Source organism: Lactuca sativa, chromosome 3 (genome assembly GCF_002870075.4).
Source record: "Lactuca sativa cultivar Salinas chromosome 3, Lsat_Salinas_v11, whole genome shotgun sequence".
Lineage (NCBI taxonomy): Eukaryota > Viridiplantae > Streptophyta > Magnoliopsida > Asterales > Asteraceae > Lactuca > Lactuca sativa.
In genome coordinates this window covers 34,880,842-34,952,930 of record NC_056625.2, presented here as the reverse complement: position 1 = coordinate 34,952,930, position 72,089 = coordinate 34,880,842, and the positions used below count along the sequence as shown (strand labels likewise).

The 72,089-nt window shown below is 37.2% G+C and overlaps 2 protein-coding genes and 1 long non-coding RNA gene across 3 annotated transcripts; all 3 read right to left on the bottom strand.

Moving 5' to 3' along the window:
- Window positions 1–34,683: 34,683 nt before the first annotated feature.
- LOC111917230 (beta-fructofuranosidase, insoluble isoenzyme CWINV3) lies at window positions 34,684–37,193 on the bottom strand. The gene is made up of 7 exons (XM_023912898.2): window positions 36,974–37,193; window positions 36,820–36,828; window positions 35,856–36,715; window positions 35,612–35,770; window positions 35,287–35,525; window positions 35,113–35,203; window positions 34,684–35,025 (listed from the first exon to the last, which is right to left on the bottom strand). Exons 1-7 carry the CDS (start codon window positions 37,077–37,079, stop codon window positions 34,834–34,836), a joined length of 1,656 nt encoding a protein of 551 aa, XP_023768666.1. The 5' UTR covers window positions 37,080–37,193; the 3' UTR covers window positions 34,684–34,833.
- Window positions 37,194–39,748: 2,555 nt separating this feature from the next.
- Window positions 39,749–41,490, bottom strand: LOC122196839 (uncharacterized). Its single transcript, XR_006189037.2, has 3 exons — window positions 41,391–41,490; window positions 40,324–40,370; window positions 39,749–40,070 (listed from the first exon to the last, which is right to left on the bottom strand). It is a non-coding gene; the product is annotated as an uncharacterized LOC122196839 (long non-coding RNA).
- A 5,798-nt stretch (window positions 41,491–47,288) lies between these two features.
- LOC111917231 (beta-fructofuranosidase, insoluble isoenzyme CWINV3) lies at window positions 47,289–50,871 on the bottom strand. Its single transcript, XM_023912902.3, has 7 exons — window positions 50,751–50,871; window positions 50,611–50,619; window positions 48,772–49,637; window positions 48,498–48,695; window positions 48,171–48,409; window positions 47,986–48,082; window positions 47,289–47,812 (listed from the first exon to the last, which is right to left on the bottom strand). The coding sequence occupies exons 1-7, from the start codon at window positions 50,854–50,856 to the stop codon at window positions 47,615–47,617; spliced, it is 1,713 nt and encodes a 570-aa protein (XP_023768670.1). The 5' UTR covers window positions 50,857–50,871; the 3' UTR covers window positions 47,289–47,614.
- Window positions 50,872–72,089: the final 21,218 nt, after the last annotated feature.

Below are 72,089 nucleotides of genomic sequence, written 5' to 3'. Positions count from 1 at the left end.
GTTTTACGGCAAAACCGGCACGACACCGGGAGACGCAAATAGTGAATTTACGATGAAGGACTTTTTAGCCTTAGTGATCTAAACGAAAGTCGTAGAATATGTTAAACCGAGAAAATCTATAAAAAGAACGCCCAAATCTGACTTCGTATGAAGAAATTATGATTTTTCTAAGATTCGGTTTAGCAGTGCACGACCCGAAACTCGAATTTTAGTTCGAGCAGTTTTTGGCTTATGCGACCTAAATGAGAGTTGAAGATCTCATTAATAGGAACTCAACGGTAAAAAGATAGATGAAAACGGAGTCCGTATGAAGGAGTTACGAATTCTTCGCGGTCATTTAACAGTCTAAACGCCTCCTACTATTAAATTTGAGATCGCCCGAGAATTAGCCGACGGGGTCTAAATGAAAGTTTTAGATTTTGATTTTACCTACGCGTTGAAAAAAATAACGTCGAAAACGGAGCTCGTATGCGAGAGTTATGATTTTTCTAAGTTTGAAGGTTGATACGCGATAGGGGTGACGCAGGGCCAGCCTTAAGGTTGTGTTTGTAAAGGTAGGGCTTAGAGCCCCAAATTGTAAGGGGCCCCATTTCCAAGTCCAATTCTCTATTGACAGTCCATCCGAATCTGATACGACATTCCTCAACAAAAAAAAAAATCACGCCTGCGAGAGTCTACAACTAATCACGCTGCGATTTTGAGAAACGATTCAACTTCCCTTCTTTTCTCCGTTATCGGACTCGATTCTAGCCTTCTTCTCCAATCGTCAATCAGATTCTGCATTGAATTGAAACGGTAATGTGTTGTATTTTCCCTTTTGATTTTTGATTTTCCTATTGCCAATATTAACCCTAACAAAACCGTAAGCTAAACTCGTTCTTAAAGTTGTAAACATTGCCACTGGAAAGGCCGCTGGATTTCATATTGTCATCGTAATTTGTAAACATTTTTTTGCACTACACCTTCATCCATTAATGTCAAACATGTATGCTTCCACTTTTATGGTCATGGCTTTATAATATGATGGTATTTTCTTTTAATTCAATTTAATACTTTCCGGGATTATTTGGAGTCTTTAATTCCTTTTATGTGAGTTGTTTTAAGGATCACGTTGATAGATTGATGTGTAAGACATTTATGGATTTTGATTTCCCTAGAAAACAATAGAAGACACCATAATAGATATTTGACTTTCCCATTATGTGATTATTTTGTTTGGTGAATCATTACTAAAAAATGTTGATTCTTTTTGGCTCTTGGTTTGATTGATTGGCCCCAAAACTGAATTTTGATGGAATATACCCATATTATAGAATGATAGAACAAGCTTTTTTGATCAAACATGCGATATTTGATTTGAATTATGTGGTTTGGCATCATAATTTTATTTTGTTTTTAATGAGATTCTTGTTTGACATGTAGTTATATAATGTCTTCTAATTAAAAACAAAGTTTTATTATTAAGTTATGTAATTTGTATTCTAATTATTTTTGGCTTTTTCCAAATGGCATGAATGATCAAATTTGTTAATCTTTTCAATTTTCTGATTTTTTATTTCAGATTAGCAGATTCCATTGTTCATCGATTCCAGATTGGCAGATTCCATTGTTTTTGAGCTTTCCATTATCTTAAGGGCGGTATAATCCTAATCAATATCTTCTATACTTATAGTTATTATTAATCAAATAATTAATAAACATGTCAAAGAGAAAATACGAATCAGGTGCTTCAAAAAGGAAACGAAAAATGCAAGAAGAAGCTTTTATAGATAAACAAAAAGGTTCGTTTTTAAAATATTTAACTACAAACAAAAATGTTGATAATGAACAAGAACAAATTAATGTTGATAATGAACCAGAACAAGCTAATGTTGATAATAATATTGAACAAAGTAATATTGAAATTGATAACGCACAAACTAATAGTGAAAATAATAACGAACAAACTAATATTGAAATTAATAACGAACAAACTAATAGTGAAAATGATAACGAACAACCCAATATTGAAATTGATAACGAACAAACCAATATTGAAATTGATAACGAATAAACTAATAGTGAAAATAATAGCATGCCTTTAAACATATATGATCAAAGTAGATGGAATAATATTAGTACTAATTTAAGATATTTAATTGTAGAAAAAGGTCCTATTAAAATTTATGATTTTAAATTTCCAAAAGATCAACATTTAAGAAGCTTTAGTACATCTCTTTATATGCAAAAAATACCAAATGGAGAAAAATACGAACGAACATGGTTGGTTTATTCCATAGATGTAGATAAAGTTTTTTGTTTTTGTTGTAAATTATTTAATGTGAATACATCTACATGTTCATTAGCACATAAGGGTAACAATGATTGGAATAATATTTCTAGTATACTAAAAAGACATGAAGCAAGTAACGGACACATTCTTAATATGAGGTCATGGATTGACTTACAAACTAGATTAACAAATAATAAAACAATTGACAAGCAAATCCAAGAACAAATAAATAAAGAAAAAGAACATTGGAAAAATGTGTTAATAAGAATCATTGTTATAGTAAAAACTTTAGGAAAAAGTAATTTAGCATTTTGTGGAACAAATGAAAAAATTTATGAAGAAAATAATGGTAATTTTTTAACTATAATTGAAATGACTGCTGAATTTGATCTTATTATGCAAGAACATATTAGGAGAATTAATGACAAAAAAATTCATAATCATTATCTTGGACATAATATGCAAAACGAACTTATTAGTTCATTACGAGAAGAAGTTAAAAATAAAATTATTAAAAAGGTAAAAGAGGCTAAATACTTTTCAATAATACTTGATTGTACTCCTGATACAAGTCATAAGGAACAAATGTCAATTATCTTACGATGTTTATATCTTTCAACAACTCCAATAGAAGTTAAGGAGTACTTTCTAGGATTTTTAGTTATAGATAATACAACCGGTAAAGGCTTATATGATGTTATAGTTGATGAAATTAAAAATATAGGACTAGATATAAATGATGTTAGGGGTCAAGGTTACGAAAATGGTTCAAATATGAAAGGAAAACATCAAGGTGTACAGAAACGATTGTTAGATATTAACCCTAGAGCATTCTACACGCCTTATGGTTGTCATAGTTTAAATTTAGTAATTTGTGATATGGCTAATTCGTGTGAAAAAGCTAGTGAATTTTTTGGAGTTATACAACGTATATATTCAATGTTTGCTTCATCAACTCAAAGGTGGAAAATATTACAAGATAATATATCAAACCTAACACTTAAATCATTATCACAAACTCGTTGGGAAAGTAGGGTAGAAAGTGTAAAAGCAATTAGATTTCAAGCACCACAATTAAGAAAATCATTTTTACAATTTAAAAATCGTGGAGATCCAAAAATTAAAAGTGAGGCTAAATGTTTAGCTACATATGAACTTGAAAACTATGAATTTTTATTAGGAATAATTATTTGGTATGATGTTTTGTTTGCTATTAACAATGTTAGTAAAAGCTTGCAATCAAATGATATGTGTATCGATGATGCTATAGATCAACTAAATGGACTTTTGTGTTTCTTTGAAGAATATAGAGAAAACGGATTTGAAAAGGCTTTAGATTATGCAAAAGAATTGGCTTTAGAAATGAATGTAAAGCCAGAATTTCGTGAAAAACGTATCATTCAAAGAAATAGACGATATGATGAAAATGTTGCTAATGAAACTATTAAAACTCCTATTCAGTTATTTAAAATTGATTACTTTTTATATATAGTAGATAAAACCATTACTTCACTTAACAGTAGATTTGAGCAATTTAACGAGTTCAAAAATATTTTTGGTTTTCTATTTAGTATAGAAAAATTAAAATCATTTGATTAAAATACTTTAAAAAAACAGTGTTTAAATCTTGAAAAAACTTTAAAGCATGATGATAGCTTAGATATTAATGGTTTAGATTTATTTCATGAACTAAAACTTTTAAGACATATTGTACATTTAGAACGTGATACAATTATTAATATACCTAATTACATTAAAAAGTTTAGTTCTTTTCCAAATGCATATGTTGCCTATTGGATTATGTTAACTATTCCTGTAACCGTTGCCTCTGAAGAAAGAAGTTTTTCTAAATTAAAACTATTAAAAAATTATTTAAGATCTACAATGTCACAAGAAAGATTAAATGGATTAGCAATTTTATCAATTGAAAAACAGTTAGTAAAAGATATTGATTATGAAAATTTCATTAAAGAATTTGCATCTAAAAAAGCTAGAAAAATTAACTTTACGTCATAAAATATATTCAGAAAAAGCATATACATAAAAAAAAAAAAAATTAACTCCGCTATTTGTAAACTTTTTAGTTTATTATTGCCGGTCCCAAGCCCGGATAAAGGAGGAGGGTTTATAACATTAAGTATAGTAAATGTCAAAGGGTCCCAAATTTTTGGTTCGCTTAGAGCCCCCAAACTCGTTGAGCCGGCCCTGGGGTGACGTGGCACCACTAGAATTGGACACATGGCACCACCAGAAGGCCACCACATGCACCAACTCGGCGAGTAGGTCCCCCTACTCGGCGAGTCCATCAGATATTTTCACTATAAATAGAGGTGTTGGGTCTAGCCTCTTCTTCACACCTCCCTAACTCACTTTCTCTCTCTAGTTTCTCTATCTAGCCTCCCAAACCCCCCTAAAGCCTAGGTAAACCCCCTAGCACCCGAAGGAAGCCCCGAGGCTCCCGGAGTCCGGAGAAAAGTTCCTTTCAGCTTGGGAACGCTGCTCCAGCGAAGCCCGGTTTTCGAGAAAACCCGTTGTAAGTGAGCTATGTCTACCCTATCTTTAGTATAGCTTATGTTTTAATAGAGTAACGTTATTAGGAACTTATAATGAGTATTTGGCCTATTATTATGAGTTATATTGAGTGTTATTTAACGCTTATATAATAATAATAATAGCTAGACTATTAATTTGTCGCGGTTATCGTTAGACTAAACCCTAGTGGTATTAATACTAGGTTTCGTCAAGGGATAATTGTTTTGAGAGTATCGATGCGCTGTCCGAGTGCTGAGTCACCACCTTTCAGGTGAGTGCATGGTCCCCTTCAACTTACACATATATATAAATTATTTACTATGTGCTATGTGTGCATATTGTCTGTTTACTTGCTATCTATGCTCGGTGAAAGATTTTATACATGTTTTTGATTTAAACTATATATGTATTTTATATCTACGAAAATGTTGGGGGAAAACATGGGTAGATATAATAGATGAAATATGAGTTGGACGATGAGTTGAGAGGTGATATAGACCATGAGGTATGGGTGAGAGGTGTACGATGTAAGAAGCCTTTTTCCTAAACGATGTCCCCGTCATTCAGCAGAGTATGGATGACAACCACGAACTATTCTAGATAGTCCAGTGGAACACTAGTAGACTTGCAACCTGTATGTGTTGTGAACGATGTGTTCACCTGGTGTACGCTAAACCTTGGTGACCATGCAGACTTGGTGCCTAAACCTTGGTGATCATGCATACTTGATGCCTAAACCCTGGCGACTATGCAGACTTAGTGCCTAAACCTTGGCGACTATGCAGACTTAGTGCTCGTTGTGTAAACCATGGCAACGATGGACTTCGTGCTGATTCCTTTGGATGATCCTTAGGAGCGAATGAACGAGGAATAAGCTGATTCTTAGGGTAGATCCTTAACAATAGAGAATATAATGGGGATGGGTAATGGGGTTTAATTGCTTGATTGTTTAAACATAATGATTATATTATTGTGGGTTGAAAACCCTGTGTACTCACCAGGTTTCCCAACCTGACCCACTCAGTTTATTTATATCACAGGTGTTGATATGAAGTCACATTACACTGAGAGATTTAAAGAGATGTAGATCACTAATGTGAATAAATGTAAGTTCTGTTTATGCTTATGTTTCTGTATTAACGATGACATCCCAAACGTTTTTAAATGAATAAAAAACCTTTCTTCAAAAATGTTTTAATAACGTATTTATCATGTTTTTCTGGGAACAAATTCCACAACATTTTTATTAAAAGTACTCTGATTTTTATAAAGCATAAACAAAATCGGTCTTTTCTGGCCGTGAAAATGGGGATGTCACAACATTTGACCAGTAAACTTGTTTGACCTGTTCATAATAGGGTAATGTTACCGCTAATTACCGGTCATATTACCCTATATTGAACACGTCAAACAAGTTCAATGGTCAAATGTGAACGAAAAAAACATGGTTACCTAAATGTGGACAAAGACCAAAGTTCATTACCTTTCTAGGTCATTAACCCTACTTTTTGTGACTTTTGCCCTCTTATAAGGTAAATTACCTTCGAAAATCAAAAAATATCTGACAAACACTTTTTAAAACTGACTTTTGACTTTTACTCCCTTAAAAGTTAAAATAAAAAAGTTCTTTAAAAAAAAACTTTTCGCCTTGAAAAGCAATTCCAAACTCTCCCTGTCAACTTAAAAAGACTATTATACCCCTTAGATTTTTTTTTATTTATCATAATATTTCTAATTAATTAAAAATAAAAAAACGGCCCACCACCCCCCCTCTTTTTTTTCTGGTTTTATTTACACACACACACACACTGAAGGGAACACACCCATAGTTGCCACCAACACCACCGACTTCCATCACTTGTTGTCACTATCAACGACTGCTACCACTGTCCACCGCCAACCACTATCATCTATCGTCCGCCCACACACCCCTATCTCCCCTACGTCAGAAAAACATGCTTAGATCAAAAACCACTGTCACATTTGTTGGGAACCACCATCAGAAACCATCTAAGCCATCCATACCCAACCCACCTTCAACGACGCCATCTGAACATCGGATGGTGTTACAGATCTGGACCGTCAAAGCCACCTCCCTTCTCATCGGAAATAGGATTTTCAAAAGGCTCTCCATCCCGATTGTCATCTACAACCTCTCCCTCTCTATCGCCGGATCTGAAAACCACTATTAAACCACCTTCACCAAAGAATACGACTCGAGCTATAAATCTGGACTACGACACTATGGGTTTCTCCACCACTCTTTCTCCCTCTTCTACTAGTACGATTGTTGGAGTTTTCCAAAAGAAGATAAGGTTTTCGATGGAGAAGATGAACACGAAGGGACGTGCTACCAGAGATGGTGGTGGTTTCTAGCTAAAAAAAGTAGATATGATGGTGGTTTTCTACTGAGAAAACGAAGACGAAGGGCAGCATTACCGGTGATGGTGGTGGTTTATGGCTAAAAAGGGGCAGATCCGACGGTGGTGGTGGCCCGGTGACATATAGAAGGTGGTGGCCTGACAGCGGTGGTGGTCCGGTAGGTGGTGGTCCGTCGGCATTAGTGGTGTCAATAAATGAAGTGTGAGAGGGAAATGGAGTCACTGTAAGGACTGGGAGATGTAGAGGGTGGGGTGAGTGTTACTTAGGAGGGGTTGGGGTGGGTTGGATTTTTCTTTTTTTGTATTTATTTTTAATTAAAATAATAAGAAAACAATTAAAAAAATTTAAAAAAGTTATATAAGGGTATCGGACCAAAACCACATTAAAATGTGAAATATTGGGACCAAAACCACACAAAATATTCAAATTTGGACCAATGGTGCACCAACGTTTCGTTTTGGACTAAAAACATAGAATTTTGCCAACCACAAGGACCATTTTTGCAATTTTGTCTTTGGAAGAATACTTGTATTTTCTATTTTTTAGATTATAAAAAATTTTCGCAGCCTCTCTAATGGCGGAAGATATTACAAGGTTCACTAGATCTCACTAAGTACAAACAAAAAAAAAAAACAAAAAAACAAAAAAAAAAGTCAAAGAAAAAATTGATAATCTAACATTTTTTTTATATATAATATAGTATAATTATACGAATCCGTAATCAAAAATATTATATTTCATAGTCAAAAGGAACAAAATTATAGTCAAACTTACAGATTTTATTGGAAAAAATTAAAATTTCCGAGGGGAACTCACAGATTGGAGCAGAGGAATTCGGAGATTCAGCATAACCATTTGCTATTTATGTATAAAATAAAAAATTAAAAAAAAGAACTTTTTATAGATACTCACTTTTGTCGGGTCATGGGCATAAAATTGGGCCAAAGTCGTAGTCTAACAACATACGTCGCAGTTAGAGGATAGCAAATAACAGATGGGGTCTAGCCATCTGCTATTTCATTGGCTACTTTCGGAAAAAATGATTTTTTGGCTTTTTAAAAAAAAAGTTATTAGTGTTTTTGGTTAAGTTTGTAATTTTTATTTTATTTTATGTACATGCATAAATTATATTTGTCACTTCTAACTATCATTTCATGGTTAATAAGTTCTTATAGTAGTTATGCATTTCGAGAATCAAGGTTGGTATGTATCTGGTCGAGTCGATCCCAGGCTTTGTTATTTGTAGACGTCAATCAATAGTAGTACGAACCTAAGTAGAGGAGAATTGAATACGCTGATTGGAGGATCAACGAAATTTTCAGTTTTGTGGTTTTAGTGCAATGGATCATAGGAATATATTGTTTAAGCATGCGAGGTTTTTTATTAAGGTTTATTGTTGCATAAGAGAATGAAGGTAGGCTACCATCAAAGTGCTCGTAGCTAGGAAGTTGTCTCGCTGCGTTTCTCAAGGATTCGTCGGGGTCCTTCGTGGTCAGAGATAATTAAAAAATTGGTCAGATCATAAGTGCAGAACGAGTTGTCGTTAGAATTATGTCTTCAGGGATGCATGAGTTGTCCTTACAGTAAGAAGTTGTTGGGGGAAGGGGACTCGATGTGGTTAGTAGTTCCTTTCGGGAGAACCAAGGATCTTTGTAGAGAAGGTTTAATCCGCTCAGGTTGTGTTTCGGGTAGGGAGAGCATGGTTAGCTCGCGGTATGGGTCGATTGTTTGTGGTCAAGGATGGGCAATTATTGATATGTCGACCAAATTCAGGGTTCGATATGTGTATTTTCGTGTGAGCTTTGTTTAACAGTACGTGGGATCATTTGGTTTAGTTTGATGATCTATGTTCGATAGTTTGATTATTTTGTTTATCGTCATTACTTGAGGCTATTCGAGGGTTTAGGGAGGTACCAGTTGAAGGTGTAGATGGGTGTCAACCTTTCGACAAGTTCCGTCAATTATATATCTAGGTTTTTGGGTGTGTAGACCCTTGGTTGTTAGGTTATGGAATTGTTGTTTCTATCAGACTCGAGTTTGACAGCTGTCCTTGGTTATTGAAAGTTCGGATGTCGGAGCAACGTTGTTTAATTTTTCAGGTGTGACCTTGGGTTTATGCAGAGTTTGGTTTTGGATGTCACGTTGGCAGGATTGGCATTTTGGGACGATCTGATCAGGGTTCTGACACGTTATGGGTGATTTTGTAATTCTTCCTTTGAATTTGGGATTTTTATTAGGTTAGTTGCGCATTGATGGAGATATGCTTAGTTTTATTTAAGGCTTGAGATCTTGTTCCAAATGTTTATAAGAATGTTTCTGTTAGCGGTTAAGGCTCATCAATTAGATGGATCCAGTTATACTTCACTCTTTGGGTAAGATCGTGATGAAGAAGGAACACAGTCGTCCTAAGACATATTGTGTGTTCTCCTGGGGGGTGTGTAATCATAGTAGTTCATCAGTTGTTGCCGTGAGGGGTATATGTAGACTAAGTAAGATAGTTTGAGAACACTTGGTTCGACTTTATGGCATGGTTCTTTTTTGATTTATTTCTTTCGAGTTGGAACAAGCATTTAAATGTTTATCTTATTTTTTGGCTATGTACAACCATGTTTTCGTCTATTGTTACGTCGATAGTAGCCTGTAGAATGGTTTGCGTGTTATAGAATTGTTTGGCTCGTGTTGTGTTTGGAATAGTGTTGCGAGGGATGATTGACTAGGTTCCTGTAGGTCGGTGCGGTGATGGTAGTGTCCCTATAGGACCACGGGCCCACTAAGGTGCTGGTCGTGAGTCTTCAGGCCCGTGGTTGAATGATGGAAGAGCGGTGTAGTTGTAACACCCGCAACTTCAGGCTATACATTTAAGATATAATTACACATGGATTGTCCTACAAGGACTGAAAACACTTAAACATGTAATCTTAATTAATGTTTATATTGATTACTTATAAGACATCGCAACATATTTTTTCTTTCATTGGCATGTACACAAATAACAAACATTAATTTACCAAAAAACAAAAATTAAAAAAGAATAATAGCTTTTTAAACCAAATAAGTTACAAACTTTCACAATTATTTTGAGAAAATAAAATTACGATTTAATAAAAAATAATGTAATAATTTTTAAAGGGATTTGTCATTGTAAACTACTTAAATCAAAGTGAGTCAATTTGATAGTGTAAATTAACAAAATAAAAAGATTTTTTTTTCATTCCAACTATTATATTCCTCCCTTAAATCATATTACTTCATGAATGATTCATTTGAAAAATAAGCAAAATTAATAAGGGGGAACAACAAATTCCAGTTAAATCAATTCTTACCTTAAGGTTGTGTTTAATAAAATCAAGAATAGACAACTCCATTAACTTGGCACTACAATCAACTTCACTTAAGATATCTCAAGTTATACTGAGTGGCCTAAGAAATGTTATGATCACTGACTTTGGTTGTAAATACTTTTGGTAATGAAACATTGCCACTCTATGTGCCTCCATGATGGCTTCCAAATCCGTGGGGTTAAAATTCTAGCTTTCAGGTGATCTAAGCATGAAGTAGCATTGATTAAATACACCTTTGACAAATATGCAAAAGATCCTAATAAGGTGGAAGGCGTCATGGTATTTGTTAGTTGATCATGTAACATCCCAAAATTTAAGACTAAAAATTTCATTTGATAAAACATTACGTTAAGCAAATTCATCATTTTCAAACATAAACAAAGTGTTAGTTTCCAAAATACATATTCGTTATCAGAGTAAATATTCCCAGGCTGTCTAAGCTATGGTGGGTGCCATGCGATCATCCCGAGCTCCATCATCCGCTACCGGAGGTACCTAAAACCAAAACTGAAAATCGTAAGCACGAAGCTTAGTGAGTTCCCCACCCTACCACATACCATGCATAACCACATACTGCCATACCGGGCTACGCCCGTTATCCTGGGCCTCCCCCCTACCTCGGGCCTCGCCCGCTACAACGGCCCCGCCGCCCCAGGCCCCGCCCGGATACAGATCTGTTTCACTTAGGCCTCGCCTGTCACAGGGCCCCGCCCACTAACATATAATAGCACATACACATATCCTCGCCTGTCACAGGGCCCCGCCCACTAACATATAATAGCACATACACATATCACATAACATCACATAAGCTAAACGTATGCTAACAGCTCTAGCTCTAAGGCCTCACCTATCTCTGGGCCCCGCCCGTGTCCTGCTACTGATGAGTCATGGAACCTCGTCCATGCTCCTGCTGATAGTGAGATACGGGCCCAACCCACTCTCACTCCTTTCCTAACTTGGGCCTCGCCCCTGGGCTGCTGCTACTGAGATGTGGAACACCATCCACACTCTGCTATTGGTGAGATACGGGACCTCACCCACACTCACCTCCCTACCAGGCACATACAAGTATCACACAGACAACAAGTATAAACTATCACATAAACCATCTCTTGGGCACCCGCCCTCTATCATTGGACCTCGTCCGAATAACCTACTAGCATATTGTGCCTAGGGTTAACCCCCAGGTTTTCTACTCATAACTACATGGGCCGTAGACCCATTCATACAAAGGGAAACTCACCTGATACTGCTGAACTGCTGCTGCTAATCCCTTTGACCGCTACCTGACCACTGACTCCGAACTGCTGCTCCACTAGCTCCCCGAGCTACCAATATTAACATATCACTTAGTCTAACTGACCTTCAAAGGTCAACCAAGTCAACTCTTGCCAAAGTCAAAGTCCTGGTCAAAGTCAACCTTCCAGGTCAACCCTACTCGCCGAGTCCACTTACTGACTCGCCGAGTCCCTATGCTCAAAGTTCTTCCAATCACGACTTGACTCGCCGAGTCAGCCCCTGACTCGCCGAGTCTACTGATTCCCGAATCCTGTCCTGTCCAACTCACTGAGTCCTTGCTCGACTCGCTGACTCGAGTCTTAATCGAAGGGTTTGGGACTACGTGACCTGACTCGCCGAGTCTAAGAACAGACTCGCCGAGCACACGACGATCTTCATCCAACTCGCCGAGTTGTTCATCCAACTCGTCGAGTTCATGCCCATCTTCATCCAACTCGACGAGCTGTTCATCCCACTCGTCGAGTTCATCCTCATCTTCAAGCTACTCGCCGAGTCCACTCGAAGGACTCGCTGAGTCCATTAAGATCTACTTACATGCAGAGGACTTTCGAGTCATGCATGGACTCCAAACTGTAGATCTACCCTTCCCAAGCCTATTCCCCACGTAAAGTTGCAAACTTTACGTGCAAGGATGGAGATCTAAGCAAAATACACCATGAACTAGGGTTTAAGACCAAGAGGCTCCACAATCCACCCAATGGCTGATACTTTACGGGATTCTAAACCAAAACAAGCATGGATCTGAGGTAGCAACCTCAGATCTGGACCCCAAGCTCGAACTTGATCTTAGACATGGCTTAAAAGCCCCAAAACTCATAACCAAAGAAGATCTAAAGGAGGGAAACGAATTGATACCTTCAAATGCTCAGAAATGTTCCCCAAACTTCGGATCCAAGGCCACTCCTTGATGCTTCAACAATTCCCACTTCTTTTTCTTCCTCAAAACCACTCAAAAATGGCTAAAAGCTTGAATGAGCACAATGGAGGCTTAGGGTGCGGCGTTCTGGGAGTGAGAGGCAGTAAAGGAGCCCTAGGAAGAAGAATGAGGCGATTAAATAGGCTCCAAGCCCCGGATTTAGGGTTTTCCTCGCACAGATCAGACTCGCCGAGTCACCTTGGCCGACTCGCCGAGTCGGTCACTTACTCCTCGACTCGAATCCCGCTCGGACTCGCCGAGTCCCTCCTTGGACTTGCCGAGTCGACCCCTAAACTTAGGGTTTTCTTTCCTTTCTTGGCCTTCAAAACTTTGGGTGTTATAGATCACTTAGTATATCATTTGTTATGTTGTATTTGTTTACTTGGCGTTTGTTATGATGTGGCCTAATGTATTTATCCCTATATTATATAGCCCCTTTCCCTTTTCCCTTTTCCCTTGTATTTTATATGTTATTGGTGTAATGTAATTAGTGAGTTATGGGAAAATATTGAATTAACATGGTATCATGCTAATTCCAAAAACTCTAGCCGATCCTTCCAATATTCTTTATGTCAGTTGTCTTCGTCCTTCCTATTGCTATATTCTTCTTCGATCATATCCTATATCTTCTTAATTATCTTTCTTGAATGTCGATCCCTACATATACGATGTATGAAATCACAAATATAAAATCCTACGCACCTCTTCTCATTAACTTGGATCGATTGAACTCTGATTCATAGAGGGAGTTGTTTAAAACTCATTTTTTATACTTGATTCTAGAAAAGTGGTATCAGATCTAGTTCAAGATTAGAATAATCAAGTATAAAATGCAATATAAAATAAAGAAATGAGTAGAGACTCATTAGTGGTTACATTGTATCCATGTGCTTTTCCGTAAGTTTCTGGTGAACGACAAAGATATCTAAAGGAATTATGGCAAAGAAACTTTTGGGAAGAAGTGAAAAGAAGGAACGAAATGGAAGAAGACAACCACACATGATATGTCTTGTAAAACATGATTTTGTAATGTTCACTATTATAGGCTTTCCTTTAACCATGGCCCATGGGATGATTTAAGTAGAGATAAGTTGTCAGAACCGATATGGATAATACCATCAAACAAGACATTTTTAGGAAGGTTGGTGGCATTCAATAGTTCATGAAAATTCCTTATTGTATATGTTAGGGCTAGATGATTTTTCTTGTAAAGAACGGTATGATTGCATGAGTGGCTTAATTCTCAATAGGAGGCATAGATTTTGCAATATTAATTCAAAAAGGAAAATATGAAAAAGTATGGGTTATCATTCTTATCATCAAAGAAAGTGTGTTGTCACCGGGCGGGGACTAAAAGAACATATAAAATGGACTCGTGCAATACAACGTCAAACATTGAAAAAATATTTGTTTCAAGAATTAAGAATGGTCAAAGCTTGATTCTCTCATTAAACCAGTGGACACAATAAGAAGAGGATGCAAATTATTTTAAGACTGACCAATTTGAAGCAATATAGTACCGATCCACATGGTTGTCATCTGAGAATGATCTCTTAAAGAAATAGTAATGGGGAAGTGGTTGTAGCATGGGGCTTCAATGTCAAAACATAGACAAACATATTCATTATGTTGTATGTGACCAAGTAAAAAGATCTTTGTGTGATTGAAGTTTACAGTTTTCAAGTTGTTGAAGACAATGTTTGGTGATACAACGCGGATCGATGATAATGAAGATTTTGTGGATAAAGAGTGATTGTGTTAACATCTCGAGTAAATTACACGAATGGTCCTTATTGTTTGGGGTAATATGTGCGCTTGGTCCCTAACTTATTTTTTTAACTCGGAAGGTCCTTATTGTTTGTTTTTTTACGTGCTTGGTCCATACTTTTCGTTTTTGTTACACGTTTGGTCTCTATCTTACCTAAAAAGACTATTATTTAAATACGAGAAAAATAGTGGGTATGTAAGGTAAGGTGAGGGGGTGGGATTGGGGGTGTGTTTATTTAAATAAATCAAAAAATCAAGGGAAAAATTTAGGCAATACAGAGACCAAACGCGTAACAAAAACAAACAATAGAGACCTTCCGAGTTAAAAAAAATAAGTTAGGGACCAAACTCGCGAATCACCCTAAACCATAGGGACTATTCATGTAATTTAGTCTAACATCTCCGATAAAAAGATTTTGGATGTTATTTATGATAATATTTCCATTGCTAAATTAGAAGTTGTGGAGTGTATGGTTATGGATGAAACTCTCCATATCAATATGAAATCTTGTCTAACTTAAGGAGGTGTATTGAAAAGTATAAGCTAGACAAGGGTAACTTGATCAAGTATGTATTAATTAAGTAATATTTAATAGATTTTATGTTAAACTGTTACTCTAAACATCGTGATGGTTCAGAAACGTTGTAATGGTTAGGAAATGTAGTAATTGAAATGTAGTAACGGTTAGGAAAAGTTATATATATATATATATATATATATATATATATATATATATATATGATGTATAATCTAATGTAAATTCAATTGAAGCTTAATAAAAACTCTTTGTTTTGTGAAGAACTCATCTCCCTCCTACAATATTTGTTGTTTTATACTTGATTTCAACACTAACGAATCTAGAAAGCAAGAGACATAATATAGAAGACTACAAAGTATGTAAAAAAAGTTTGTATTGTAGAACTAACTTCTTCACAAGAAAATTTCTCTATGGTTTGCTACAAACAACTGTACTCCTACGTATAGGGTTCTTACACCTTCTCAACGGTAGGTTCTAGACCTAAACTATGCTACGGTTCCTATATAATCTTTATATATTTATAAGGTTCTATAATATTTTAAACTATGATATGGTGTCCTAGAGAATTCTAGGATGTTTCAAGGTCTTCTTGGTTGCTCTTGTATGATCTAGTGTCTTCTTGATCAATTTGAAAATTTCTAGAGTCTTGGTTAGTGACACCCTCCCCCACCTAATTTCTTATTAGATTTTGGGTATAAGAATATCAATATTAACTTGGATAATTCAAGGATCGTGATTGCAACACTTTCCAAAATCAGTGATATCAATCCTATAGCCTAGGGTATCATGAAATCTGATTTGGGATAATCCGAGAATAACAATACGGAATTCCGGCTACTTCCAAATTCGAAACGCAGACAAGTACCTTGCTATTTTGCATTTTTGGTCAGACAAACAGATGCTCATAATCAAATTCAGGTATAAAAAATGTTAACCATTTTATGGAATATTCATATTCCTTTTATACTAGGAAGAAGGTGGTTAGAGTGTACCAAATTGGCACAAAAAATAGTTGGTTGAATGGTGGTTATATGAACCATCACCAAGGGATCTGCCCCTTGGACCCTGCAAAGGGGATTGCCTCTTGGAACCCTGTACCTAGGGGCACTGCCCCATACCCCTGTTTTCCTGAGTTCACATTTATCACTTCGAGGGTGCACCCTACACCTCCAGTCTCGGTGAGTAAACAAAGCGTAATTGTCTCGATATCAATAATAACTACATTTAAACATGTTGATAACACTAAAATGACCAACATTCCTTGACATCCTCGTCAAGTCTTGGTAGGATGTCAAGCCCACCAAGCAAATTACACCATTTGTTTGCAAATAAAACGTAATATAATGGTAAAAAGGGGTATCGATCCTTGGGGAAATGGTTGTATTCAATCACCAATGCAATCCAATAGAACTAGTGTAAATAAACTAACTAACTACAATTAAACAAAAAAGGGGGGGTGTTATGATTGCTTGAAAACTAAAAGACTTGAATAACTAAAAAGCTTGCAATTAAGCAAGATGGTGAGATGCTCAAATATTGGAGAGAATTGGTTAACCAAGGCAATTCAACACAGTAAACATTTGTGTGTTTATAATTAGGATTCAATATTGAAGCTTATCATTCATCCCAAATTGGTTATAGCAATCATGAAGCATGATATGTCAAGATTCCTCATAGGTAGTATAGAGGTTGGGGAAGCCCACAACACACCTTCTTAATCAAAATCAAGGATTCAATTGAAGCAATTGAACCCAAGAAGTTGATTAGCCTTAAGAATAAAGGAATCCCCAATTCCTAGAGGATGTCAATTCTTACACATCCATAAAGGAGTCATGATTCATAAGCTAGAGATGATTTCTACCATCATAAAGCTAGAGATGATTTCTACATTTAGTTACTTTATTTATTTCATTATACTTATTAATGAGAATTAAGTGTCCTCTCAAACCCATTCGGCTAATGACCGTCCACCAATCAAGGGAGCGGTGCGTAAAAGTGGATACCCAATGATAGTCATTTAATGGGCCACTTCCTTAAACTCCCCTTATAGATTGGCTTCGTGAATGAGGCGTACTAGTGGTTCGATTGACTTGTCTTATACATATAGTAAATATTAATATTTTAATTTTACATATAGTATAATGGTGTATTTTAAACATTTCAAAATACTAGGGTGTTTAAATCTATTTAAAATTTTGAAAATTAAAAACAATTTAAATTTAAATTTTAAAATTCAAAAACTTTGATTTAATAATTATCGATTAGTTAACCTTTAATTAATTTATTAAATCATTTAAGGATTATCCATTAAATTAAACAAATTAATTTAACCTAATCCCTTATCCCCTAAATCTCGAAAATATGGGAGGGATATATCAAAAAATCTTTAATTGTCTAGTTAAGTAATTAAGAAGATAATTACCAAAATTAACAACCCTACCCATAACCCTAATTTTCAAAATTTCCAAGACTTGGGAAGAAAGGCAAGGTTTTCAATCCTTGCCTTAATTTCGAAAAACCCTATGGTTGGCAAACCTTATATCTCAAAATTTATGATTCCAAAGAAAAGGGTTAAAAACCCTTAGCAAATTTCCAAAAACCAGGGTTATGAAACCCTAATTTGCGAAAATTATAAGGCCTAGGGTTTAATTGCCATAAACCTTAATTTTGTCAAGTTCAATCAATTTCATCATATCTAATTGAAAACAAAAAAGAAAAGCTCTGATACCACTAATGAGTTTTGAGCATAACAAACAATTCCTATGTGTGCATGCAACCATAATATATTGGATCTATGTTTTCTCTATTAGACATACAAGCATTGAACATACAACAAGAAACCCTAGGAGGCAACTACAATTTTCGAAATTAACAATAAACTAGAGTTTAGATACATACCTTGATTGTTATATTATAATAACAATGAAATACTTGAAGACCATGGCCTTGAGAGCAAGTGTCACAAGTGTAACATCTCTAATGGATCACAAACATACTAAGCAAGAGGATGAGAGGATAGAGGGGGAAGACACTTGAAAATTTTGGCTATCCTTAGGGTTTGATGGCATGGCCGAAATCCATAGGGTTTAGGCTCCTTAAATAGTTGAGGTTGCTTAGAGCCAAAGTTAGGGTTTGCTGGAGGAAACCTTAATTTCAAACTTAAGGCCTAAGCAACCCATGGACTCTCCATCCTTAAGGACACAGACAAAAATTCTAGGGCCTCCCTATAAGTTTTTTTTTCCAACCCTTCTAGGTTAGTCCAAGAGCCCAAAACCACAACTATTAATTAATTGCTAATAATCTCCTGTACTTTTAATTAATTCATTTAATCCCAAAATTAATTCCAAATTAATATTATTTTCATAATACATTAATAAATCATTTTTCTATATTAATTTATTATTCCAAATAATAAATTCTTCCTCTTTCTCAATAGGTCATCTTGTATAGTTGCTAGTATGAAGGCAACCCAAAAGGTCTGTGCTACTATCAATTCAAGTACATACCAATTATAGTTATAGACTTAGATACCTAATCCAACAGTAACAAGGTCAAAAGGACTAATTTCCGTAGATTCGTTATGTTGTAAGTGTATGCTCTATTCTTGTTCTTCATCAAACGAGAATCATATTTCATATGAATGGATTTGTTGCAACTCCAACACACAACTTTTGGTCTCTTATGCCATCGATCTTTAAGAAAAAAAATTGTCTCTTTTGAGAAATGGAATTAAAAATCAGAAGTGGCTTTACTCTAAAAATAAGGATATTTAACCCGAATTTATGGAGTGCAAATAGAAATCCATATCTAAATGGGTGTTGGAAGGCTATGAAAAGTCATTGTACTTTCACATGTTGATCAACATACATCTTTGTTCAAAATCACGAAGGATCAATTACCTTAAAATAGACAATATATGGGTTATGGATCCACTGTTGATTAGTCAAGAAAAAAAGTTGTCTTTTTTTTTTTTGAAAGAAAATTGATAAAAATTATGATTAACTTTCATTATTAAAGAAATCGATTAATTCTTTTTTTTAGGTAACTATCAATCATTATAAACAGGTTTTTGGAGTTATGATCCAATTTTAATTTGTTCTAATTTAATTAAAATACATAACTATTAATTTTTCTTTAACTGATAAATATGATAACTGCTATTTAGCCTTTGGATCATATTGATTGTATGACTTAGATCTGTTTACACATTCTTAATCTTTTAATTAGTGTTTTCAAATTAGCCTTCCATATATAGTATGATATTCAAAATTTTGTACACACTTTTCAATCTTTTAATTGGTGCTCTCAAATTATTTTTTCTTATACAACATGATACTCATGGGTCTATTTGTCTTTTCACTTTTAGAGTTGCTATTCGGAGTAGTGTTGGTTTTCTTCTTCCAATCTCAACCAAACTATAGAGGGAGAATTCTTGGAGCATTTTTGAGGCCGTTTTCTAGGGATTTTACTCACATTTTCTTGCATTTATCTTTGGAGATGAATGTTAGTACAATTTACTATTTTCTTGCTTTAGTCATGAGCAACTAAGTTTTTATTAGTAGATTTTAGGTATAATCTATGAACAACTAGTTTTGCATTGAAGTTTTTTAATCTTCTATATTTATGAATGCAACTTCTATTTGAATTTTCAAGTTACTATTGTGTTTTTATTCATGAATTTAAATGCTTGAGTAATATTAGTTATTTGTTTTCTTGATTACGTAAAATATTATCAAAACATTTGGTAACAAATGGTTTTGAGAGATGTGATAACCGTCAATTTTCGGTCAAGTCAAAGTCAACTAAAGTCAACAAGTCAAACCAGTCATCTCAATTTGCCGTGAGTACTAAAGTTTACGTTATGTAACTTCTAAACAACTCTCTATTCTAATGAGAGATCATAAATCGAAAAGTGCGTTCACCTAGATCTCCTTAACCTAAAACGGTGGTACGTGGAGAGCCAAATCGATAAAACAATGTTACATACTCATCGGGAGTATGCAAGATCCCTAATCAAGGCTTAACGGGGTTTACGGACCTTGCAGTGCGTAGCCGGACACTCAAAAAGGTCACCAGTGAAACCTCTCCCACGTATCTCTAAGTATGTGAAACCTCTCCCACATATCTCTAAGTATGTGAAATCTCTCCCACATATCTCTAAGTATGTGAAATCTCTCCCACATATCTCTAAGTATGTGAAATCTCTCCCACATATCTCTAAGTATGTGAAACCTCTCCCACATATCTCTAAGTATGTGAAATCTCTCCCATATATCTCTAAGTATGTGAAACCTCTCCCACATATCTCTAAGTATGTGGAATCTCTCCCACATATCTCTAAGTATGTGAAATCTCTCCCACATATCTCTTTGTATGAGAAATCTCCCTAAGTATGTGAAATCTCTCCCAAATCTCTCTGAGTATGTGGAATCTCTCTCAAATCTCTCTCGAAATCTCTCCCCAACTTTCTATAATCACTCGGGGCATTCCGACCCCCGAATTTGGCGAAAATAGCCCAAAAACGGAAGTCTACGCGAAAAACGGACTTAAGGAAACGAACCCTCCGAACCGAAAGTACTATTCATGAACCGAACCGAAAGTACTATTCATGAAGGTCCGAACCGAGAGTACTGTTCATAAATCCGAACCGAGCTGTTGACTTATGAGCCGAAACGAGACTACTGTTCATCCGAGCCGAACCTCACATAGAAGGAAGGTCCGAACCGAAGTTACTGTTCATTACTGTTCACTACAGTTCCTTCGGTTCTGGCTTCCCTTCGGACCGAACCGCCCGACTTCGGACCGAGCCTCGGATCAACTCTCGCTTCGCTGCTTCCTTCTGGCTCGCGCCTCTCGCCTCCGAAACGTGCACCACCTGACCGAACTTCGGCCTAGGGACCGAACCTCGGCCTAGGTCCGAAGAATCTCGCTGGAAAACTCATTTTTCACCCCGTTTTCGCGTAATTTTGCGTTTTAAACCCGTTTTTAATTAGTTTAACATGGGATTTTCACCCAAAACTTTATTTTAAAATATAAGACCCCTAAATTAATGATTTAATCATATTTTAAGGGTAAAATCTTATCCAAATAAGAGTAGGTAAAGTACAAAGGTAGAGTGTTGACTTTACCTTATTTTATGACACAAGCAACCCCATACCCACTCCATGATTAACCCACACTCCTCCCCACCATACCTTGTCACTTCCTTGTACTTTTTACCTCCCTCACAAGCCATCTCCATGTTTTGAGAGCTGGATATTCGTCCTCTCTCCTCATTTTCTCTCATTTGTTCTCATTTCACAAGAAGATCAAACTCATTTCTCTCTCACTTTCTCTCTCTAGAAATCCGAGATTCAAGGGCTGACCTTGAGTTTTTCCTCCACAATTGGTAAGCTTAATCCATTTCTTTTATGATTATCTCAATTATTTCCACTCAAATCATGGATATCTTACACAAACTCCATTATATTTGTGTTAGAGCTTCGAATCTTCAAGCGATTCTTCTAGTGTTCTTGGGTTGAACACTTCTCTTCTTCAACACTTATCTACTGAAATCACACAAGGTGAGTTCATACCCCTACATTTTCATGTTTTCTCAAGTTTTTAGGGGGGGAATACAAGTTAAAATACCAAGAACATAACTAAAATTTTCTAACAGCTTTCATCAGAAAAGTTGGACTCCATTCACGGACTGTTTTGGACATCGTAAACATTTTAGTTTTCAAAACTGTTTTAGGTGCATGTAGTTCCACTTCTTAGCTTTAAAATGGCTACTTGCACATCCCCATACGATTTTTCTACAATTTATGGTGATTTTTACAAAACTGCCTATCATTTCAAACACCAATCCGGACCAGTCTGTGATTATGGACTTTTTCACCTAAGTTACAGGTCATTAAAAATCATGATAAAAATTATGAGTAAACTAGACACATTTTGGGAACTCCCAGAATTTACGGATTTAGTTTTCGACTTCGTATGATTTTTCTATGAATTTTCAAAAACAGTGTAGAAAGGCTGAAAATTTGTTAACAGCTTGTAATTTTCACAACACTTTGTATTATGTTGAGCAAAGTGTATAATGTCAAGTTCTAAGTATTGAATGTGATACGTTGTAAATTTTATCATCATAAACTGAAAATAAGTCATTCATGATAAGATTATTCATTCATTTAGAACACGCATATATATATATATATATATATATATATATATATATATATATATATATATATATATAAACTATAATAAGCATAGTTTAATGGATTTCATAATCCTAACGCTTTTTCATAAAAGAGTTCTTATATATTACAAACGTTTTGGATAAAACTATAATAGGTATAGTTTACGATACATCACATAACACACACGTACGAAAAGGGTACATTCATACAGAAAGGTTTTACACTCCCGCATACAACTTGTAAACTTGTTAACCTAGATTGTGAGACATTCTCTTTCCGTACGTCCGAGTATGGAATATAAAATCCTGTACGTTATAATCAGAGTCTCCTGGAGGGAGAACGTGATAGTTGTATATAGATCTATATTGGGTTTGACACCCCACACCTTGCTGCTAGCTACAGTTGGACCTGCAGGTCTACGGGTGATAATTGTCATTTCAGTTTTTCGACGCCTGAGAAACGTCGTGGCAGGTTCATTTAGTCTTAAGTATGATTATAGCGGCTCACATAAGGATATAACAATACATAAAGTTTACGGGATTTTTATAAAACTTTAATGGGTTTTATGTCGATTTTAAAATCACTTTTATCTCAATAAGTACCGATATTACTGTCTACATTCGGTTTTTGGTATTTATGACTACACATCATTTGAAACCACATTTATAACTTTAAGTATAGACGATACTTGTTATTTTCTCGGTCCTGAGACTTAGGACTACATATACATTAAGTATTAACAAACATAAGAATTTGCGGGAACATCATTTAATTCAAGTGCGTTTATGTCAATTTAAGCACATTTTATTTTCCTTTAATAAGAAAGGTTACTTATACATTTTGGTCGTCGGTTATGAGACTACATTACATAAACTTTATAAAGAAAATATCAGATTTTCTGAATACATATCATATCATTTTTACAAGGAAAACGGTCTATTTCTCCAATAAAATCTCTTATGAACTCACCAACCTTTGTGTTGACACTTTTCAAAACTACTTGTATTCTCAGGAATTCAGTGAAAACAGGAAACCAACAACGTTTTGAGGATGGGACGATAAATCGTCAAATAGTTCATTTTGTTTCATAATGTAATTGATTCGAATCATGTAAACATATACTTTGGTGTAACTTTTCCAGTTATATTTATGATGGTTGTATTTACTTTGAGCACTATTATACTCGTTGTTGTGATACTCTACATGAAGTCCTCCACCCTCGAACGTTTCCGCCATCCTTGGTTTGGGGGTGTGACAGATTGGTATCAGAGCATTGTTTATAATGAACTCAGTATATCGAACCACATAAGATATACAAACTATAAATGCATTGGGACTAGAGTCTCTGATTTTATGTTTTCAAAACAACTATACTTTTAGAAATAAGTAGTTTCTTATTAAAAGTATACACGCATGCATACATACTACGGTCGCGTCGTTCTAGAACAAAACAAAAGTAATGATTGTTGGATATCACAGGTAAGCTTGGGGATGTATGGTCAGTCTTGGGATTGGCATAGCCTGATCAACTATGCTCGTCCGAGGAGTGATTAGCACATGCCCAAGAATGGTTGTGATATGGCAACAAGTCTAAAAACTTACCAACACTACCACAATGAAATACCATAGGGGTATTTGTTGTTATTATAATTATTTATCTGAGAACTAAATAGATTTTTATCAATAGGTCAATAATTGCTTAGTGGATACATTAAAATTATATGTAGCTAGGACGTCATAGACTTAGAATCTGTGAATCTTTGCTTTACTTCCTGTTCTCGTTGGATTGGGGATTTAGAGTTAGGGTCGCTTATTCGAAGGTCTATCCTGTCCCAAATACATGTGACTAGTATGCACTAAACAGTGTATTGAAGTACCTGATAAAGATCATCTTATAATTATCTAATTAGTACATCTACTTAGTTACTTCTTATATCCCCATTTCTCGCGAAGATATCATGGCTGGATTTCATCCCCACGACGACCCGTACTACCCTAGCCACAACAATACTGAATGGCTCGGAGAGGAGCCAGAGAATGATCACCCAATCCCTGTGGATGGTCACCAAGCTGAAGGCCTTGCTGACGGTTTCGACTCCGAACCTGAAATGGTGAACCTATCCTCGATGACCCGTGTTCCCAATCCCAATCCTCGACCGGCTTTTCAAGTCCCGATGCCTCCTTGGGTAGAGTGCTTGGAAATCTGGAGCGAAGAGCAAGACCAACCTATGTCATTCGATGGAGATCGAAACTTCTACAACATAAACGAAGGAACCCCAGCAGATAGAATTTTTCCAATCCTGGTCCGTAGAGTTGCCCGAGACGAGATTCGGGGCAGAACAACTCTCCATAGTATCGCAGAGGTTGATGCAAATGCAAGAATACATACAATCCGCACCAATCGCCTTGAGCACACTCGTGAAAAGTCTGCGAAAGACTATGAAACCTTGCTGCAAGCACTGGCTGAATCACGAACCGATGTTATAAAACTCCGAGTACGCTAGAGGGTGTACGAAAGGCACATGCCTGTTATGGAGCGGCAACTAGCTGAACTGAGAGATCACAAGAAAAATGACCGCCGCCAGTAGTAAACGCCTTACTTCATTTCATGTTAAAAAGGAATCGTTATCCCTATCTATGCCCTATGTGGTATTTCCTATGAAACTATCTTGTACTGTAGGTACCTTTAGTGAGGCCTTTAGGCGACCAAGACACCCCTGCTTTGATATGATATAAGACCCTCTACAAGGTCAATTTTCCCTAATTTGTTACATCTTAAACATCAATGACGTATCAATCAGCCGAGTTCTGTGTCACCCTTTTGTTCAAACACTCCCATCATGCTGCGATAGGAGCCTGCCTAAAACCCACTCTATTCAAGTTGTAAGACTAGAGTAATCTAGCTCCGGAATCGTTCCTGATCTTCTCTCCAAGGTTGGATCATGTCATTCACCAACCAATGGAACCCGGTTTCAAACAACCAACATCAAAGGATCACCACCTGAACTTACTTCTACCCTGTATTAGGATTGCATCATAGGGATGCAAGTCAAATCTTCGAGAACATGTTCCAATTGGTCATGATAAGGACCTAGCCTGGGTCAACTATAAGGCACCACTTGGGTGCAGAACTACTAAAAATTCATGGGTTTCCATAAAAAGACTCCCGTTATGAATTATTTTCAGAACGCCCCTAACGACCAAATTACGTTACAAATCAATATAAGGCAAAATTTAGTTAGAAACTCACGACGTATAGCCATTCTAAAAACTCATTATCATCTCACCCTTAATCGTTTTGTTGAGAAGTTCCTTCATCATAGACTCACGGGTGCGATCATACCAGCACTAATGCACCGGATCCCATCAGAACTCCCCAGCCAAGCGTGTTTGGACACACATGATTCTAAGATGGGTAAAGCTTGACGCCCATATGAAACCTACCCCTACCCACTGCTGTAACCCTATTTCAAGAATGTTAGCGGAAACACTAGGAGTAGTGCAGTAATGTGCAAAAATTTATATGCGTTAATATAAATTGTAAGGATGCACTTAAGATAATCATTTCCACTAACGAAGATGTTTTTCATCGTGAAACAGAACTATGTCTTCACCAAGAGGGAACCAACCAACTAGCAAGGTGCCAACTCTGCAGATAGACGCTGCTACTTTTCAGGCTGCAGTCACGGCAGCCGTGGCAGCCGTCATGGCACAGTTCAATGCTAACAACGCCAACGGAAATGGAAGCAGTGCTGACAATACAGATAGTGGTAATATTCAGGAACACCAACGGGTGTCCGCCAGCAAAAATACCTCAGGTCTCAAACCTACGAACAAGAAGAGAAAATTTTGGAACATGAAAGAGCGCCACAATCTCAAAAATCCATTAAAAGGCAACAACCTATGGCCACCCCCACCATCGCAACAGCAGTCACGACACATGCCCCGATACTAGCCACACGATCTACCACCCAAACGTCGGCCAGACCATATGAGGGATCTCTCCCGAAGTGTGTCAAGTGCAGCTTCCATCACACAGGAGCTTGCCGAATCTTAAAATGTGATAACTGCAACAGGAAAGGACATACCACCCGTTTCTGTAAGGTCCCGACCCAGTATCTCCCTTCAATCACCAGCACCAGGGCGGGCCCAGTATGCTACTCATGCGGTGAAATGGGACACTTCAAGAGAAAGTGTCCAACCAAGAAGAATGACGGAGGAGCTGGAGGAATGTAACAAACGAACCGGCAGGATCAGTAGGAAACCATATTAGGACTTTTGTAATGTTTCCAACGTCAAAAACGTTTAAGTACCATATGTTTGTAATGAAATCGTTATGTTTGCTAAAGTCACCGTCTTTCTAATAGTAGTTAAAATACTCTCTCGTTTAAATCGAACCAAATACATTCATATATGATCTAAAGATCATTACCTCTAAGATGTGATGACTTTGTACATACATCGGGGTTAATTATAATCGAAATACTGAAGTTTTGAAACAAATAATTTCATCCCGACTCCTAATCCGTGTCTAATAAGTAAGAGTTGAGTGGGGCCACCCACTCGACGATTCCCCAACATTAGATCCCATACGACGTTCATATACCATTCGATCATAGGGAGACCTGCCAGGGGTCATGATGTCAAATATCATTACTAATTCTCGAAACACACCTGCCGCCAGTACTAGACACTGTGGTATAAATCATCTACGATAATGATAACATCAAACAAAGTTTATCACCCTAAAAAGAAACACAAGATACTCTATCACTCTAGTGATCTCTTCTTGCGAATACAACTTAGCTAGTTTTATCTAAAAAGATATTGTTGTCGTCATTCAATCTTCATTGATATAGCCCTCATCTTCCCAATTTAACATCTACAAAAGGACCTTTCACCTAACCCCTCCAAACATCGAAACCTTCGCCTCTCATAAACATCCAGCTCGAACCTACGAATTATCTTTTGCTACGGAACCCCAAAACACGCATCAGAGGAGTGTTATACTTCCGAAACCTTATCACAAGTACTTACAGGAGACCCTTGGGAATGTCACGCATGTAGCAGACAAGGTCCAAGCATAGAAGCCTGGGAAAGACATGGTACGAGTTCTGCCATGAACTTCGGGCCAAGGTAGCCCAGGAGGGCGAGTAAATGTCCTACCATATAAGAAGGCCTAATCGTGTAAACCAAACCCACATGCTTCCTACCGAGCTACAAGAACTCTTAGGTCAAACCTGTCGAACTACTCAACAATAAAATTGAAGAACCAAGCTTTTCACCCTGGAAAGCTCTGTTCTTATTCTTCAAATAGAAAGGCAAATTGCTCATAGTTCCATTAACTTCAGAGGCCCTGACGATATCTCCAGTAGAAACCTTTACTATATGCCTCACTTAAACGAATAGGCCGACCAACCACAAGGAACGAGGTACCCTTTAGGAATCAGACCTGAGATCTGAATATCACCAGTCGCGAGTATTGGATAAGGATGTCCGAGGACAACCCTCCAAATTCGATGCGGACGCTGCAAGTCTGTAGTGATACCCCTCGGATAGGACCAACCCGTTCGTAGTATTCATAGGGTGTGCCATTCTTACTAGGATCGGTTCATCGTTGTCATTGTAAGTGACTTGCTTATCTACCCTCGTAGTAAGAAGAATTACTAAGTTATTTGCTATGATTTCCTCACTTATACATTCCCCAGTTATATATAACGAATACCTGGTAGATAATAGCATGTGAGAATTCTGACTTAGTTTCTTTTCCTCGTTGGGATGTGAAACTGAAGTAGAATCACACATTTTACTATCCGCCCAGTATTGGTTATATCATAATGTGTATGAGCTAAGATTTCGTGTATAATAACTCATCTCTTAGTCAGAATCAAAATAATATAGAGCCGACCATTAGTCATTTACAAACTCCTTGCCTAAATTCGAATTTCGGGACGAAATTCCCTCTAACGGGGGGATGATGTGACAACCGTCAATTTTTGGTCAAGTCAAAGTCAACTAAAGTCAACAAGTCAAACCAGTCAACTCAATTTGCCGTGAGTACTAAAGTTTACGTTATGTAACTTTTAAACAACTCTCTATTCTAATGAGAGATCATAAATAGAAAAGTGCGTTCACCTAGATCTCCTTAACCTAAAACGGTGGTACGTGGAGAGCCAAACCGATAAAACAATGTTACATACTCATCGGGAGTATGCAAGATCCCTAATCAAGGCTTAACGGGGTTTACGGACCTTGCAGTGCGTAGCCGGACACTCAAAAAGGTCACCAATGAAACCTCTCCCACGTATCTCTAAGTATGTGAAACCTCTCCCACATATCTCTAAGTATGTGAAATCTCTCCCACATATCTCTAAGTATGTGAAACCTCTCCCACATATCTCTAAGTATGTGAAATCTCTCCCACATATCTCTAAGTATGTGAAACCTCTCCCACATATCTCTAAGTATGTGAAATCTCTCCCACATATCTCTAAGTATGTGAAACCTCTCCCACATATCTCTAAGTATGTGAAATCTCTCCCACATATCTCTAAGTATGTGAAACCTCTCCCACATATCTCTAAGTATGTGGAATCTCTCCCACATATCTCTAAGTATGTGAAATCTCTCCCACATATCTCTTTGTATGAGAAATCTCCCTAAGTATGTGAAATCTCTCCCAAATCTCTCTGAGTATGTGGAATCTCTCTCAAATCTCTCTCAAAATCTCTCCCCAACTTTCTATAATCACTCGGGGCATTCCGACCCCCAAATTTGGCGAAAATAGCCCAAAAACGGAAGTCTACGCGAAAAACGGACTTAAGGAAACGAACCCTCCGAACCGAAAGTACTATTCATGAACCGAACCGAAAGTACTATTCATGAAGGTCCGAACCGAGAGTACTGTTCATAAATCCGAACCGAGCTGTTGACTTATGAGCCGAACCGAGACTACTATTCATCCGAGCCGAACCTCACATAGAAGGAAGGTCCGAACCGAAGTTACTGTTCATTACTGTTCACTACAGTTCCTTTGGTTCTGGCTTCCCTTCGGACCGAACCGCCCGACTTCGGACCGAGCCTCGGATCAACTCTCGCTTCGCTGCTTCCTTCTGGCTCGCGCCTCTCGCCTCCGAAACGTGCACCACCTGACCGAACTTCGGCCTAGGGACCGAACCTCGGCCTAGGTCCGAAGAATCTCGCTGGAAAACTCATTTTTCACCCCGTTTTCGCGTAATTTTGCGTTTTAAACCCGTTTTTAATTATTTTAACATGGGATTTTCACCCAAAACTTTATTTTAAAATATAAGACCCCTAAATTAATGATTTAATCATATTTTAAGGGTAAAATCTTATCCAAATAAGAGTAGGTAAAGTACAAAGGTAGAGTGTTGACTTTACCTTATTTTATGACACATGCAACCCCATACCCACTCCATGATTAACCCACACTCCTCCCCACCATACCTTGTCACTTCCTTGTACTTTTTACCTCCCTCACAAGCCATCTCCATGTTTTGAGAGCTGGATATTCGTCCTCTCTCCTCATTTTCTCTCATTTGTTCTCATTTCACAAGAAGATCAAACTCATTTCTCTCTCACTTTCTCTCTCTAGAAATCCGAGATTCAAGGGCTGACCTTGAGTTTTTCCTCCACAATTGGTAAGCTTAATCCATTTCTTTTATGATTATCTCAATTATTTCCACTCAAATCATGGATATCTTACACAAACTCCATTATATTTGTGTTAGAGCTTCGAATCTTCAAGCGATTCTTCTAGTGTTCTTGGGTTGAACACTTCTCTTCTTCAACACTTATCTACTGAAATCACACAAGGTGAGTTCATACCCCTACATTTTCATGTTTTCTCAAGTTTTTAGGGGGGGAATACAAGTTAAAATACCAAGAACATAACTAAAATTTTCTAACAGCTTTCATCAGAAAAGTTGGACTCCATTCACGGACTGTTTTGGACATCGTAAACATTTTAGTTTTCAAAACTGTTTTAGGTGCATGTAGTTCCACTTCTTAGCTTTAAAATGGCTACTTGCACATCCCCATACGATTTTTCTACAATTTATGGTGATTTTTACAAAACTGCCTATCATTTCAAACACCAATCCGGACCAGTCTGTGATTATGGACTTTTTCACCTAAGTTACAGGTCATTAAAAATCATGATAAAAATTATGAGTAAACTAGACACATTTTGGGAACTCCCAGAATTTACGGATTTAGTTTTCGACTTCGTATGATTTTTCTATGAATTTTCAAAAACAGTGTAGAAAGGCTGAAAATTTGTTAACAGCTTGTAATTTTCACAACACTTTGTATTATGTTGAGCAAAGTGTATAATGTCAAGTTCTAAGTATTGAATGTGATACGTTGTAAATTTTATCATCATAAACTGAAAATAAGTCATTCATGATAAGATTATTCATTCATTTAGAACACGCATATATATATATATATATATATATATATATATATATATATATATATATATATATATATATATATAAACTATAATAAGCATAGTTTAATGGATTTCATAATCCTAACGCTTTTTCATAAAAGAGTTCTTATATATTACAAACGTTTTGGATAAAACTATAATAGGTATAGTTTACGATACATCACATAACACACACGTACGAAAAGGGTACATTCATACAGAAAGGTTTTACACTCCCGCATACAACTTGTAAACTTGTTAACCTAGATTGTGAGACATTCTCTTTCCGTACGTCCGAGTATGGAATATAAAATCCTGTACGTTATAATCAGAGTCTCCTGGAGGGAGAACGTGATAGTTGTATATAGATCTATATTGGGTTTGACACCCCACACCTTGCTGCTAGCTACAGTTGGACCTGCAGGTCTACGGGTGATAATTGTCATTTCAGTTTTTCGACGCCTGAGAAACGTCGTGGCAGGTTCATTTAGTCTTAAGTATGATTATAGCGGCTCACATAAGGATATAACAATACATAAAGTTTACGGGATTTTTATAAAACTTTAATGGGTTTTATGTCGATTTTAAAATCACTTTTATCTCAATAAGTACCGATATTACTGTCTACATTCGGTTTTTGGTATTTATGACTACACATCATTTGAAACCACATTTATAACTTTAAGTATAGACGATACTTGTTATTTTCTCGGTCCTGAGACTTAGGACTACATATACATTAAGTATTAACAAACATAAGAATTTGCGGGAACATCATTTAATTCAAGTGCGTTTATGTCAATTTAAGCACATTTTATTTTCCTTTAATAAGAAAGGTTACTTATACATTTTGGTCGTCGGTTATGAGACTACATTACATAAACTTTATAAAGAAAATATCGGATTTTCTGAATACATATCATATCATTTTTACAAGGAAAACGGTCTATTTCTCCAATAAAATCTCTTATGAACTCACCAACCTTTGTGTTGACACTTTTCAAAACTACTTGTATTCTCAGGAATTCAGTGAAAACAGGAAACCAACAACGTTTTGAGGATGGGACGATAAATCGTCAAATAGTTCATTTTGTTTCATAATGTAATTGATTCGAATCATGTAAACATATACTTTGGTGTAACTTTTCCAGTTATATTTATGATGGTTGTATTTACTTTGAGCACTATTATACTCGTTGTTGTGATACTCTACATGAAGTCCTCCACCCTCGAACGTTTCCGCCATCCTTGGTTTGGGGGTGTGACAAGAGATGTTTGCATTTATTTTTAAATCTTGGGTTCGTATTCTCCAAATAGAAATATAAGCTTTTGATTCTTGTTGGACTTGATGGTTCTTGAATCATAATGCTAGTCAACTTATATGAACCAAATGCTTATTTCATTCATGATTTTGATTAAGATCTGTTAAGAGCTTTTCTAAGTATCATACTATGTAAGAAGGATCTAGGTGATTCAAGCTTTTAAATTGTTATAGTCAAATTAGATTAAACTAAAAGTATTACACCATAATTTTTGATGATAAACGAGCTAGTTGTTCTTGTGACAATATCCTAATGTTGATTACCTCTCCATTGTTAATTATTTCACTTGATATTCATTCACTCTTGCAAATTACTTCCCTTGTTCAAACTAGAACTCTAAACAAACAAATACACCCTTGTTCAAACTAGAACTCTAAACAAACAAATACACCCTTTTCTTATTTAGAAAGCCTTTGGCCATCAACCACCTCCAATTGTCGACGACTTCTTTGTCGTTCTTAAAACCCTAGCCAATGAAGCTTGATAGACGCACATGTGAATAAGACGAGCACCAAATTCCGGAATTGGTGATGGTTTCACCGAAGAAAGAGAACAAATCGGAATGACATTGCGAGTGTGGTCGTTTTAAACCCTCCTCTTTGTCGTTTATGTCAGGCTGTCGTCATTTGAAACCCTCCTCAAAACCATACCCGACCGTTTGAAACCACCATCGACGAAGATCTTAGATCTGAGACGAAGGAGTATCAGATCTGAGAACGGGTATCCGATCAGAGAAGTAGTAGTAGTATGATGATGATGATGATGAGAGAGAGAGAGAGAGAGAGGTTCCGAACAATGAAAATGGTGGTGAGTGGTGTTCCGATGATGGTGGTGAGTGGTGCTCCGGTGATGGTGATGGTTGGTTCTCCGATGATATCAGTGCTCCGATGGTGGTGGAAAGGTAATGATGCTGTTGGTGATTTTTTGTGGTTGAATAATAAAAATATAAGATAATGGAAGGGTGTGGATGGAGTTGGAATTTATTTTTCTATTTTTTTAAATACAAAATAAATTACAGTTAAATTAAAAATAGTATAAGGAGGATAATATTCTCATTTTTAAGTCTGATAAAGGATGCAACGTGCATATTTAAACTAAGGAGGGATGAAGGTTATATGTTGTAAAAAAATAAAGGACGATCCGAGTTAATATTTGAAAATAAAGACCAAACGTACCTTTTGACACATGCATTAGAAACGATAAGTGTAATTTACTCATATTTAAATGATGTTAGAAAACCAATTTTAACTTTTAAGAATAGATCGCATAATTTTACAAATTGAGTCGGTCTCCACGGATATGATCCGTTCATGTAAGGATCAATGTCATATTATCGATCTCTGCACCTTATAGTTTTTTTCCATTGTTAGGTGCTGTTTGTTTTTCTGAAGTCAAAATGTCCGCAGTCTGCGGACCACATCTGCAAGCCTCTGCAGTAGAAGAGGTGGACCAAATGTCTGCAGTCTGCAATAAGAAGACTGTTTGTTTTTTAACGTCTGCAGGCTGCTAAAATAAACTAAATTTTAAATAAAAATTATTTTACAAACTTAAAATGATTTTTCAGCACCAAAATTTTAATAATAATAGTCATACAACATTGAAAATAAAATTAATGCAACTAAATTCGTCAAACAATAAAAAAATGGTTTTAACTAACATCATTCGCCATGACAATGTTTCTTTGTGTATTGATTTCAACTAACATCATTCACAAATATGATTTCATAAGGTATTGTAACATAGACAACTATTCAACAACAATTTTAAGCACATTCAACACCAATTTTATGCACATTCAACAACAACTTTAAGCACAAATCAACAAGAATGACAACATTCGCAGCAATATTTCTTATTTCCAGCACTTGATTTCATCAATTTCAGCAACATCTAACATCAAATTTAAGAAAAAACAACCATTTTCAGCAAAAGGAATCAAGAAATTTGACTAGATTATAGAATTTTCAGCATGAATAAACATCAAATTTAAGAATAAACAACCGATTTCAGCAAAAGAAATCAAGAAATTACAACATTCACAACAATATTTCTTATTTCTAGCACTTGATTTCATCAATTTCAGCAACATCCAACAAGAAACTTATGCAAGAAAGGAAAAGGAATCAACAAATTTGAGAAGATTATACACTTTTCAGCAAGAATATACACCAATTCCATGTGAAATTTGAAAAAAAGGGAAACAGAGCATACCTTCGATAGCCACCAGGTCCGACAGCCGAAAGGAAGATTAGCGCAACCTGAAATTTGGTGTTGTGGTCGGCGACGGTCGGCGTAGTGGTCGGCGGAGAGCCCCGATGGAGTGCGGCAGGGAGATCGGTTGTTGAGCAAGGGTTGAGGAGCCGATGGTGGAGATGGGTTCGTTCAAGGAGAAGTCGACTGGAATAGAAGTAGCGGCGTTTTTTTAGGTTAAAAGCCCGCAGATGTGAGAAGTGGGTGGTCCATGTCTGTGTGGTGAAAACTTCGTGCAGACGTTTTTAAATCTTAGCCCTTCGAAAAAACAAACAATATGCTGAGAGAAAAGTCTGCGCGTTGTCTGCGAGGCGAAGACAAAAGTGGTGCTGCAGATGTTTTAAAAAAAACAAACGACTCCTTAATTATTTCACTTCATATCACCCACTCTTGCAAATTACTCTCGTTTATCAAACTAAAATTCTAAACAAACAAATATCCCTTTTTTATTTAAATGTTGTTAAAAAACCGTTTTTACGAATACATATCATAGTTTTACAAATTAAGTCGGTCTCCATGGTTATGATCCCTTCATGTATGTATCATTGTAATATTATCGATCTCATACACCTTATGGTTTTTCTTTGTTCAGTCGAGCTTTCTTCAAACTCCATGCACTCAACTCAGAGATCACTACACTTTCTGTTCCGTAGTTGAAGGCGAACAGTCGGGCATCTTCTCCAATGGCCAATGTCGGGTAAACCCTAGCTGTTATACAAGTCTTTCCTCCTCCCCCAAAGCTCTCAACGATTGAGTGATCTATCTGTACAAATCCAAGATCAAACAAACTACATTACAGCTCACAATAGGAAAATATATATGTAACAAAAACAAAAGTAGATTTACGAACCAAGGTTCTGAGTGAAATTTCATCTTGTTGAGGATCTATGTCCACAAATGCTCCATACGACGTTTTGTCAATTCCATTCTTCGTAGAAGACCTTGGATTTGTAAGTTTTCGACATGTTATATCTTTAATATTTGAATAAGTTAGAGATACTTGAATCAATCGTAGAAAACCTACTGGCTTTGATCACTGCACATTGCCACAACGTATCGTCCCTTCTTTTGAAAAACCCTAAAGAAGATTGCAGTTTGTTCGGTCAAGTCGTTGGAAGCCAAAACTAAAATCCCAAATGGTCCGAATTTGCCTTTCTTTGATGCATCACTTTCGGTGCAGATAAGCTGTGGATCATCCCAACTCGGGTCCAGTTCTTCGACTTCTTCCAAATTACTTAATTTGAACGAGATCTTCACATCAGCCTTTCAAATAATTAACCAATTATTAGCTGAAATGGATTATTAAACTAGATTTATCAAGAATTGATGGCTTACAAGTTGCAGCTTACCTGAGAAGCAGTGATACCCTGAATTTCATGTAATGAACCACCTTCAAGCTTTTTGTTTTGAAAACTAACTTTGTTCTCATGTAACATCTCGATTTCCTCGATAGGCCATTGTAGGAGCTGCTTCTGGTTTTTGTCGAGCCAAATACTCCTCGGAAATGACTGTATGTGATATGATCTTATATATAATTAAGGACTAAGGAGATATGATAAAAATAATAAGTGAAATTATTGAATGTTTGATTACTTGAACTCCGGCCCATCCTTTAGCGATAGCATCAGCTTCAGAATCAGTCTCGTGTACCCAACCCATAATTATCCTTCGCTTTTTCACAGGATCGAAGAACGATTTGGAAGCGTAGTACCTCCCGTAATCAAGCCTTAAACTGCTGAGTGTTAATTCGTCTTCAGGAACATAGTGTTCTTTCTCAGGACTGTAATTCCCAATCACGTAGTAGTCTTTAAATTGATCTTGTAATCCCACCTTCAACACATGCTTTACCTCGTTACTAGGGTTTATGACAGATGTATCGACCCCATTCGTGCTATCAACCCACACCGGAAAGAAATCAGGGCATTCCCATATTCCAGTTCCTGGAACTTGATGAAGTGGGGAATCATGTTTACTCCAATTAACAAGATCGTCGGAGTGGTAAAGAAAAGCGATTCCCGTCTTATCTTTCTGACTTCCGACAAGTAATCTCCATTTCCCATCTTCTTGGAGCCAGGTGGTGGTCGGGTCTCTGAAGTCATCGTGTTGAATCCCTTCCGGCAGGCTTATGACTGGATTGCCGGCGTGCTTCACCCATTCTTTGAGATATGGATCGGATAAGTCCTTTGGGACGGCCAAATTCTGGACCTGGCGGTTTTCAGAGTCGATTCCGGTGTATAGCATGATAGGTTTGTTTCCGGGGAGGATGGTGGCGGAGCCAGACCAGCAGCCATTGATGTCAAAGGGGTCGATTGGAGTGAAGGCTGAGTCCAGATGGATCCAGTTTATCAAGTCGTGTGATACAGAATGTCCCCAATGCATTCGTATGTTGAAGAATGGGCCGAAAGGGTTGTGTTGATAAAAGAAGTGGTATACTCCATTGTACCACATTTGTCCTGTTTTAGAATTAAAAATAATCTTCTTTTTAATTAGTTCACAACAAAATAAACAAAATGAAATAAATCAAAAAGTAGGTGTTGAAGATCAGTAGATCACGTACCATTAGGATCTGCGTCAATGAATCAGTCAGATTTCATGTTCGTCGTCACACATCAAGGAAACCATTGCGATATTAGAACATGTATGGAAAGAAAGTGAAAGCTGAAGAACAGAAGAAGAAGACGACAAAGTGAAATATGAAAAGAAAAGCTCACCGTTCATCCAGTTTTGTGGAGGCTGGAAGTGAAATGCCGTCCGATACGGCTGCCCCGACGCGGCAGCAAGAGGAGATTCCGCCGGCGTACTGCTGGGATTAGACATGATCCAAGTCAAGCACCAGAAAAAATATCAGGAGCAAACTGGCGCTTTTCAACACCACCAAACGCAGATCGGAAGACTGTGATTCCCTCTTTTGGTCTAACATTTTAATATAATATAATTCCTGATCATTTGGTAATAACACGGTTAGGTTTACAATAATTCACTTTTTTTTTAACATACTTCAACAATATATTCTTTTATAAAAGATTGACGTGACATATAACCATCAACAATACTCAATAAGGTCCAATATAAAAATCTTGTTCTTGTTTTATAAGACCACAATATAATGATATATCAAGTTTAATCTAATTGAGTAATTTCTTGAGTAAAACAGATATTCTGGAAAACATAGTTATATTTTGTTATCGACAAGTTATTTTATGAGAAATTAATATCCTTCTACTTTTTTTTTGTTTCTACATATCCTTCTACCGAATAAAATGGTGACATGTGTAACATTTTAATGTTAATTTAATGAGATTTAATGATATTTTAGAATATTAATATGACACATGTTATCATTTAAATGGGTAGAAGGGTTGGTAGGATCAAAACGTAGAAGGATATTTAATTTCTTTTATTTTATTTTACTAATTTATTTATTCATGTTTTAATTTACAAAAGAAAACTAAAATAACCGTTTTATATAGTGAGCCTTTTGCTAAATGTGAAGCCTCTACAAAACAGGTATTTGTCAATTTAACATGATGGTTTTGTCACTTTAACATTGAGGATCACCAACTGCGAAATCGACCCCTTCGAATCCCTCCTCCCCACGTTTGACATTTGGGGAGAAGTTGAGTTTTTCAATTTTTTTGGGCCTTTGGGAGAAGTTGACTTTTTCGTTTTTAGGCTTTTTAGTTTTGTTGTGGGTCCTCAATGGAAATTTGAGTTTATCGGGTTAGATTTTGTACTTTGTACACTACTACAATTTTTTTGGGCGTATAATGTAAAATTTACAATTTTGGGTTAGACGTGTAAAAACTAAATATGATAAAAGCTAATAAACAAATGCCAAAAGATGAAATAAGAAGGTATGAAAGGGACTCAATTTATATCCTAATTATGAAAAGGGCTTTATGTGAAAATTACTTAATTAAAAAGGAATTAAGTGTCAAAACATAACACTAAAACGAAAGAAAAATTAAATATAACTAAAATAAATATAAGTGATGGAACATGGGGTGTTATTTGTAAGTCTCGTAACACCAAATATTTAGGTACTAAAAGGATAGAAGGGACCATAAATTTTTATAGTGGGTTTCGTTGCCAGTGAGGTGGGCGGAGGACAACGGTGACGACAACCAATGGTGATGAAAATATATCCAGGGTTTTTAGAGAGATTAAAAACGAATTCAAATTATGAACGATGAGGGGAGAGGATGCCAAATATCTTTTTTATTCTTTGCACTATTTTTTTTAGTCTTTTCAGGATAAAGTATGACGAACTGTTAGGTTTAACATGAGATGAAGAGTCTACACATCTTTAAGAGTAATTTGGGTCAAATACACGATGACATTCTATGTGATACAAATATTGGAGTGACCGCCTCATTGTCTATATGTTACAAATATGGGAATGACCGACTCATTTTTTCAATTTTCACGTGGTTGTATCTTGAGCATAGTAAATTGTATTTAAGAGTTTTTGCTTAAAAAACATGTATCTTGTGCATAATAACTTGTATTTAAGAGTTTTTGTTTAAATGCTATATAAGTAGTTAGTGTATATATATATATATATATATATATATATATATATATATATATATATATATATATATATATATAGTAGTCGTTTACCCATATATATATATATATATATATATATATATATATATATATATATATATATATATATATATATATATATATATATATATATATATATATATATATATATATATATATATATATATATATATATATATAGTAGTCGTTTACCCACGCTAAGCGTCGGATAGAAATACGATGATTGAACATAGAGCTTGATGAACATATCGAGTGTAGGAGTTACCGGAGACCATGGAGATATTTTATTTACCAAACTAGAAGTAAAGATATTAAAATGTTTACATATAACTTATATAATTTGGAAAATATTTAGTGATGGTGTGTAAAGATAAAAATAAGGGGTTAATTGCTATGGATTTACAAAGTTTATAATTATTGTATAAATAATCAAAAAATGGTGCTTTTGTGATGGGATCTTAGTTACTTTTTTCATTTTTGTGATTATCCTAGAATTTGGCTAAAAGGTAGTTCGGTTTATGTTCGGATCTTATTTATTCTTGTCATTTTGTGTTGGAAACAACAAATCAACCTAAATCATTAACCGTGTTTTGAGGTTATGTGTGTATGTATGTATGTGTATGTGTGTGTGGAAGGTTGTTAAGGATTTGTATCATTGCGTTGTTTTGATAAGGCAGTGAGCTTTATAACTTTTATTTTTAATAATTTAATTTAATATTTTTTGTTTGTTGATAATCTTTTAAGTAATAAAGTATTGAATAATATCTTAATAAAAACTTTAAAAATGATAATTTGTTTTCATCTAGAATAATTTATTTTATCAATGAATATTAATAGATAATTGACCCGTTAAACAAAAAAAAATATAAAAAAAACTTATCATAACATTTATGATTGGGAGCTGATCTATACACAACAATTTTCCCCGTACACAACAATTGGTGTTTTAAAATGTTGTATTGTACAACTATATAATGCATTAATAGTTGTGTATGACAAAAAACTGTTATGAACGAAAATAATTACAACTCTAAAGGAACCACATGATTAGCATTATTAGTCAACTTATACTGTCACTTTAAACTTTAAAATTTTAAACAAAAAATATATAATCATCAAACCTTCGTATAACAATTATGAACATCAACTTCAACCATAAGTTAAATCCACACCAATTTGAAATCTCCAAAGTCCAAAGTTAGTTGCTATTTTAAGATTGAGTTTTGGTGGCGTTTTCTGCCAATAAAACACAAAATTAAATAGAAGTCAATATACAAACTAAATAAAAGAAATTAAAAACAAAATCATATTTCATACAAAAAATTTATTATCACACATTTAAATTACTTGTTTCGAAACTAAGACCCAAAAAAAAGACTTTTCATTAATAAATTAGGGTTTTTTCTATCTAAAAAATATGAAAATTTTCGATACCTAAAGGAAAATTTATATGAAAGATGGTTGTGAAGCAAGGATGACATAAACTGACCTATGATCATTATTTGTTAGTTACTTTGAGTCTTTAACCTTGTAAATCTAAAACAAGAAGCAGAATATCAACAAATTTTTAAATGACATCCAAGGGCATAATGATCATTACTCTATAAATTTTTTAACATCAACAATAGCACTCAAGCATATCAAGAAGTGGCATCATACCTTATATCTAATCATTTGGTAACAAAATACTCCATGGGATGCAGATAAAAAAAAAACAGTAAAATTAGACCTTCAACATCAGACCTCAACTAAGTCAATAAACAATAACACATAAAAATTAACCCAAAAATATTTTTTTAAAACTACATCAAACCTGACTCTTTTGCTTGAGTTCCTGAATTAATCAACCAGTTTCTCCTTAAAAATAAAAACCCAACGGCTCCTCTTTGTATTTCAAACACATCAGTAACCAATAACTTCTGATATCTTACGGTTCTCATGTATTTAAACAAAAAAAAACCAAGTTTAGCACCACTTATGTTGTAGAATGGCCATTTTCTTGAATAACAAAAACCTAAATCAAATATTTTTAAGGAATACACACATGCCCTGTTTCTTATGCCTTTTAATGACAACCAATGTCACACACACACAATCGAGACTATTTCTCACTTAGATAGTTACAAACACATATATTTAGAAAAACTCAAGAAAACTAATATGGAAGAAAATAAAAATGAAACACAAACGTGGTATACTTATTATTTGACTTCTTGTTTGGGGTTCATTGCTAGCTAGTGATATAGGTCTGATCTGAAAAAAGTTTCAACAATATAACCAAAAAAGAAATTCATCAAAAAGAAAACCTCGATCGATCACTAATGGTCGGAGCTACAAGTCTTAAAGAAAATGATGAACATTTGATTTATCTTCAACAAAAAGAAGACTATTCGGAAGAATCTTTGAAAAAGGAAGAATCACATATAAATTTGTTAATTAACCTTAAATTCGCAAACAAACCCGATACAAATAAACAAAAATGAAACGCAATAGAAATTACCCACAAAAAGGCGAAATTTATCAGGTTCAATATTGTATAGACAAAGAAGGAGATACCTCTTGATTTGAGAAATTTTAAGGCTTAGTTGATGGCAGTGGCAGAGATACAGTCTGAAACAATTTTTTTTTCTTCACAAGATCAACATATTTAAATGCCGAAAAAAATTAGGTGGTGCAACAGTGGATCTTATAGAGGAACAAAGATTTGAATGAGTCTCCCAAATTTTAAGCAAAAAATTAAGGAGATAGTGATTTGAATTAGTCTTCACATGAATAATCTATTTTTAGCCTTGACTTATCTATTTTTGTTGACCAGAAAAGATTTTAATGCATAACTTCGTTGTACATGTTGCAATAAGGTTTGTACGACTTAAAATTTAGTATTTGACTAAATATGCTTTATAAGGTTTTATATATATATATATATATATATATATATATATATATATATATATATATATATATATATATATATATATATATATATATATATATATATATATATATATATATATATATATATATAGTCATATACCCGCACAAAGTGGCGGCTGACGAGTGGCTTATATCGGCAATTATTTTCTTTTCTGCAGACAATGATTTGTTTCGGTTTAACAATTTATTTATTTTAGGAAATATGTCATATTAAATGTATTGACAATTAGTTTCATTTTGAAACATGTTATTTTCTATTAACACAATGTAGATACATATTGTTACCGGTTTTTATGCAATAAATAGTTGTAACCCTTGCAATAGAACGTAAAATAAGTTTTTAGTGTGCATAAGTTGGGGCCCTTATGGTTTGTGGTTAATAGTATCGATTTAGGACTTAAGATTAACGTTCGTTTAATAAATATATGGTCTCGCATGAGTCGTCATCGATGACATGGAAGTAAAACCTTCGGTCTTTTATCCAGACTTATCCACCTCACAATAGGGATTAAAGTGGGCCAGGACCAACCTGAATGGACCCGACACCAAAAACCTGGAAACCATAATTAAAGGTTAAGAAGACCCAAGAACCGGACTGGTATAAAGGAACCGGTTCCGGTTTAGTTTCTGGTACCTAGGGGTGTAAGTGAGCCGAGCTACTCGTGAACTACTCGGGATCGACTCTTTAAAAGTTCGGCTCGAGATCGAATTAAACGAGCCTGAGCCGAGCTCGAACCTAAATATAAGGCTCGTTTATTAAACGAGCTCGAGCCGAGCTTCAGTTAGTGAGCCCGCGAGCCTAAACGAGCTTAAACGAGCCTATATATATATATATATATATATATATATATATATATATATATATATATATATATACAAACACACACATACACACACATACATACATTCATACACACATACAGACACACACACACACACACACATATATATATATATATATATATATATATATATATATACACATATACATGGAGGCTCGTTTAGGCTCGATTAGGCTCGCGAGCCCACTGAATTGTTCACGAGCCGAGCCCGAGCTTCATTTTAAGGCTCGAATCGAGCTCGAGCTCGAGCTTCCTCAAAATTAAACGAGCCGAGCTCGAGCTTGGTCAAGCTCGGGCTCGGATCGACTCGTTTACACCCCTATTGGTACCGATATGGAACTTGTTAGAACCAAAAATTAGTACTTTGAACCGATTTTGGGTTTTAGACTTGAATGGGCCTGGAAACCTTGAAAGTTTGGTGTTTGAACTTTTGAATTGGTTTGGGCAATCATGTGGTGGGTAACGAACATGACGAACGTTGTTATTAGGGTTAAAAATAAAAGTACGTTACTATTTTATTTTAAAGTATGTTGCTATTATGTACATTGTCATTGTGATTAAAATTAAAAGTACTAACTATTTAGGCTATACATTACATGAAAAATAAACAAAATAATACGAATCATAGTCCTTCCCATTTCCATGCAAAACAAACATGATGAAATTGAAGTTCTCGTAATTCAAACACAATGTAACTTCTTTTAGCTTTTAGATTTCATATCCTTGTAGTTGTAGCTAGTTTTTAGAAAATATCATGAAATTGAAGTTCTCATAAGTCGAACACAATGTAATATCGGTTTACTCGAGCAATTTAACATTTATTAGCTACAACTTTTTTCATGCCTACCTAATATTAAGTCAATCTTAATAAATTCGACATTTTAATCATTTTTTTACTATTACATCTATTAATTGTTTTTTTTTTTAGTATAATAAATATAGTCATTTATAAACCTTTCGTTGACTACATCCTTAAAACATTTTGATTATAAAGTTCATTTGTATAGTATGAACTGGGTGTGAGACCCATGTATTACATGAGTTAATTTAAAAAAATTAAATATAAAATTTTAACAATTTGAAAAGTTTGAATTTAAAAAAAAATGAGAAATCTTTTGAATTATTAAAATTAATGAAACTTTAATGTATTAGATACATTACATATATAAACCCTTTTTAATAAATACCTTACATATATATTATCTTACATATTAAATGTGGAATTTTAATTTAATAAAATGACAAGTGGAAAATAAAAAATTTAAACATGTTAGAAAATACCATGTGTCCAAATGAAGAAGAAGAGGACATGTGGCAAAAAAAACCTTCATTTATTATAGTAGATTTGAATGGTTAATTAGTATAAAATATAGCTTCATTAATTTCAAAATACAATGAAAAAAATGTAAAGGTTGGACCGTTCAATTTCTAAAACAGATTGAAGTAACAAAATGATAAAGTATAATTTCTTTTATAATTTTCCATTTTCGAATTTGAAAGTTTATATGGTTTTAACAATTTCTTTAATGGTAAATAATTCAACACTTAACCCTTTTGGGATAGATTAATTACTATATTATTTTTATTTTTATTTTTACAAAAAAACAACCATGCTTATAGACACTTACATTAGTCAAACAACCCTGCCATAAGTGGTGTGAAATCAATAAAAACAACACAGAAAAAACAAAATATGTTAAAAAACATCTATATAAATCTCATCACACATCATTTCATTGTAAAACCAAAATACATATTTTATTAACTTCATGTACTATAAACATATTTACAAAGAGTTATCATCTTTGACAAATTCAGTTGTTATAAAAGTCATACGCAAATATCCAAACACGTGATCAATGAATCTTTAATAGATTGTAATAAAAGTCTTGCTAATACATTTAAAATACCATCTAATTCATTGTGACACTTAATCTTGAAACTCAATTTCATGTAAGCATTTCCATATTTGCCCTCATCCACTTATGATTTACTATTTCCAACTTTACCCTTGTTTTGCTAAAACCACCTTACCTTGACACATATCTCATGTATGTTCATAACCTTCTAAAAAGGTTCTTCCATCAACACTTGGGTTTAATGCAGTTAACTCATCAATTTGAGTAATTACCCCTTTACCCATTTGATGACTCTAAACCTGCCATATTTGATATAGTTAGCCTGTGAAGCTAACTTTATAACCATAGACCACATAAACAAAATTAAAAACCAAACACACCACCCAACCATGTTCCAACTAAAACCTGACAAGAGAGCAGTGAAGCAATGGAACAATTTTTACACAACATTATGTCAAATATGTACAACATGATCTAGTACAATGCATGGATTTTGGAAAAATACTAAAGACTGATAGAAAAAGCATATTGAGGGTCAATACAAAGAATAAATAATAATATTTTTATAAGGTTTGGATATAAAAAAAACCTTGAAAAAACTCAAATACTGCTTGGTGCTGGTGGTATGTAGTTGCAATTACCTTTTTGGTGAAGATAGTCTTTTATCGCAGTTAAGTATAAGGTCCTAATGAAATGCCAATTTACTGTAAACATGCAACAATTTCATCAACATAACTGCTAATTCAAATGTTGTTTTACCATAAGAGGGTAATCCTCAAGATATTGAAGTTAAAGATTGTCCATCATAATTTCAGATTCTCTGATTACCAACATTTTCCAAACGCTTAGGTAAGAAAATTTTGTAGAATGTTATAATGTTTTTTTTGAAAGTACAACATTGTAATAGAATTAAATGAAAGTAAAATGCTCTGCTATCTAACCAAGTGTGTTTTGTAGTTTTGCATTAATTTGCAACTTCCATCTGTTCACACCTTTCCTTGAAACCTATATAACCTTCAACTTTGGTTGTGCAACATTTCATGGTCATGAGAAATAACCATGAAAGATAGGACGATTAATAAAGGTCATAAGAGATAACCAAGTTTAATTAAACTTAATGAATAATATTTTTAGAACTAGAATATATAAAGAAGAAAATAGACGACCAGCTTCCAGCTGAACTAATACAAGGTGTTTAAACATAAAAACAAAGGTTACATGAAAAGAGGCTAGCTATCAAGACAAAACACAACATAAATTGATAAAGATACTGTATGATTCATATTTTAATCAACCCATTGAAATATGTGTAAGGATCAACCAATCCAATAAAAGCAGCAGAGAAGTTGCATCAGCAACCAATAAAAGGTTCATGAACTTATCAACCAAGGACCAAGGGATATTAGACAAATCTAATTTTCTTGGAATTTTATCTATTTTCAAACAAAATGTATTTAATTTCGAGCATTTGTCTTTCTTTTCATTAACGGATTCATCATTTCTCTTCTAACTATTGCAAATAATGTCTATGTATAGCTATAAATATGGAAAAATAGTTTCAAAATCATAATATGAAAACAATAATCAACAAAAGCCAAAAAAACAAACCTTAGAAAATGGTCAGCAAGCACTTTATAGCCTTGACCCCTCTATATTTCCTTTAGTAAACAAACCAAAAATAACTCTTTATATGTACGAATGTGTATTAGGAATGTAGATTTGAATGCAAAAGCTTACATGATTATCTCTATTTATTTACATGGTGGTGTGAAGGGAGAAGAACCTTGGTCCACTTTAGTAGATCGAAAAGCTAATATGAATGGAAACATAACAATAGAAACTATTTATATGTATACACCATTAACATTCCCAACATGTAATAGTATGTGCTTGGGTCGGAGATCACACAAATTGAAACTTGCAAATGGAGAAGAAAACATAAATAAGAAAGCATAAGTAGAAGATCACAGCCAATTGCAATGACTGATTTGAAGGTGATGAAAGTGGTGGTAGCGGGAGCGTTCAATCTAGGTTTTATGGATGTAGAGAATAAGGTACGCTCAATTTTCTGATTTGTTGAGTTAGAAGGAGAAGTAGACGGTCAAACATCCACAATAGTAGCAATGAATGGTGGCCTACGATGCAGTTAAGCGATGTTATAATGGTGGTGACCGGTGAATGGGGGTGGCAGTGGCAAATGGATTTTTGGTTAGGCTTCTACTTTTCAGGGAGAGAAGGAGGATGTTGAAGAGTGAATGATCCAATGATGGTGGTGATTGGTTTCTGGTGTGCGTGTGACTTTTTCTTTTATTTGACTGAATAAGATTTTGATGCATAAATTACTTGTACATATAGCAATAAGTTTTGTACTTCTTAAAATTTAGCCTTTGACCAAATATATATATATATATATATATATATATATATATATATATATATATATATATATATATATATATATATATATATATATATATATATATATATATATACCTCCTCTAATAAATGAAACCTAAAAATGACACGTGTCGGTATTTTATAATGTCTTTTTGACACGTGACATTTTTCTATAATTTTTATTATTACCTTTTTTTTGTAACAAATCAAATTCAATCCAAAATTTGAAAATACAATATCTTATCCTAATAACATTATTATTTTATTTTGCTTAACAAATTGATTCATAATTACTTACAATCGACAATATCTTTGTTTTTTTACAATTACTTCCACGGGTTATAACGTAATATATATATATATATATATATATATATATATATATATATATATATATATATATTTTAAACATTAAGAAAACATAACCAGAACATAAATTTTGATGTTCAAAAGTTCAAGATCAATCCAAATAATAATAAAAAACATAATAACAATACCAAAAAGTTCAAACATCAAACAACAATTGCCATAAGTTTACATTGAATCTAAACATATAAAGATCGAAACAAATCACAAATACTGGCACCTCAATGCTTTGTGAGCTTATTCCTGAAAAGTTTTTTTTGTTAACCGTGGCTTATTGTAAAACTGGATGGTTTATTTTGAATCATAATTTAAAAAACTTGCTTTTAGTTGACCTGATCTCTGCGCAAATTCAATATTCAACGGGACAGATCAACCTGCTGTTTTAAACATTGGATTCTTCAATGCTCATTTGAGCTGACTTTACACTCCACGCATTCATCTCAGAGATCATGACACTCTTTGTTCCGTAGTTGAAAGCGAAGAGTTTGGCGTCTTTCCCAATGGCTAAAGTGGGGTAAACCCTAGATGTTATACAACTCTTTCCTCCTCCACCAAAACTCTCAACGATTGAGTGATCTATCTGTAGAAATCCAAGATCAAACAAATTAATGACATTACATCTCACAACATATATATATATATATATATATATATATATATATATATATATATATATATATATATATATATATATATATATATATATATATATATATATATATATATATATATATAAGAAATAGATTTACGAACCAAGGTTCTGAGTGAAATTTCATCTTGTTGTGGATCTATGTCCAGAAATGCTCCATAAAATGTTTTATCACTTTCTTCCTTTTCCTTTTTAGATGACCTGGGATTTGTAGGTTTTAATTGGGAGATGTTAATTAGTTGGTTAACATTTGATTAATTTGGACATATCTGAATCCTAGAAAACTTACTGGCTTTGATCACTACACATTACCACCACGTATCGTCCGTTCTTTTTGAAAATCCTAAAATAAATTGCAGTTTGTTCGGTCAAGTCGTTTGAAGCCAAAGCTAAAAGCCCAAACGGTCCGAATTTGCCTTGCTTTGTTGCATGATATTTCGCGCAGATAAGTTTTGGATCAACCAAACTCGGGTCCAATTCTTCGGCCTCCTCCAAATTATCAAATTTGAACGAAATCTTCACATCAGCCTTTTCAATTTTTAAAACGAATCAATTGTTAGCCGAAATGGAATGAAATAATTTATCAAGAATTGATGGCTTAAAAGTTACAGCTTACCTGAGAAGCAGTAATACCCTCAATTTCATGTAACCCTTCACGCTTCTTATTTTGAAAACTACCTTCAATTTCACGTAAACCTTCAAGCTTCTTATTTTGAAAACTAACTTGGTTTCCGTATAACGTCTCGATTTCCTCGATTGGCCATTGTAGGAGCTGCTTCTGGTTTTTGTCGAGCCAAATACTCCTTGGGAATGACTGTATGTGATATATGAGTTAGTAATCTTTATATACTATAATAGATGTAATTATAGTGAAATGAATGTTTGATTACTTGAACTCCGGCCCATCCTCTAGCGATAAAATCAGCATCAGAATCAGTCTCGTGCACCCAAGCCATAGTTATCCTTCGGATTTTCACAGGATCGAAAAACGACTTGGAAGCATAGAACCTCCCGTAATCAAGCCTTAAACCGCTGATCTGTGTTAAATCGTCGTTTTCAGGAACATAGTGTTCTTCTTCAGGACTGTACTTCCCGATCATGTAGTAGTCGTGAAAACGATCTATTAATGACACCTTCAACACATGCTTTACCTCCTTACTAGGGTTTACGACAGATGTATCGACACCCATGGTGCTATCAAACCAAACCGGAAAGTAATCAGGGCATTCCCATATTCCGGTTTCTGGAGCTTGATGAAGTGGGGTATCATATTTAACCCAATTAACAAGGTCGTCAGAGTGGTAAAGAAAAGCGATTCCCGTCCTATCTCTCTTACTTCCAACAAGTAATCTCCATTTCCCGTCTTCTTCGATCCAGGCGGTGGTCGGGTCTCTGAAGTCATCCGATTGAATCCCTTCCGGCAGGTTTATGACTGGATTGCCGGCGTCCTTCACCCATTCTTTTAGATAGGGATCCGATAAGTCCTTTGGGACAGCCAAATTCTGGACTTGGCGCTCTTGGGTGTCGCGTCCGGTGTATAGCATAATAGGCTTGTTTCCGGGGAGGATGGTGGCGGAACCAGACCAGCAGCCATTGATGTCGAAAGGTTCAGTTGGAGCAAATGCTGGGTCTAGATGGATCCAATTTATCAAGTCGTATGATACAGAATGTCCCCAATGCATTCGTATGTCAAAGAGTGGGCCAAAAGGATTGTGTTGATAAAAGAAATGGTATACTCCATTGTACCACATTTGTCCTGTATGTATATATACATGCATTAGTACAAATTAAAAACCCATATATTATTCGAATGTTCTTGTTCTGTACCAAGGAGAAATACGTACAAAACTAACGTATTTACAGAAATGTGTATTTTAGATAAAAAAGAAAATCGATGATTGAACGAATGTCATGCATGAAATCCGATATAGATTCCTTATCTTAGTTGATATTTGTCACAAAAAAATAACAAATTAATTAAGTAAAAACAGAAAGACGAGGATGTGAATGCCAATGAGATAGAGATAGAAAAAGCATTTTGAGTAAAAAATGACGAATTAATGTTTCTTGAAGGCATTTTATTAACTGCTTTAATTCGTTATATATGACTTGAATATTTTTGTAAAAACTATAAAGTATAAAATCAATTTTTTTTTACTCAGGCGAATTGATAATTTGTTTAACATATTACAATTTATGTAACTTCAATGTTGATTCGGAAGTATAAAACTATAAGTTCATTAACTTCATAAATAATTCATTAACTTCAAAATAAGAAAACTTTGATAAAGTTTCCCAAATTTAAATCATTTTTATAGAGCAAAAGCTTGACTTTCCTTTTATGTAAGTTGCCCTCTTTTTATTATATATATATACCACGTGGATCCTCCCTTGACCAATACACATAAACCAATTTATGGATAAAATTTGTCTTAAATAAAAGTTTTTATAACTATTCTATTTTGTTTTACAAGTCAGACAAGTGGATATACAGTGATTTTGGACTGTCAAATAATTTATGTTTTTGAGGGTTCTTTTTTATCTCCTAAACCTGCTTTCAAAATTTGGGATTATGGAAAGACGAAGAGAGAAGAGAAAAAAATAATTTATAATATTATTTCTAATAAATTATGTATAATATAATCATTGGTTCACAACAAAATAACAAGCAGTTTCAATAAACAAAATGAAAAACACAAATCGAAAAGACGGTTTTAAGGATTACGTACCATTAGGATCTGCGCCACTCAATCAAAGCCATGTTCGTCGTCACAAATCAAATATGGCATTGCGATGATATTAGAACATGTACATGAGGAAGATGAAAGCTGAAGAAAAAAAGAAGTCAGAGTTAAGAATATAAACTCACCGTTCATCCAGTTTTGCGGAGGCTGGAAGTGAAATCCAGTCCGATACGGTTGCTCCAACACGGCAGCAATCGGAGATTCCGACGTAGAACTGCTGGGAATGGACATGGTTCAAGTCAAACAACAGAAATATAGAAAGAAATATCAGATGCAGATTGGAGAATTGTGATTACCTTGTCAATATATACATATAGACTATAAGTGAATTACATAAATGGTTCTTAAGGTTTGCTGCTACTTAACAACTAATCCCTTACTTATTCTTTTCACATGTGTCATCCTTAAATTCTAATCTAATTATAGGCTTGGCCCCTATGTTAGCTTTGCGAACACATGCCTTGCATGGTGGGGGTATTTTTGTTATTTCGATTGATCATATTCATAAAAATAAAAACAATATGCCTTTCTTCTTTTCTCATACATTCCATCTCCTTTTTTGTTACTCTCGTGTGCTAGTGACCAAATTCCACACCAAAGAAGTCAAAATGGTAGAATGTGATTTTGATTATGTTGCAATAACTAGTGGCGGAGACAATAGGAGGACATGCGGGTGTTGAGCCCCCTTAAGTCTCTTAATTTATGTACTGCATCTTGTCCATTTAGGGCCCATATGAGATCGCTAAACCCCAAAAGTCCCTCTCATTATTTTTTTAAGTTTTAATTTATGTACTTCATTTGAAACTAATTAACTTTTTAAACAAAAAAAAAAGTTTGGTATTAATTTATATATTCATAACTCAATCCTATAAAATTTAAAACCCTAAATAATTACCAGACATAGACATATCGTAGCCGCTGCTCACTATCTGCATAACAATAAATCAATTCTTTTCAAGTTTGCTGTAAATTTTTGCTACTTTCGTTTTTGTTTATAGATAAATAAAAAGAAAGAAATAAAGTTTTCTTCTTTTACAACAGAGAAGAAGAGATCAATCTCTTATTCTAAATTGTTTCAACCTTTTATGATGTTTCAATCTTTTATGCTGTAGCAAAACTGTTTGACATTGTTGTTGTATGGTTAAGAAGAAGAAATCAAGAAGCTATTGTTTGTGATTCTCATAGAAACAAAATGTAACCTCCTATTACTACTTTACTTTTATCCTTATCATTTTACTTGTATTGGTTTTGTTGTTTTACTGTGTTGAATAATTATTTATCATTTGTAAAATAAATCTTATGATTAAATAAGTTGAGATAAGTCTCAAGAAACAATTTCAAGTTGTAAAACAATCAAATCGAAAGATAGTTATCACTAGGTTTATTAGAATTTAACAAAAATACCCTAGTTGATTGTTATTTACTATCTTAGGTTTTTATTTTTATTTTGTTTTTTTAGCAAATAATTTCCCAAAATAATTAGTTGTTTGAAAAAACTTATTTTTTTAATTGTTATTTTGGTTTGTTAAACATGTAAAGTTTTTCAAGATCATGATGACCTACTAGTCTACTAGATTGTTTTCGATTAATATACTCTACGTTTAATGATTTTATTACCAAGAACCAATCTAGAAAAAAAAAAGAAAATATTGGGTATTTCTTTGGGATTGTTTTGAAGTTTAGTTTTGGTCTTTCTAGTTTTTGTGTTTGTATATCCCCTTTGATTTTAATGTGAGCCCCCTTTATTTCAAAATCCTGGCTCCACCCCTGGCAATAACGTCAAATGTCATCTATTTTGTGGTGATAAACATATATATATATATATATATATATATATATATATATATATATATATATATATATATATATATATATATATATATATATATATATATATATATATATATTAGACGTGTGCCCGTGCAAAGCGACGGTAATAAATAGATCTTTTGACAAATAGTTTCTTACGGAGATTTTATTATTAGTTATTTGGTAATAAAAGAATTATCATTTTTAAATAAAATATTTACATTTCTAACTTATATTTATAGTCTGTTTATACTATTGATCTAAATTAATTAATATTGGTATCTAGTTTAAAAACGTAAATTAATTTATATAAATGAATTTAATATTTTAAAATTTTCACTTTTGTTCCAAATTAAATTTGTTAATCAGTTTTCATAATTATAGTCTTCAAACTTTTGACAAGTATTAATGATTTATTTATTCATAACTGATTAGTACAAAATTTTTTGTAAGTTATACCTCTTAATTTTCAAGATATGACTAATATGCTTTATAATATAGTATAATATATATATATATATATATATATATATATATATATATATGTGTGTGTGTGTGTGTGTGTGTGGGGCTAATATGTTTGATATATCATATACATGTGGTATATCTTTAATATTAAAAGAAATAATGCCCTTCCACATGAAAAATAATATACACCATAAACCGATAATAGTCTGTATTTAATGTACATCCAACCTAAAAGACAAAACTATAAAATTGGTGTGTGGTTTGCAAAAAACTGTAGATATGATCTAAAATGTTTACGACTTGTATGGAAGGTTCAAAATCAGAAACTTTCTATAGATTTAGTCACTCTTAAACTTAAAAAGATTGTTTTGCTTATTTATTTATTTATTTATATTTTTTGCATTTTCTTTGATAGTTTTTAAATTTTTTTTAATGTTTTATTAAATAACATACAAAATGTCACTTAATCCACCCATCAACTTTCTCATGTTCTTTTTTACATCTCAATGTTTTCCTTCTCTTTCTATCTTCTCTAAACTCTAGCTAGATCCCCATCATCATCAGATGACCGTCACCACCAGCCACCATCGCACCTCCACTGTTACACCTCTATAATCACCATTGTTGTATTTAGACCAATGCCTACACACCAACTGCGATAAACATATGCATTCCACCAATATGAAAGTTCATTATAAAGAACGGCCTTCAAATCATTGAACCCAAAACATCATAAATTATTTCCAGATTGAGATTTCGAGGAGTATACCGGGGCGGTGGCTGTAACAGCCCAAAATCTCAAGTATTGCTAAATTGCATTTTGGGGTGTTTAAAGGGGAGACTCGGCGAGTTGGAGCCAGACTCGCCGAGTAGGGTCGCAGAGTTGGTCGCGGGTTCGCGACTGGACTCGACGAGTCCAGGTATGGACTCGGCGAGTCGACGCTGTTCAGTGGAAAACCCTAGCCGTTCGGTTTGGAAAGTATTTAAGGGATCTTATGCCTCCATTGTTCGCCTTTTGGCCGACTGAGAAGGATCCTTAATCGTTGTGGACGTCTAGGGCAGGAGAGAGAGCTTTTAGAACCTTGAAGAATTTGTTAAGCAAGAAGAAGAGGAGTTTTGGCCAAAGGAATATCATGAGGATCGAGTTCTGAGGTTTGGAGACACAGAGAGGGTGTTATTCAGGTAATATTTCGAATTATCCTCTGCTATGTTGATGTGTTATGGAATTAGGGTTTATGAAACCCATTTGGTGATTGATGGATTATTATGTTGTTATACAAAAGTTTATACCCTAGTAATAGGATGATTAGAGGTCCAGAAGTCCCATGAGTGTGTATCTCGGGAAAAACGTACCTCAGGAAGCAGTTGGATCGACTGCATGGCGTGGACTCGCCGAGTCGGATGATCAGACTCGGCGAGTAGCTTGAAGATTCACTGGGACTCGCCGAGTTGTTCTTCAGACTCGGCGAGTGGAGTCGGGGTGGCCCCGCGATTCTTCCAGGAGTGACTCGTCGAGTCAAAGAGGATACTCGACGAGTAGAAGGGGAATCTCAGAGGATTGAAGGACGACCAGACTCGCCGAGTCGCCAGGGAACTCGCCGAGTCCAGTCGAGCTGACATTGGACTGTTGACCAGAGTTGACTGGTGTGATTCTTAGGGTCAGTTAACGTGGAAGATAGAAGTATTAAAAAGAGATATATGATGTTACAGGGAGCTTGTAGCTCGGGGGATCAAGTGTAAGGAATTTCAGGAGTTGCTATCTCCCAGTGATCGCGAGGTGAGTCTTCTCACTATACCTCACCCGGAAGGGTTTGATTGTGTGACCGGAAGGTCAAGTATGTTGTGTGTTATGTTTATATGCTATGAATGGAAAGTTAGCTGCTACGTGTGATATACATACTTATCTATGGGCCGGAAGGCAAGGTATTATGTGACAGAAAGGTCAGGTATGATATGTGATATATGTGCTTTATGTGTTAGAGTATTTGTATTATGTGTTATATATGTGTACGGGCCGGAAGGCGATTATCATGTGGATCGAAAGATCCGGGCCGGAAGGCGATATTATGTGGATCGAAAGATCCGGGCCGGAAGGCGATATTATGTGGATCGAAAGATCCGGGCTGGAAGGCAATGTTATGTGGACCGAACGGTCCGGGCCGGATGGCGTATGTGCGTAAGGTATATTGGGGAACTCACTAAGCTTCGTGCTTACGTTGTTTATGTTACGTTGTTTCAGGTTCTTACAGTAACGCGGGATGGCAACGGTTCGATTGTACACACCGAAGAAAGAGTTGAGTTTTGGAGGATCCTGGTCTTCTTTTATAACGAAAATGAAACTACGTTTTGTAATTTGAATGTGAATAAGATTTTAAACAAGTGTTTTTAATATTAAATTGATTAATTAAATGAAAATTTTATTTTTGGAAATCTGGGTGTTACAAATTGGTATCAGAGCCTTGGTTTGAGGGATTCGGACGCGCCTACGGGTAAATCTGGACTCAAACTGAGGAAGTAAGAAAAAGTTTTCCAAATAAATGGTTTTCTAAAAGTGAATAAGAGTTCAAAGAGGAAGCAAGGAAGAGCAGTGTGTACAATCAGCCAGAGCCAAACGGTGATTTCCCAAAATACTCTTACTTTTGTATTATGAAATATCTATTATGCACTTATGAGATATTATTGCATGCTAGAGACAGGCTAGGTATTTCACATCTTAGGACTAGAGTGGCCTGATTTGTGATGCCTTAGTCTAGGGTTGCTGTTATATGTGTGCGTTATGCTTTTGTGTGTATGTGATGAGTGAGAGTATCTAGTTAGAACGCACGAGGGGTAGAGCTACAGAGTACAGTGGTACTTCCGAGGATGAGCCGAGAAGGTGGAGCTATCACAGCTAAGGAGTCCTATGTATGCTTCGATGCTCGAATGCTGCTTGCTTCGTGCTTTGTGGAGTTCTCGATGATGGGAGACAGCTACTAAGTGAGTATGACGATACTCAGGAGGTAGATGTTTGGCATCAGCAGGAGCTCTTCAGCAGCTGATAGCAAAGAAGTGGGAGGACGGCGGAATGGGCCAGAGATTAAACCTAGCCAAGATGGGTGCGCGGGTAGAGTAGAGGATTTCGCTGGGAAGCGAGTGTGCAAGGTGGGATTGGTGAAAAAGAGTAGGTCGATCAGCTATTTAGGAACTCTGGGATGGTCCGTGTGGAAAGTATGGGTAGATGTGGCAGGTAGTATGGGCCCGTACTACTGAAAGCAGAGGACCCATACTTGATACAGGGAGCATCCTAAAGGTCCTAAGGAACAGATTGAGGGGTGATGTTATGGTTCGGATACCATACATCGGAGCAGAAACAGGGTGATGTTATGGTCCGGGCACCATACATCGGAACAGATTGAGATAGATGTTGTGGTCCGAGTGGTATGTATTGGAGCAGATAGAGGAGTGGTGCTATGGTTCAGGTACCATACACTGAAGCATGTTGAGGAGGGATGTCATGGGATGAGTACCATGATTCGTAGTGGATGATGCCTGTGGCTATCTTGTTATCCGGTTATCGATCGGACGAGCACGAGCGAGCGGGATGCGAGGATTCGCGAGATCCGGCGTGATGAGGTTGCTGCATTGTTGCGGGTTGAGTCGCCAGAATTGTTTGGGTCGATCAGGACCACTATGATTGAAGTAGTTTGATGAGCGATATGCGGCTTTCACAGAGACGGCTGCCGCGGCAGTTACAGCGGCTGTAGCAACGGCAAAGAAAGGGACTAGTCGGGGTTTCAGTATCGGGACTTCTATTATGCGAAGCCTCCCGCATTCGATGGAGTTTAGGACTCGATTGTTGCTATGAAATGGTTATCAGACATGGAGGGGTGTTTCTCCACGAGTTTATGCCCTGCTGATCAGAGGGTGGGATGTGCTCTGAACCTGTTGAGGCTCGGGGCGAAGGATTGGTGGAGAGTGACCATGAGGTTATTTTCCGATGCGCAGAAGGCTGCGGTTTCATGGGATCAATTCAGAGGGATGTTCAGTACTCGCTATGTTCCGCGGGATGAAAAGGAGAAATTGGCTCGGAAGTTCTTTAAGCTGAGGCAGGATTTGGAGTCGGTGACTGAGAGCACCGGGGTGTTTATTGAGAGGGCGATGTTTTGCCCTGAGTTCGCTTCGGAGCAGGCTCAGATGTCCCGAAATCCGAGTATGCTCAAGAGGGGGAGTATCAGACAGTTCGTGTCTGCGCAGAGACGCGAGAGGTCTGGTGTTTCAGTTTTGGGTTTGGGAGTACACCCTGCAGGTAGTTATTGATAATGACTTTCCTCAGAGCATCAGGTAGCGGGTGTACCGCGAGACAGAGATTTACCGTGAACAGACAGTCAGTTGGGGCTGAGATAGTCGAGAACCACACCACACCTAATTGAGAATAACAGGTTGGGTTATAGTGGTAGCAGTGAAGAGTTCAGACGAGTTTTGCAGTGCGGAGAGCTGTCGTCTATGTTATGAGTAAGTCCCTGTCCTTGGGACAAATCCGGCGTTGGATACAGATTGATGAGTTGAGATGAGAGGAACGATGATGCTGCGGTGCAGTCTACGAGCCAGATATGTTATCGAGCAGTGCAGGTGCTTAGTATTAGATCAGTATGGGATTTGGAGCGATTAGAGGCAGCCGTGATAAGAAGTTCTTGGAGAGTTAGCTAGAGGATCAGAGTATAGGGGATTGATTGACTCCATAAGGGGAGGGACTATCGGGTGTTGCACAGCACTTTTTCTGGATCAGATACGACTTCGCTGGTGAAAGATAGTCGTGGGTTGATTGTATACTAATTGGTGTTGGTTCGAACCCTGGTGGGGGAGAACCGGGTGCAGTATGTAAGAAAGCAAGAATTGTCAGGAGTAGTAATAAGTGGAGTATAGAGATGCAGTAGGAGAGCATGAGATCATAGGTGTCGATGATCGAGTAAAAAGGGGTTACATCGGAGCTTGCGGGCCCGGTGGTACATGCCGCAAGTGCGGAAAGGAGGGGCACTGTGCGCGGGATTGTTGGCAGTCAGTGCCAATTCGGGATTTGAGGAGGACAGAATGAAGCGGAGCCCAGAGGGCTCAGGGTCGTGTTTATCTGCGTGCGACAGAGGGAGACGGAGCAGTGCCGGAGGCAGCGGCAGGTATGATGCTTTCGGGATGTCTTAATTGTCTTGCATGGATGTGGCGTATTGTTTGTGCTGGTATCTTGTATGGATTTCGATGCGGTATTCGTTGTTTCGCGGGTCGGGCATGGTTATGGATTGGTGCTTCAGGTTTTCGCTTTGGCATTCGTTATTCCCTGATGGTTGGGTATGGTTGTAATTGGTATTTTAGTGTCTGTAGTCTTGTGCGGTTTTCGATGTGATGTTCATCCTTTGGGCAGATTGTGAGTTTGGTTATGGGTTGATGTCGAGGATTCCCTTGGTTATCGTTCGTGAGGGTTGTTAGGGGAGATGCGGCACTGGGTTGATTGTCGGGTAGTATCTGCAGTTGTGGAGTAGATAATTGAAGGATCAGATTCTTTTGAGCGGATTGATCAGGGAGGAGATGTGTTTTGCTGAGGGTTGCTTACGCTTGTGGGAAGCAGTCAGTGGGTAAATGTTCTCTTTGTGCAGGATGGTTCTGGAAGGTTGTTAATGACGATCGGTGGCAGTTAGTCAGTGCTTTAGTGGGGGAGAATTGTAAAATTCTCCGGGAGATCGATGAGTATGTGAGGGTGCTTAGCTGCCGGGATTCAGCAGTGTTTGTTAGCGCAAAGTATAGGCCGTCGAGAATGGGTGTTGAGCATGCGGGGCGGGATACAGACCTAGGGTATTCGATTGTGGAGGCCTGGGAGGAGGCCGGAATCAAGCTTGAGTAAGTAATCGGAATTTTGCGATCAGAGTATTGGTACGTCTGAGGTACGTGATGGTTGTACTGCATCAATCCCACGGGGTTATGTTGTGCATGTTTCTAGAGCTGGAACCGGAAGGTTCCGGAGTTAGAACCTGAGGGTTCGCAGAGTTGGGTGTACGGACCCACAGGGACATAGCCTCGAGTGGCTAGTATGTGTTATGAGAGTCGGTCCAGTCATGCTGGAGACTCTGTTGGTATTGCTGGATCAGTTTGAGATTGCGGATGGTGTATGTTGCAGTGTGATTGCATTGGAAGGTCTGGCCCCGGGTTAGTGATCTTGTTTAGCTGAAGTAGTGATCTTGATAAGTGGAGAGAGTGCATGAGATTGAGAGCCCCTGCAATGAGAACCAGAGTATGTGAATAGCAGTTACGCAAAAAGGGTGGTGTCGCTTGGGGCGAGCACCGTGGCACCGGTTGGAGTGGCATTATGTTCAAGAGAGTTCCGTGGAGAAGGAAAAGAGGAGGGTATGTAACTCCGAAGGGGGTGCAAGTTCACGAAAGTGAAAGCTGCAGAGCAAAGATATGGTTAGAGTATTTCGAGTATGGTTTTGAGCATCGTGCCCGCGGCAGTGGAGTAGGAACCCATCCGGTTGGGATGCCTGTTGAGGCTCAGAAGGGATGCATGGAGAGAGAAAATTTTAAATTCTCAGTGTGAATCTGATCAGAGTGTAGGGTGGATGTAGTGGTTCATCTTGGGAGATGTTCGAGGATATCATCAGTGTATCGGGTCTTCCAACCTGCGAGTGTTGGGGCTAGTTCAGCATGTGTATATGATGGCAAGGGGAGAATTTGTGAGAGTTACTCTGAGAGGGAGAACGGATCTCTCAGTCGGTCCGGAATTGGCAAGTGGGCTTTGGATCGGGGATCCGGTGGTTCAGGGTTTCCTAACCCTTATGGGTTGAGTGATCGTTGAGATTTGGAGCAGAGTGCATCTTGGGTAATTTCCGATTGCAGGGAGTGATGAGCAGTTCAGAGTTCGTACTTTAGTTGGCAGGGCAGAATCAGCAGGTTAAAGAGAGTTAGTGATCGTCTAGAGTTAACAGAAAAGTTATGTAGGCAGACGCCGTTATGAGCATGTGATTCCGGTCGGCGATTTCGTATTTCTGGCGGGATGTTTCGATTTAGGATGAGGGGTAAATGGGGGGCCCCGGTATGTTGGGACTTTTCGTGAAGGTGCGAAGGTAGGAAGGGTGGCCTACTGTTTGGAGCTGTCAACGGGATTGGATCGGATCCATGACACTTGTATGTGTCGCAATTGAAGGGGTGTATAGCGGATGAGTCAGCAGTGGTTCTACTAGAGAACGGTTAGGTGAATGCGAGCCTGTGTTACGTTGAGGGGCCAGTGGCCGTCGGAGATTGGAAGATCAAGGTTCTGAGGAACAAGGAGGTACCTCTGGTATTGGTTCAGTAGCGACCTCGGAAGATATCGAAAGTGTCTAGGGAAGCTGAAACGTGTGATGCGGGAGCAGCATCCAGAATTATTTTCAGAGCGAGACTTCGAGGGCGAAGTCTAATTCTAGTGGGGGAGAATTGTAACAGCCCAAAATCTCAAGTATTGCTAAATTGTATTTTGGGGTGTTTAAAGGGGAGACTCGGCGAGTTGGAGCCAGACTCGCCGAGTAGGGTCGCAGAGTTGGTCGCGGGTTCGCGACTGGACTCGACGAGTCCAGGTATGGACTCGGCGAGTCGACGCTGTTCAGTGGAAAACCCTAGCCGTTCGGTTTGGGAAGTATTTAAGGGATCTTATGCCTCCATTGTTCGCCTTTTGGCCGACTGAGAAGGATCCTTAATCGTTGTGGACGTCTAGGGCAGGAGAGAGAGCTTTTAGAACCTTGAAGAATTTGTTAAGCAAGAAGAAGAGGAGTTTTGGCCAAAGGAATATCATGAGGATTGAGTTCTGAGGTTTGGAGACACAGAGAGGGTGTTATTCAGGTAATATTTCGAATTATCCTCTGCTATGTTGATGTGTTATGGAATTAGGGTTTATGAAACCCATTTGGTGATTGATGGATTATTATGTTGTTATACAAAAGTTTATACCCTAGTAATAGGATGATTAGAGGTCCAGAAGTCCCATGAGTGTGTATCTCGGGAAAAACGTACCTCAGGAAGCAGTTGGATCGACTGCATGGCGTGGACTCGCCGAGTCGGATGATCAGACTCGGCGAGTAGCTTGAAGATTCACTGGGACTCGCCGAGTTGTTCTTCAGACTCGGCGAGTGGAGTCGGGGTGGCCCCGCGATTCTTCCAGGAGTGACTCGTCGAGTCAAAGAGGATACTCGACGAGTAGAAGGGGAATCTCAGAGGATTGAAGGACGACCAGACTCGCCGAGTCGCCAGGGAACTCGCCGAGTCCAGTCGAGCTGACATTGGACTGTTGACCAGAGTTGACTGGTGTGATTCTTAGGGTCAGTTAACGTGGAAGATAGAAGTATTAAAAAGAGATATATGATGTTACAGGGAGCTTGTAGCTCGGGGGATCAAGTGTAAGGAATTTCAGGAGTTGCTATCTCCCAGTGATCGCGAGGTGAGTCTTCTCACTATACCTCACCCGGAAGGGTTTGATTGTGTGACCGGAAGGTCAAGTATGTTGTGTGTTATGTTTATATGCTATGAATGGAAAGTTAGCTGCTACGTGTGATATACATACTTATCTATGGGCCGGAAGGCAAGGTATTATGTGACAGAAAGGTCAGGTATGATATGTGATATATGTGCTTTATGTGTTAGAGTATTTGTATTATGTGTTATATATGTGTACGGGCCGGAAGGCGATTATCATGTGGATCGAAAGATCCGGGCCGGAAGGCGATATTATGTGGATCGAAAGATCCGGGCCGGAAGGCGATATTATGTGGATCGAAAGATCCGGGCTGGAAGGCAATGTTATGTGGACCGAACGGTCCGGGCCGGATGGCGTATGTGCGTAAGGTATATTGGGGAACTCACTAAGCTTCGTGCTTACGTTGTTTATGTTACGTTGTTTCAGGTTCTTACAGTAACGCGGGATGGCAACGGTTCGATTGTACACACCGAAGAAAGAGTTGAGTTTTGGAGGATCCTGGTCTTCTTTTATAACGAAAATGAAACTACGTTTTGTAATTTGAATGTGAATAAGATTTTAAACAAGTGTTTTTAATATTAAATTGATTAATTAAATGAAAATTTTATTTTTGGAAATCTGGGTGTTACAGTGGCCCTCGTTGCTTATGTTGTGTATCGGTTGTGAGAGCGGAGTCTCCTATTTCTATGATAATCCACACGATGGGACGTTGGAGGAAGGATTTGAGACGAGAGGTGTGATAGTGGATTATTTCCAAATTGAGAGACATGACTGATTAGGGACAGATGGGATATCCGACGGTGTGTTAGTCTGAGATTTCGAGATGGCTGGAGGATGTCAGGTGAGGAGGTTTATGAGATTGGTAGGATTTCGGGATAATTAGAGTTATGTGGTTATTATCCGGAAGATCATCGAGCGCGGTGTGGTATATTCCATGAGGTAGAATTAGGGCATCTGGCAAGCCAGTCTGTAGAGTAGACTGCGGTATACCAAATGGTGATGGTTCGAACCCTGAGTGGGGGAGAACTGGATTATTTACTGAGAGAATCAGATAATTGTTCTAGTGCGGTTAGAGAACATGATATGGAGACCCACGGTGTGGATTCATGAGATAATGGTTATTTGTGATCAAGGCAAGGTGCAGGGCGAGATAATGCATGTTGTACGTACTCAGGGAAGGAGGAGTGTCTCCACAACGAGTAGCCGTTAGGCAGGTGCCTTAGGGTGATGAGAAACTCTTCGAGGTTGTAATAGTCGAATTCGAGGTGGTTGGCTCGTAAGGATAGTTTCGACGGTGGAGAATTTCCGGTTCGATGTATGGGTTGTTATGTTCACTTTGGGAAGGGCAACAGTTATTGGCAGTCAACTTCAGAGTCAGTATGAATATTCTCGCATGAGTTCGAGCCATAGAGGATGGGGTTTCGGATTGTCGTCAACGTGTTCTGATTCATCGTTGATTCCTTCGTGTTTCAATTGAGAGTTGGAATATTCCGAAGTTACGAGTTGTTTGAGAGGAAGGTCAGTTGTGAGATTCTGAAAGGATGCATTGCGGTATCTGGGTATGATGTCGTAAGTAAGAGATCAGTGGTTAAGGCAAGACTTCGTGAGGTTCGGTGATGATGTACCGAGGTATCCAAGTATGATGCCCTAAATTTCGGATCATTTTGAGACTTGAGTTATGAGATGGCGAGTGGTGCATCAGGTGTCTATGGTTCCGGTGGGAGCCCTTTCAGCTAATTGACATTAAGCGGGATTATCTGAGAATGTGAATTGCAGCTAGAAAAAGTGTTTTGTCGATGGCGGTCTTCAGGAGTAGTGATGCTTAGCCTGGGTGGGTGTGTGCACCTATCTATGTTGGGCCGCAAAGCATAAGTTAATGAACGCAGTAAAGTAATGAGTTGAGGATGAGATTATGGGGATATAAGAGAGGGTGTTGTGATACTGAGGGGATCCGTAGTACTCACTAGTTAGAGAGAGGGTGTTGTGATACTGCGGGGATCCGTAATACTCACTAGTTAGAGAGAGGGTGTTGTGATATTGCGGGGAGCCGTAGTACTCACTAGTCAGCAAGAGGGTGCTGTGATACTTCGGGGAGCCGTAGTACTCACTAGTCAGCGAGAGGGTGTCGTGATATTGCGGGGAGCCGTAGTACTCACTAGTCAGCGAGAGGGTGTCGTGATACTGCGGGGAACCGTAGCACTCACTAGCCAGTGAGAGAGTGTCGTGGTGCTGCGGGGAGCCGTGTTTTTCATTAGTCAGAGCATGACGCAATAGAGTTCTTAGGCTTGAGTAGCCTTATTGGATTGAGTCTTCAGGAACCCGGTGGCCAGAACAGGAAAGAGACGGAGGTCTCCATAGTGGTCAAGAATCATTATATTCTGAGTTAAGTTGTGGTTATCGCAATCGAAAGGACTTGTAGAAATGATGAATGTGTGAGTTGCGGGTCATGGATCATGAGTTGGGTGCTCTATTGGGACGAGTGGTTCCAATTCTGTGTCGGACCAGACTCTCGAGTATGAGTTTGGCTTTGGTAGTGTATTGAGTAGGCGAATGACATTCCAGATTCAGAGAAGGGTTTCAATTTTGGGGGTATTGTGTGTCTTATGATGTCTTAGACCGGAGTGGATCAGTTCGGTTGTATGGGAAGGACCGCAAGATGCATGGAACTAATGAGTAGTAGACGAAAGAGGTCGAGGGTGAGATGATTTCAGTTGGGATTGTAGTATTCGCTTGGGATAAAGCGAACCCCGTGACTTATGTGTGTCACACTGGGCCGAGATAGTTGTTATGAAAGGAAGTCGATGAGACGTTCGGGGACATGCAATGGGTAACCTTTGGAGGTTCAACTGCTGGGTCGGGAGATGACCCGGTGCTTAGTTTTGAGAAGGGAACTGAGGTTTATGTTTTTTTAGATGTCGGAGGACTCTTCTGAACAAGCATGATCATTTTCCGTGTCTGAGGTCAGGGTGTTGAGGATTCGTTATTCAGATGGGTTTGATTGCAGTACAATGGATGGGTCCCTGGTGTGATGTGATCCTTTCATTCCTTGGTATATAATCTGGATTGGTTATCATGTCTGGGATGAGTGACTGGTAGCCAGTTTTGGGCATGGACTTGTTTTATCGATCCCAACTAGAGAATAAGAGGGGCAGTGAGTTATCGGGGTTTGTTATTCGAGGAGCATCTTGAGAGGGCGGTCTGGCTATGTGACAGGCCACTAGAGTTTCCAGATTCTGGAGAGTCAGAAGGGGTAGCGTAGTGGCAGGTGGGTCTGTCCTTTTTCCAGGGAGGAGTTCCTGTTTGGATTCAGGTGTCCAGAGAGGAAGATAGTTGTGTGGTATGAGATCATTTCAATGGTGCGGTTCGGTTATTGGATTAGATCTATATGTTGTTGAGGAGCGATTTCGAGGGCGAAATCTAATTCAAGTAGGGGAGAATTGTAACATCTGGATTTTTAGGGATATTATTGTGTATGTTAATCTTGAGGTTGAAGGAGAGACTCGACGAGTTGAGGGTCCAACTAGCCGAGTCGAGTCGAGTTGCTGACGTGGATTTAATGAGTGGACTCGACGAGTCAGAGGAGGGACTCGCCGAGTAGGTGATGGGCAGAGAAACCCTAATTTCCCGGGTTTGGGACTTATTTAAAGGCACTTATAGCCTCATTTGTGGTTACCTTCCCCTGAGAGCAAACCCTAATTGCTATTAGAGCTAGAGAGTGAGAGAGAAGCTTATATTGTGGTTCTTGTGCATCATTTGAGAAAGAGGAGGAGGTTACCAAGCAGGGAGCTGGAGGTGAGGCTGTTGGATCCAATGATTTACTGTCCATAGCTCCTAAGAAAGGTAAGAAGTCTTTACATTTCTTCTTATTTTGGATAGATCTTATATCTATGGAGTTTTAGGGCTTTTTGCCATCTTTTGTTTGGGTTTTTGAGTAGCATGGGTTATTAAGAAGTCTAGACCTTAGATATGGACCTTGTGACGCCATTAGAGTCTAGGTGTTCCAGCTTTATTCATCCACATGAGGGTTTTTAGGCTTAATCATTCATGAAGGGCATGTATTAGCACTTTGGAGCAATAACATCATGCATGAACGTAAAGATTGAAGCTTTACGTGACTATTGAGCCTGGTGATAACCGATCTAGTGTTGGGAGTGATAGATGTAACGCCCGGGTTTCAGGGCTAAGCATTTTTGTCAATGTAATAGTCTAGGTCAACTCTTGTAACTCTTTTTTTGAAGTAATAAAAATGAAATATTTGAGTATTATGTGAATTATGTGTATTTATGTGCTTATAATTTAATTATAAATGTATAATTAATAAATAATAAAAATAAGCGTCAAAATTAAAGTATAAGATAATCCCGATATCTCTACATAAAGTTGTAGAATATGTCTCAAGGTTTCCGTACATATAAAGAATGCCGAAATCCGAGTTATAACGAAGAAGTTATGACCCGTCGAAGTTTTACGGCAAAACCGGCACGACACCGGGAAGCGTAAATAGTGAATTTACGATAGAGCGAGATTTAGCCTTAGCAATCTAAACAAAAGTTGTAGAATATGTTAAACTAAGAGCGTCGATAAAAAGAACGCCCAAATCTGACTTCGTATGAGGAAGTTATGATTTTTCTAAGATTCGGCTTAGCAGTGCACGACCCGAAACTCGAATTTTAGTTCGAGCGGTTTTTGGCCTACGCAACCTAAATGAGAGTTGAAGATCTCATTAATAGTAACTCAACGGTAAAAAGATGGACGAAAACGGAGTTCGTATGAAGGAGTTACGAATTCTTCGCGGTCATTTAACAGTCTAAAGGCCTCCTACTGTTAAATTTGAGATCGGTCAAGAATTAGCTGACGGAGTCTAAACGAAAGTTGTAGAGTACGTCTTCACCTACGCGTGGATATAAAGAACGTCAAAAACGGAGTTCGTATGAACGAGTTACAAATTATAATAACATATTTACGTATTAAAATAAAGTATAAATCATGTATACGTACACATATATATACATATGTATATATCATTAGAAAGGTATCGACGATACGGTCATTATAAGACTAATGTTGAGTTCTTTCGGCATTAGTTTAGTACAAATATCATTAAATCCATTTATAATAGTATTATAGAGGGGTGTTTAGTTGTTTATATAACTAAAAGGTCATTAAGTAATTATGGAGGGTAGTTTTTGAAAATTCAATTAGTATAAATAAGAGCCTTGGGCTCTCATATTTTTTGCACCATTCTCTTGATTCAAGAGTCTTTCTCTCCTTATCCCCCGAGCATTTCGGTCCCTCGTGATTCGACTTCTCTTTCTGTAGCTTAGTATAGTAAGGTGAGCGCTGAAGCGCTGCACGAATCTTTCTTAGAAAGATTCAGCGACGAAGTTCTGCCCTTGCAGAGCCCGACTCCTAGCTAAAACCCCCTTGTAAGTAAGTTATGCTTACCTTATTTTAATATAGCTTATATTTAAAATTAGTATTGTTATTATGAACTTATAATAAATATTTGAGCTATTATTATAACTTATATAAGTGTCGTTATAATATTTTTTTTAACTACTCGCGGTACGGGGAATCTGGTTTAAAGGGCCGCATAGGGTTGTTGGATTTCAGAAGTGCTATATGCCAAAATGGTCCTGCCCTCCGGTGTTTTATGTCTGGCCCCTGTCTGTACATAGTGGTTGGAAAATATTGTTTAACACTTATATAATAATAATAATACTAAGACTAATAGTTGGTCACGGTAAATATTAGACTAAAATTTAGCGATAATAATGTTAGGTTTCGTCGAAGGAAAATAGAATCGTTAGAAGCAAGCGCTGCCCGATTTTGGAATCATCACCTTAACAAGTGAGTGCATAGTTACTTTCAGCTTACACATAGATATGAAGTATTTTATATAAATTACGTGCTATGTGTGCATATTATCTGAATACTTGCTATCTATGCTGGATGAACATTGTTATACATGTTTTCAATGATTTAAACTGTATATGTATTTTATATCTACGAAAATGTTGGGGTAAAACATGGGTAGATGTAATAGCTGATGTGTGATAAAATGATGAGAGGCCTCGATGTTGATGTTGTTGTTTCTGTCATCTAGCGGAGTATGGATGACGACCACGGACTCTTCTAGACAGTCCAGTGGAACGCTAGCAGGCTCGCAAGCTGTAGGTGTTTGTGAACGACGTGTTCACCGGTGTACTCCATCCCCCACATGGTTGCCTTTAGGACATTTATTGCTGAGGAATCCCCTTAGCAGTAGTGTCCGTCCCGATGATGATCCTTAGGCTAGGTCCCTTATGATAGGTGTTTAGGGACGTAAAGTGAGGATAACGGGAACGGGTAATTGGGTTATTGTTGATTGAATTAATAAACTTATTTATTGTGGGTTGAAAACCCTATGTGCTCACCAGGCTCCCAAGCCTGACCCACTCAGTTTTATGTATTACAGGTAGTGGCGCATGAGCATAGGTGTGATGTTTTGGACGAGGGATTACGGATATAGGCCTGTAGATATGAAATAATGTAGTAAGGCTTATATTGTACTGTTTATGCTTTTGATCTGTACGAACATGACATCCCGAGTCTTTTAATGAAATACATTTCTATGGAAATGCTTTTGATAAATCTTTATCATATCTTTGTTTTGGGACAAATTCCGCAACACTTTCATTTAAAATGTAACTCTGATTTTTTAAACAAAGCATAAACAAACCGGTCTTTTGTGGCCGTGATTTTGGGGATGTCACAGTTGGTATCAGAGCATTAGTTTAAGCGAACTAGGAATTTGTAGGATTTCTAGACTTAAACTTAGAATGCTAAGAGATGATTGTGAGGTGTGAGCACTAGCTTATTTTAGGAATTGTGCCTAAAATGCTTTTATGTGCTAAATGCTTTGTGCATAATATGCTGTTAATTGTTCGGATCTATGGTCTGTTGCCGACCGGATCTGGAAACCTTATGTGTTTAGAATTCTAAACGTACGACTACGATATTAGAACTAGCATGTAAACGTTTCGGAGTGATAAGGACGATTTAAACGTCTATCCTAAATAAAGATCTAAATTCACCTTATTCGGTGTATAGATCAAGATGGCAAGGACCCGTAGCGGAAACGTGAACGCGAATGGAGATAGGAACCAACCCCCAGTGGTTCAACAAATACCTGTTGTAGAAGAAGTTGCACCTGAACCAGTCACGATGGCCGGAGTGCAAGCGATGATCCAGGCTATGTTGGATCGTCAAATGGAGGAAACTAGACGTTTGCTCCAGCAAAATCGAGAGGAAGACACTATTCAAATCGAACAGCCCGAGTTGAACGAAGGGCAGACTGAGGAAGGAGACTACAGTGGAACTGTTGGTCAAGTCAACCAACCAATAGTTCAAGAAAATAACCAAGATGACGGATTCGAGAGAAATGGATGCAAGTACAAGGATTTTCAGACTTGCAAGCCATCGAATTTCACGGGAAAGGAAGATCCAATCGGAGTCATGGATTGGATCTCGGAGATGGAGTTAGCTTTCATGACATGCGGTTGCAGAGGGAAACTACAGACCACGTTTGCAGTGCGTCAGTTTCGAGGAGGCGCTGTACGTTGGTGGAATACTTTGGGGAAGACTTTAAGCCCCAACAAACCCCTGGAACTGACATGGGCAGAATTTCTAGTACAATTCAAACGAAAGTACTGCTCAGCTCAAAACCTGCTCGAGCTAGAGAACCAGTTTCTAACCCTAAAGAAGAGGAGCATGTCAATCGATGAATACACGAACAACTTCACAGAAAAGATGGAATTTGCCTTGCGTCTTGTTCCGGATGAGCTGACGAAAATTGATAAGTACGCAAAGGGATTACCATGGGAGTACGCGGTGCCAGTGCGTCAGGCACCTACTTTGGAGGCAGCTATCTGGGCTGCCAAGTCTGTGGAGGATATGATTAAGGGAAGAGCTGCCAGCAAAGTCGAGGTTGGCGAGAAAAGGAAATTTGACGGATCCTCAAGGTCCGGTAAGAAGGGTAGATTCTCGAAGTTTGGTTCGAGAGGAGGAGGATCAGAAGCGAAGTGGTGTGACAAGTGCAAGAAAAAGCACTCTGGGAAGTGTGATGGAGGGGTCACTTGTTACAAATGCGGAAAGCCTGGGCACTATGCCAATGAATGCACGTTCACTAAGAAGGTCTGTTATGAGTGCAACGAGGAGGGGCACATTTCAAGGGATTGCCCGAAGAAGAAGGAGACGGGAAGACCCAACATACCACCGAAGCCGAAGGCAAGAGCCTTCCAGATGACGCTCGAGGCTGCAAAGGAGGCAGCAGACGTCGCTTCAGGTACCTTTCTTGTAAATGGTTTGCCTGCAAATATACTATTTGATTCCGGAGCCAACTACTCCTTTGTATCACATAAATTTGGTGGGAAATTAGCATTGCCTGTAGAAAAACTAGATAATGCCCTGATTGTAGAAGTTGCCAGTGGCAAATTCGTACCTGTTAGTAATCGTATTAGGAACATCGTCATTGACCTAAACGGAAACGAATTCCACGAAGAGCTATTACCCATAGAGTTAAACGGTTTTGACATCGTTTTGGGTATGGATTGGCTTAGCGCTAACGATGCTGAGATTCAATGCCGAAAGAAGATAGTAAAGGTGAACCCACCCGGAAAGGAATCATTTATGGTGTACGGGGACAAACACAGAGTGAATTCTGGAATCATCTCCCTGATGAAAGCCAGGAAATGTTTGTCAAAGGGATGTGCATCATACTTGGCATTCGTAATCGATGCCAAGAAGGAGAAGAAAGAGGTGCAGAATATACCGGTTGTGTGCGATTATCCGGAAGTCTTTCCCGAAGATCTTCCCGGATTACCACCTGATAGACAAGTGGAGTTTCGTATAGACTTGTTACCAGGAACAACACCGATAGCAAAGGCACCTTACCGATTAGCACCGACGGAGATGAAGGAGCTCATGACGCAACTTCAGGAGCTGTTGGACAACGGTTTTATTCGACCTAGTTCATCACCCTGGGGAGCTCCGGTGTTATTCGTGAAGAAGAAAGACGGAAGTATGAGAATGTGTATAGACTACCGAGAGCTGAATAAGGCAACGGTGAAGAACAAGTATCCATTGCCGAGGATTGATGACCTATTCGATCAGCTGCAAGGTTCGAGCTACTTCTCAAAGATCGATCTTAGGTCAGGATATCATCAGCTAAAGGTGAGAAAGCAGGATATTGAGAAGACTGCATTCAGAACGAGATATGGACACTACGAGTTCTTGGTTATGTCATTCGGGCTAACCAATGCTCCCGCAGCATTCATGGATTTGATGAATAGGGTTTGTAAACCATTCCTCGATAAATCCGTGATAGTGTTCATCGACGACATTCTCATCTACTCGAAAAGCCAAGAGGAGCATGGTAAGCATCTACGGGAAGTATTAGAAGTGTTGAAGAAGGAGAAGCTTTTTGCAAAGTTCTCCAAATGCGACTTTTGGATACGGGAAGTCCAATTCTTGGGTCATGTTGTTAACCAGGAGGGAATAATGGTTGACCCCGCAAAGATCGAGGCTGTGATGAAGTGGGAACGTCCGAAAAGTCCCACGGAAATTCGAAGCTTTCTAGGATTAGCCGGATATTATCGACGATTTATCCAAGGCTTTTCTTCGTTAGCTGCTCCATTAACAACTTTGACTCATAAAGGAGCTACATATACATGGAGTGAGAAACACGATGAGGCATTCGAGAAACTAAAGAAGAAGTTATGTGAAGCACCGATACTTTCTCTACCCGATGGAGTCGAAGATTTCGCAGTTTATAGTGATGCTTCTGGAGTCGGGTTGGGTTGTGTTCTGACCCAAAGAGAAAAGGTGATAGCATACGCATCTCGACAATTGAAAGAGCACGAAAAGAACTACCCCACTCATGATCTGGAGTTGGCAGCGGTAGTTTTTGCCTTAAAGATATGGAGGCATTACCTCTACGGCACGAAGTGCAAACTCTTCACTGATCATAAGAGTCTCCAGTATCTCTTTAATCAGAAGGAGTTGAACATGAGGCAACGACCCTGGCTAGAACTTCTCAAGGACTACGACTATGAGATACTTTACCACCCAGGTAAAGCAAATATTGTTGCTGATGCTCTCAGTCGGAAAGTCAATCTGGAAAGGAAAAGGCCAAGGGCGTTAAGAATTGAAGTCGTCTCGACGATTGTCGAAAGTATCAGGAAAGCTCAAGAAGAAGCTTTAGAGAAAAATGACCGAAAGGAAGAACGTTAGTGTTCGGTACAAACAGTCGTGGACTGAAGGTATTCCAAGATCGAATTTGGGTACCTAAGACGGGAGGAATAAGAGATCTTCTGATGGAAGAAGCACACAAGACCATGTACTCGATTCATCCCGGTAGCACTAAAATGTATAGGGACCTAAAACCCTACTACTGGTGGCCGACGATGAAGCTCGATGTTGCGAAGTATGTGGCCGAGTGCGTAACATGTGCGAGGGTTAAGGCACAACATCAGAAACTGTATGGGAGTTTAGAACCTTTACCTGTACCCATGGGTAAATGGGAAGACATCACCATGGATTTTGTGACTAAACTGCCCAGGACGAAGAACGGTCACGACATGATTTGGGTAGTCGTGGATCGTTTCACCAAGAGTGCACACTTCATAGCAGCCAACGAGAAGTGGTATATGGATAAGCTCGCAAATGCTTACGTGAAGGA

Excerpts from the sequence above, each read along its gene's own strand:
- LOC111917230 (XM_023912898.2), bottom strand. The coding sequence starts at position 37,079 with ATGTCTAATCCCAGCAGTACGCCGGCGGAATCTCCTCTTGCTGCCGCG. Across the intron at positions 35,204-35,286 it reads ATGTGCAGTGATCAAAGCCA|GTCTTCTACGAAGAATGGAA; the intron begins GTAGGTTTTCTA and ends TACAAATCCAAG. Across the intron at positions 35,026-35,112 it reads AAATTTCACTCAGAACCTTG|ATAGATCACTCAATCGTTGA; the intron begins GTTCGTAAATCT and ends GGATTTGTACAG.
- LOC111917231 (XM_023912902.3), bottom strand. The coding sequence starts at position 50,856 with ATGTCCATTCCCAGCAGTTCTACGTCGGAATCTCCGATTGCTGCCGTG. Across the intron at positions 48,696-48,771 it reads GAGGATGGGCCGGAGTTCAA|TCATTCCCAAGGAGTATTTG; the intron begins GTAATCAAACAT and ends TATCACATACAG. Across the intron at positions 47,813-47,985 it reads AAATTTCACTCAGAACCTTG|ATAGATCACTCAATCGTTGA; the intron begins GTTCGTAAATCT and ends GGATTTCTACAG.